Source organism: Elephas maximus, chromosome 14, assembly GCF_024166365.1.
Source record: "Elephas maximus indicus isolate mEleMax1 chromosome 14, mEleMax1 primary haplotype, whole genome shotgun sequence".
NCBI classification, from domain to species: domain Eukaryota; kingdom Metazoa; phylum Chordata; class Mammalia; order Proboscidea; family Elephantidae; genus Elephas; species Elephas maximus.
The window spans coordinates 2,433,206-2,505,294 of NC_064832.1; the positions used below are offsets into that span (position 1 = coordinate 2,433,206).

At 36.6% G+C, this 72,089-nt stretch overlaps 2 protein-coding genes and 2 pseudogenes across 2 annotated transcripts; 2 read left to right on the forward strand and 2 right to left on the reverse strand.

Moving 5' to 3' along the window:
• Positions 1-7,963: 7,963 nt before the first annotated feature.
• LOC126058223 (olfactory receptor 4A5-like) lies at positions 7,964-8,946 on the forward strand (annotated as a pseudogene).
• Positions 8,947-21,594: 12,648 nt separating this feature from the next.
• On the forward strand, positions 21,595-22,494 carry LOC126058231 (olfactory receptor 4A47-like). Its single transcript, XM_049853211.1, has one exon. It carries the CDS (start codon positions 21,685-21,687, stop codon positions 22,492-22,494), a length of 810 nt encoding a protein of 269 aa, XP_049709168.1. The 5' UTR covers positions 21,595-21,684.
• Positions 22,495-44,411: 21,917 nt separating this feature from the next.
• On the reverse strand, positions 44,412-45,344 carry LOC126058393 (olfactory receptor 140-like; annotated as a pseudogene).
• An 18,658-nt stretch (positions 45,345-64,002) lies between these two features.
• Positions 64,003-64,917, reverse strand: LOC126058394 (olfactory receptor 4A16-like; the record flags this gene model as incomplete). Its single annotated transcript, XM_049853478.1, has 1 exon — positions 64,003-64,917. A coding segment is annotated over one exon (915 nt), but the record flags the coding sequence as incomplete, so codon positions are not given.
• Positions 64,918-72,089: the final 7,172 nt, after the last annotated feature.

The window sequence follows — 72,089 nt, forward strand, 5'->3', positions numbered from 1 at the left end:
TCCCCTGAGCCACATCCCTGGCCATGTATCTGTATGTACAATTTTGTTTTTATTAAGGAGTTTTGTTATGCTGCTCAATCTTTTAGTGAATGACTCTCTGATATCAAGCATGATGTAAAGGGCACTCATGATGTCATTTCCTTGTGTCCCTATGAATTCCAATGGCCTTACGCTAGCTGTCTTTCAAATAGCATGCATGTTACCAGTGTATCAGGAAACTATTGAATCCTGCCTCCTAGTGTTCATCACTGGGTGACAATATTAGACTTCTGCCAGTGTCTCCATGCACAAATGTTCGTATAACAGACATTTCCAAAGCTATCTGAGCACTAGGATTATGGCTTTCTAATGCAAAAGCTATACAAAGAAAAAAGAAGACAAAAGGAGAATTAGTACATCTGAATTGTGGTGTCAGCAAAGGATATTTAAAATACCATGGACTGTCAGAAGAATGTAATGAGTTAACTTACTTTGAGTATGATCTTGTCTAAATTTTAGTTCACAAAAGTGTGATAATATTCTAAGTCAATCCTTGGGGAAAAGTGTAAATACATATTTCCCTTTTTTCTACATATAACTATGCCTAACATTTCTCTAATTCTAAAAGCCCATTTGGAAGCAGAAAAGCATGGAAATTCCATTAAAATTTTGAAAGATTAATGAACTGTTGCCGATAAGAAGAGAGACTATAATGTAAAATTAAAGTCAAGTGATAAAAAAAAAAAGTGATACTGCCCCAAAAACACACTCATACACATAAACTAACCTAAATTCATATATGCATTTAAGATTAGGGTGTTTCAGTTAGGATGCTTTTGGTTGCAAATGACAGAAAACTCAACTAGAAACTTTTTGAACTGTAAATGTACTTATTAAATGGTCATTGTAACTATAAACTTCAAGGTTATGGCAAGCTTCAGGGTTAGTCGATAAAGTGTATTAGTTTTGTGTAAAGGAGCCATGCATGCAGGTAAAACTTAGCTCGCTCAAAGTTAAGGTGCCAGTTTGAAGTCCTAGTCAAGTTGAGTCTTGGTCCAAGAAAGAATAACATGATTAAGTTAAGACACATCTTCTTGGATTGGGAGTTAAATCTTCATGTTGTGACTATTCATGAAAGCAATTGCTGATGGTGTTTGCGAAATAGATCAGTATGGTTCTAGCTGATCTAGATTCAGGCTTAGATCAACAACATCTGCTCCAATGCAGAAGTGCAGAACTGTGATTATCTGCCTTTTCAAGAATCGGAAGGTAAATTTCAGTAACTTACCTAGTCCCAGTGTTCTCTGCCTCTGAGCCATAAGGTTTATTGGGTGTAATGCTCTAACAGTCAGAGTAAGGCCTTCCTCTGCTAGGAATATAGTAACGCATGAGAGTCTGGGACTTGTTCTCCCTTCATTTTGGAATAAATATTATCTACTTTATCTAAAGAATTAGTCAATGTTCAACCATTTCAAGAGGTGGCATATGATCAGGAACCAATGGTACTGAAGGAACCAAGCTGTTCTAAAGGCATTGGTGAAAAACAAGGCTCCAGGAATCGATGGAATATCAGTTGAGATGTTTCAACAAACAGATGCAGCACCTGAGGTGCTCACTCATCTATGCCAAGAATTATGGGAGAAGGCTTCTTGGCCAACTGACTGGAAGAGACCCATATTATGCCTATTCCCAAGAAAGGTGATCCAACCAAATGTGGAAATTATAGAACAATATCATTAATATCACACCCAAGCAAAATTTTGCTGAAGATCATTCAAAAATGGCAGCAGCAGTATATCAACGGGGAACTGCCAGAAATTCAGGCCGGTTTCAGAAGAGAACGTGGAACCAGGGATATCATTGCTGATGTCAGACGGATTCAGGCTGAAAGCAGAGAATACCAGAAGGATGTTTACCTGTGTTTTATTGACTATGCAAAGACATTCGACTGTGTGGAACATAACAAACTATGGATAACATTGCGAAGAATGGGAATTCCGAAACACTTAATTGTGCTCGTGAGGAACCTTTACATAGATCAAGAGGTGGTTGTTTGTACAAGACAAGGGGATACTGATTGGTTTAAAGTCAGGAAAGGTGTGAGTCAGGGTTGTATTCTTTCTCCATGCCTATTCAATCTGTATACTGAGCAAATAATACAAGAACCTGGACTGTATGAAGAAGAACGGGGCATCAGAATTGGAGGAAGACTCATTAACAACCTGCGTTATGCAGATAACACAACCTCGTTTGCTGAAATTGAAGAGGCTTGAAGGACTTACTAATGAAGATCAAAGACCACAGCCTTCAGTATGGATTGCACCTCAGCATAAAGAAAACAAAAATCCTCACAACTGGACCAATGAGCAACATCATGATAAATGGAGAAAAGATTGAAATTGTCAGGGATTCCGTTTTACTTGGATCCACAATGAACAGCCATGGAAGCAGCAGTCAAGAAATCAAAAGACGCGTTGCATTGGGCAAATCTGCTGCAAAAGAACTCTTCAAAGTGTTGAAGAGGGAAGATGTCACCTTGAAAACTAAGCTGGGCCTGGTCCAAGCCATGGCATTTTCAATCATATCATATGCATGTGAAAGCTGGACAATGAATAAGGAAGACCGACGAATTGACGCCTTTGAATTGTGGCGTTGGCGAAGAATATTGAATATACCATGGACTGCCAAAGAAAGAATAAACCTGATTTAGAAGTACAGCCAGAATGCTCCTTAGAGGCAAGGATGGCGAAACTGCGTCTTACATACTTTGGACATGTTTTCGGGAGGAATTAGTCCCTGGAGAAGGACATCAAGCTTGCAGAGTACAGGGTCAGCAGAAAAGAGGAGGGCCGTCAACGAGGTGGATTGACACAGTGGCTGCAACAATGAGCCCAGGCATAACAGCGATTGTAGAGATGGCTCAGAACCAGGCGGTGTTTCATTCTGTTGTGCATCGGGTTTCTACGAGTTGTAAACGACTCGATGGCACCTAAAAACAACACTTTGTCTAAAGATTTACTAATATAAAACTCATAATTTAGTATTCACTTTATTTTAGAATTTTCTCTTCACATTACAGACTTTTCTCATTGCTTGCTTGTCTGCTACTTTTTCTTGGCAAGACTCAAGCCTTTTTCCTCTAGGGATGTCTAGGGAAGAAAACTATGCAGGAGAGGAAATTTCATTTGAATTTGTTCCAAATATTCTAACAAACTAATTTATAATGAACTTGCGTTGTCCTTCATTTAAAACAGTGATGATGTAAAAAGCCACACACTACATCTGCACATATAAATGGAAGAATTATTTCCTGATAGAATGACCCAAGAGATTTCTGAAAACTCAAATTCCTGTCTAGGATGGGGACTGTCTGTAATTAGCATCTCGTCCTGTAGATGGTTTCATGTTATATTTTCTGTTGATACATATCTGTCATTGCTTGTTGGAATTTATGGAAAGTCATGATTTTCTGGAGTGCAGGTGGAGAGATGTAGGGGCATTCTTCTAGTGAGGAAAGAAATGGTCTTTGGATATGCTTTTTGAATGACTGAATTGCTGAAAAGATCTGTTCTATCTGTGAGAAGCTCTATCGTTGGCTTTTCTGGGAAGTTAAATCCCAGCCTTTGCTTTGTTAAGTACAGAATTAATGAGGAGGGAGACATGAGTATGACCTAAATCCTCAGTCAAAAACTTTTGTTTGCTTCATCATAATTGATTAAAAAAAGACAAATTCAAATAACTAATTTCAGTGATTTTTACTTTGTTTGTGTCACTAAATAACAGGCTTGGCCAGTTAATTTCCATTAATTTGCCCAGTTTTTACATAGTCATGCAAACATAGCATCTTCATTTTTCTTCCAGCACATTTTCCCAACAGGTGAGAAAGTTAAACTGTTTACTATTATTTTTTAAGTGTCTTTGTGTTCAGGCATCCACATATACACTTCTACAGTTTTCTGAAAAAAAAAATGATACGATGGGCAGCTTGTGTGGAAGTATGAGAAGTGTAACAACTTGTAACTATTTCTAGAACCACTGAGCAGTGCACATTGCCATGTGTTCTGTGATTTCAGATAAATACATGAGGTATCTACAGTTACTCTCAATGAAAGAAGCCCTGATTTTCAGGACCAAGGACAAGAACCAAGAGGTGAGTTTTTGAAACATCTGATGGAGGACACTCATTAAAAATGTCCATGATATATTGAAATAGAGTTAAGTTCTTAAATATATTTCACTAGATTAATTGTGAATTTGTAAAATTAAGCAAGAGAAACACAGAAATTAGCCAGAACATACACAGTCTATTTTGCTTAAGTATTTTATCCTGATAGATGTTTACTGTCCATTTGCCAGATAACAAATGAAGCAAGTTATGCATTACAATAAGTCAATAGATTTGTAAACTATATGTGATATGTTAATATATATTTATAGTTATTTTAGAAATGTTTGAGCTAGATCAAAAAACCAAACCCTTTGCTGTCAAGTGGATTCTATCTCATAGTGACCCTGAAAGGCAGAGTAGAACTGCCCCATAGAGTTTCAAGGGAGCAGCTGGTGGATTCAAACTACCGACCTTTTAGTTAACAGCCATGCTCTTAACTGCTGCACCACCGAGGCTCCATATTTGAACAAGAAAATTTAAAGCTATGTATTATATCAAGTGTCAGGGTGTAAAAAAAATGTTATGTCTGAAAATTTGATATGTGCTTTTAAGTGGGAATATTTTAAAATTATGCTAACAACCTTATATATATATATATATATACGTATGTATACCTTTTTGTATATATACAAAATTATGACAACAACAATATGTACAAATGCCTATATATATATATATATATATATATATATATATATAACTTTTTTTAATTATACAAAAAGAAACTGGTAATCAGGAAGTACCTTGCCTACTGCCACTTAGACTTATAAAACTGTAATTGTAATGTACTATAGAGGTTATTTTTGTTACTATGGCATTTTAATTTCTATTTGTAAAAAGCCATGTCCTTACAAAAATAAGTTAAATGATTTTTTTTCTAGAAAGGTGTAAGCTTAGTGGTTTACATCGAGAGCCTAGTAATTATTTTAGTTTTTATAGTATCAAATCTTTGAGGACTGAAACTATAGTGGATACTTCACATACTGATTGTTTTACATGGAAATAATTTAGCTGGCCAATAGAATATTTATTTCGGTGAAATCCAGCATTGACATTAATAAAATTAAGAGCACTAGACCTTGAAGAAAATAGGTAGTTAAAGAAAAATTAGATATAAACTATCTTTAACCATTATATTCTTCAACAGCTGTGCCTTTATTAATCTACAAATCTTCAAAAATGAAAGAACTCCTGAACCACCCAGACATATAGAAGACTCATTAGACCTGGTTCCTAAAAGATAGCTCAAAATTCCTCTGCACGTGTTCTTTCCCCTCAATCAAATCAATATCAACGAAATCAGCTTGTCTACATTTGAGATTTAGTAATTCAGCAATTTTCTGCAGGAAAGAATAATCCTAAAGATTGTGTTTGTATCTATATATTTACTGTCCACTTTTATTTGAGTTTGTCTTTAACCATAAGTGCTAGGGCCTCTGAGGGATCAATGTTCTTTCTTTTTTTTTCCTTTGAATTTTCTTTTCTTTTTACCCTTTTCCTTCACTTGCTTTCTCTTTCCTTCTCTCCTTTTCTCCACTCTTCTTCTTCTTCTTCTTTTTTTGTTTGACTCTCATCTCTGTTTTCCCCTTCCTTTCCCTTTTTATTCTTTATTTTGTAGGATGGGCTCTGTGTTTAATTGTAATGGCTTCCCAAGAAGCCTCCTGAGTAAGTTCAGGAAGCCTCAGCGGTTGGTCTTCCAGCACTCTTTCACGAGAAGAAATCTTTCTGAAGATTTCTTAAGAAAGCTATCCCCACTTAACACATTAATATCCCCCTTACCTGTGTATATTAATTTCTTAAATATAATTTCTCTGCTTCCTGATTTGATTCTTCTTTTCTTTCATTTTCTACTTTTTAGGTCTCCATCTGATGCGTGGGTACAAGTTTTTCCTTTTTTCCTGCTTAACTTTCATCAATATACTCACCATGAGAGGTAAATATTAAGACACATTTAACAAAATAGACAATTCTTATAATGTACAGTTTTATCCTATGTCCAAAAATGTGTGTCTGTGAATTATAAATACATAATATTCTTTTTATAAGTAATATACTTATAAAAGATCCAGATGATTTGTTCTGATCAAATGTCCATAGAGAAACATTCAAGGACAATAATAAAAAGCTATTGTTGATTGATTCTTTATCAGGATCCAGGCAGTTCTTTAGGTACTTTACATGTAAAAACACACACACACTAACTTCAGAGATACATACAATTGATTTCCCCATTTTACGAATTATGAAACTGAGGCACAAAGAGGTTTACGAAGTTACACAAGGTCACAGAGATAGTAAGCGGTGAAGGCGGAATTCAAACACAGACAGTGTTGCCCCAGAGTACGCATTAATCGTCACTGTGCTGTGCGCTCTTTCCAGGGGTGTCCTGGGCCTTAAACAGGCGCACACTGAGTGAGAAAGCTAACCATTATTTGGTCACTTGAATGATCCAATTCCAACACCGACTAGCATTTTTTAAAGTAACATTGATGAGTTTCGAGATTGTTGTTTAATTACAAATATATAAATAGAAATATCCAGCAGAATAAAATAAGATGGGGTTTCACTGATAGTGTCATAGACAGTTGGATTAGAAAGGATTCTAAGATCATCTAGTTTAATCCTTTATTTTCCAACGAGTAAATTGAGACAGATTTGTGGCTAAATACAGAAAACAACTAAAACTCATACCTTCTTACACTGAGTTTGGATTTTTCCTTTGAGTATGTTCCTTTTCAGAATCTGGATATTGAAGTTCTAATTCTGACCACTTTCAGTGCCTAAGAAGTATTATATATAAAAACCTCTTCCGTTGTCCTTTATCTCTCTTTACAGTGTCTATTTTCTCCCCCATGGCTACCCAGCACACCTGCGATGGGTTTGAAAAATGCTGGCTGCTAAGGTACTAGTTGTTAATTGTTATGTGTCAGTTAACTTCAGTTCAAAAACTTTTGCTGAAAATATAGATCATATTGTAAGGGTACTCACCACAAATACTACCAACTCAAAGTACTGACTGTATGTCAGTAGAGTATAAAAGTATGTTAGGAGTTGTGGGATAAGCAAACAGAAAATGGAAGGCATTATGAGTTCTTAAGAAGAGACAGAAAATCTATGTCCAAATAATTGCTAGAGGGAATAATATACTAAATAATTTTGTAGTTATCTGATGCATTTCAAAGTCCAGGCTCTTCAAATTTAGTGAGAGATTCATAAACATTGAAAGTCATTTGAGGCAGGAAGGACCAAACTTCTAATAGTGGAATATCATAATATTTCATGAGATATTCCTGAAGAGGGGTTATTTTTGCTGCTATATAGATCATATTGTAAAGGGACACACCACAAATATTATCAACTGTAAGTACTGGTTTTACGTCAATTTATTTGTTTAGAGTTTATCTTCGCCACCAGAGAATGTTTCTTGAAAGCAGAAATCCTTTCCCTCTTTGTCATTGCTGACCTCTGTGCCAAGCACTGTCATGTTTTAAAAAAGAAGTATTAAATGAATGAAAGACTGTTGAGCCCCTGACTGATCTTCTGTGTAGAAGATCCACTAAGATTTAGAGAGAGAACCTGTTATTCATGGGCACATGAATAGAAGTAGAATTGTTAAGGGAAGACATACTGGGATCTTTGGAAGAGAAACTCAGTACATATTTCTAAATATTTATTATGAATAAGCCACTGCACAAGATTAATAGTGAAGAAGAACTCCAAGACCTAATGGACATATTCACACTGATGTTCATGATTTCTTTACAGGTCTTGCTCTCCTGAGCTCTCATCTCTGAATTAGGTCTTATAGAAGAGTAAATGGAATACAGTAACAATGTAACAGAATTTGTCCTCCTGGGATTCACGCAGGATCCTGAGGGCCAGAGAGTGTTAACTGTCATATTTTTGCTCATCTACATTGTGACAATGGTGGGCAACCTGCTCATTGTCATGACTGTTGTTGTCAACCCCTCCCTGGGCTCCCCCATGTACTTCTTCCTTGCCTATCTGTCACTCATGGATGCTGTTTATTCCACTGCTGTTTCCCCAAAATGATTCTAGTGTTACTCTGTGATAAAAAGACTATTTCCTTCCCAGCTTGCATGGGCCAGCTCTTTATAATGCACTTGTTTTGTGGTGTCGAGGTTTTTCTTCTGGTGGCAATGGCCTATGACCACTATGTGACCATCTGTTAGGCACTGCATTACTTAACCATCATGAATTGACATGTTTGCATTCTGTTGCTGGTGGTGGCCTGGGTTGGAGGTTTTTTGCACTCTGTGGTTCAACTTCTCTTTGTGTACAGCCTCCCCTTCTGTGGCCCCAATGTCATTGATCACTTCATGTGTGACATGTACCCATTACTGGAACTTGCTTGCTCTGACTCCTATTTTATAGGGCCCACTGTTGTTGCCAATGGCAGAGACATCTGTATGGTAATTTTTATCCTTCTATTAATCTCCTATGGGGTCATCCTAAGATCCCTGAAGACTCACAGTCAGGAAGGGAGGTGCAAAGCCCTGTCTGCCTGCAGCTCCCACATTACAGTGGTTGCCCTCTTTTTTGTTCCCTGTATTTTCATGTATGTTAGACCTGTTTCCAAATTTCCAATTAACAAATTTATGACTGTGGTTTATACAGTTATCACTCCCATGTTGAATCCTCTGATATACACCCTGAGAAATTCTGAAATGAAAAATACTATGGAAAAAATCTGGAGTAGAAAGTTAACCACATGTAGAATAAGAATTTGCATCCACACTGAAAATATTGGTAATTCTAAAGCAAGTAATAGGCAATGAATTATTACATTGAATGATTAAGTCAATTCAATGGATTCCCTAGGAATACTTCTCTTTACTGACGTAAAGGCATCCAAAATGTAGAATAAATTATCCTTTGACATTAGAATGAAACTAATCGAGACATTCTGGAGGCTGGATAGAAGCCATAAGTATTTTTCCTGTTATAAATAAAAATAAGTTTACATTTAATTTTATTTTTCTCAGTATATACTGAAAGAGGAGTCAAAAACATTATTTTTTTTCCTTTTAAAAAGAGAAAAAAACAAGTTACTTACAAAAATTTTCTATCATCCAAATTAGTGAGAAAACAATTTGGCCAATACTTAGAACAAATTTTTGAGGCCAAGAGTGTGGTTTTAAAATTTTACTGTTCATTATTCTATTAACACAACGGTTTTTTTTTTTTTTTTTTTTTTTTTAGCTCCACTATCCGTTTTGTGTTTAAGATTACCTCTGTTCCTCTGGGCAATTTCTATGTATTTCCAATTCTGCATATTTTAGTGGGACATGATATTGTGTTTGGTTTGAGACACCATCAGTGAGCAATTTTGATAGATGGGATGTGGGTGATGAAGAAAACCCAATCTAGTTCTCGATTAGAGGAAAGATACTACTCTTTCACTTTGGATTTGAAAATGACATTAATCTAAGTTATAAACATATTTATATTTTCCTCATTAGTTATTATGTGCATTTTTTGTGGTTCTTAAAAGATTAAATACGGCTTCTGATTTTATCCCCATGAAATTGAAGACGTAGAAAGAAATGTGTTATTTTTCATAAGCAGCATGTTCCCTAAAAGTTGTATTAAACTTAAATGCTTTTTTATGTAGCACTTAGTAATGATTTGGTTTGATAAAAACAAAATTTTATTTTTTCAATTTTATGTAAAAAAATAAGTTTTTCTTAGTCTACAGCCCATCCAGGAACATCAGAAACCAGAAAGCAGAAAGATTTTTTTCAGTGTAATATGGAACATTGTGCTTAACAAGAGTTTACTTTTCTAACTAAAAGAAAGATTTTAAAACATTTCTTATTTTTTAAATCTTAGTGTGTAATTTTTCATGTATATCCAGCAATATATGCAATTATTTATAAATCTTGTAGCCTCTTACCTAGAATATTATCTATATAATTGAAACTACGTGATTGCACTTCTCTGATGCCATTTCTCCACCTCTTCTCAGAATTAATCCCAGTCCTAATTTTTAACCATAGTTAAAAATAGTTTATGTGTGTATGTAGCCTTAAAGAATATTGTTTAGATATTCTTATTCCAGTAGTTTCCTTATGGAATATTTGGTGTTGTGTTGTGTGTTGTCTATGTGCAGGATCATATCATCCGTGCATATGGATAGTTTTAACAATTCTTTTTAAATTTGGATGCCATTATTTATTTTTCTTGCCTAATTTCTCCAGCTAGGACTTCCAGCACTAGTTTAAATAGGAGTGGTGATAAAGGGCCTCCATGTCTTATTCCTGTTCTCAGGGGGAATGCTTTCAACCTCTATCCATTGAGAATGATGCTGGCTTTTGGTTTTGTATAAACGTTCCTTAAATTTCTCTACTATTCCTATTTTATTGGGTTTTTTTTTAATCAGGAATAAGTGTTGGGTTTTATCAAATATCAATTGTTTTATCATGTGATTATTTTCTCTCATTCTTTTTGTATGATGGATTATGTTGATTGATTTTCTAATGTTGAACCATCCTTATACACCTGGTATGAATCCCACTTGCTAGTGGCGTATTACTTTTTTAATATGATGCTGAATTCTACAGGCAAGAATTTTGCTGTGTATTTTTGCTTTTGTCCATGAGAGATAAAATTTAGTCTGTACTTTTATTTTTTATATTTGTGTGTTTTCCTGGCTTTGGTACCAGGGTTTTACTGGCTTTATAGAATGAATTTGAGAGATTTCCTTCATTTCTTTGCTCTGAAATAGTTTGAATAGTGCTGGTGTGAGCTCTTCTCGAATATTTGGTAGAATTCTCCAGTGAAGCCATTCAGGCCAGGGCTTTTATTTGTTGGCAGTTCTTTTTTTTTTTTTTTTACCCCATTCAGTCTCTTCTCTTGTTATGCATTTTTCAGATTTTCTCTCTCAGTTTTTGTTCATTTAGGTAGGTAGTGTGTTTCTAGAAATTTAACTCTTTCCTCTAGTTTCTTGAATTTGTTGGAGTACAATTATTCATAGTATTCTGTTATGATCTTCTTTATTTTAGATAGGTTTGTTGTAATGTCTCTCTTCTCATTTTATTTGAGTTATTTTTTTCCTCTCCTTTTTTTTTCTTTTGTCAGCTTGTCTGATGGTTTGCAGAATTGTTTGGTCTTTTCAAAGAACGAAGTTTTGGTCTTGTTGATTCTTTATGTTGTTTTTTTCTGATATTTCATTTATTTCTGCTCTAATCTTTATTACTTCCTTTCTTTTGTTGACTGTGGCCTCTTTTTGCTATTCTCTTTCTATTTGTTCTAGTTGTAGAGCTAACATTTTTCTTTTGATATATTCTTCTATTTTGATGTGTGCATTTAGTGCTATAAATTGACCTCTGAACACTGCCTTTGCTGTTTCTCAAGGGCTTTGATATGCTATGTTTACATTCTCATTTGATTCCAGGAATTTTTTGATTCCCTCTTTGATTTCTTCTATTAGCCAGTGGTTTTTAAGTAAGATGTTATTCAGGTTTCATGTATTTGATTTTTTTTCCCTTGCTCTATTGTTGTTGATTTCTACTTTTATGGTGTTCTGATTAGAGAGAACGTTTTGTATTATTTTAATGTTTTTGATTTTATTGAGAGTTGTTTTGTCCCTAAAATGTGGTCTGTTCTGGAGAATGTTTCATGTGCGTTGAAAAAAATTCACGTTTTGCTGTTGTGTGCTGAAGTGTTCTATATAATCCTATGAGGTAGAGTTGGGTGATCATGGTCTTTATTATCTCCTGCATTTTTGCTGTATTTCTTTGTAGATGTTCTGTCCTTTATACAGTGGTGTGTTGAAATCTTCTGCTATTACTGTGGAACTGAGTATTTCTCTTCTCCATGCTCTTAGAGTTTGCTTTATGTATTTTGGAACCCTGTCATTGAATGTATAGATATTCGATTGTCATTTTAATCATTATATACTGTCCTCCCTTGTCTTTATGTTCTATTTTACCTCAAAGTCTATTTTATCTGAGAGCAATATTTCCATTCCTACTCTTTTTTGGTTACTGTTTCCTTGATTTTTTTTTTTTGTCTTTTAATTTTTAGTATTTTTATGTCTTTTTGTCAATGATATGTCTCTTGTAGATAGAATATTGGTGAAATATTATTTTTTAATCATTCTGCCACTCTGTATCTCTTTATGGGTGCATTTAAGCCATTTATATTCAGTGTAATTATTGTTGGACGGATATGAGTTTTTTCCTGTCATACTGTGCTTTTCTTCTGTGGTGCTCACGTTTTCTTTTTTCTCTTACTTTCCCATGCTGAGTTCCTTTTGTTTGTGGATTTTCTTTTCCTCTCTTTCATTATTATAAATTTTGTGTTTACTGCGTCTTTATTTTTTTTATTTTTTGGATGGTTAGTTTTGTTAACTTTCTTTATGGTTTCCTTGAAATTTACCCTTATCTTCCTACGTTTGAATCAGTCGTTTATTACTTGATATTGTCTTGACTGCCTCTCCATCTGAAAGTTCTATACCTACCCATTTATTCTCCTTTTTATTGTTTTGATGTTGTCATCATTTATTGATTGATGTTTCTGTTTTCCTTTCTGAGTCTTTAGCTTTGTTTTATTATTGAGATTTCTTTGCCTAGGTTGGTATCTGACTGATGCTTACCTTTGTCCTAGATTGTGGTTGTTGTCTGATGTTGGTTCTATAACAGAAGGTCTCCCTTTACATTTCCTGTAAGTTTGGTTTGGTGTTTTAGAATTCCCTTAAATTCTGTTTATCTGGATACGTGCTAATTTTGCTATTTTATTGGAGAGTTTTGCAGGATATATTACTCTTGGTTGGCAATTTTATTAATTCAAGGTTTTTTATATGTCATCCCATCACCTTCTTGCCTGCATTGTTTTTGCTGAGTAATCAGAGTTTAATCTTATTTTTTCTCTTTGTAAGTGACTTTTTGTTTTTCTAGAGCTGCTCTCAGGATTCTTTTTCTTTGGTTTTGGAAAGTGTAATTATGATATATCATGGTAACTTCTTTTGGAGTCCATCCTATATGGGGTTTTTGAACTTACTGGATGGTCATTTTTTCTTCTTTCATGCTATTTTGGAAGTTTTCTGTCAGCACATCTTCAACAATCTTCTCTGTTTTTTCCACTTTCTTCTCCTGCTCTGGAACTCCAATCATGTGCAAATTTTGCTCTCAATTGTATTCCACATAATTCTTAATTTTTGTTCATTGTCTTCTCTAATTTTTCCTCAGAGTGGTGTCCATATATTTTTTTTCAATATCACTGATTCTGTCTTCCATTGTTTCAATTTTGCTTCTAAAGCCTTCTATTGAGTTGTCTATTTCTGAAATTTTGTTATCTTTCTGATTTTTAGTTGCCTTTTTTGCATGATTTCTAATTCTTTATTTATTGTGTAGTTTTGTTCTTGTATTATTTTCCTGAATTCTTCTATATTTTTGTCTGTTTTCCTTTTTTTGTCTTTGTTTTTGTTGTTTTCATCTATTTTTTTCATAATGTTGTGTATTTTTTTCCTTTTTTTTTCTGTGTCTATTTATCTCTTTCCTAATGTCTTGGAGAGCTCTAAATATTAGTATTTTGTATTATCAGGTAGTTCCACTGCCTTTTCTTCCACCAGAAGTTTATCTGATTATTTTGGTCACTTTCTGGAGCCAACTTGTTCTGCTGTCTCTAAGACATTAAGGTCTTATTTTCTTTGTTTATTGATTGTATATTTGTTTGTTTCATCCTGTTTTTCTCTTTCGTTTTGATATCAGGGTGGGTAGGCTGGGCTTGCTTGCTGCTTGCTTGTTGTGGGCACAATATTTCTCACCACCTTGTCCAGTGGGCAGAGCAGCGGCAGTCAGGGTAAGGCTTCTTCTTTCTACACTGATTTGGTGAGGTGGGTTAAGGTGGCTTGGGTGGGTGATATTTGCTTTCTGATGTTGGCCCAGAGGTGTGGGAGCATTCACAGCCCCTCACTATATGGAACAGGGTGTCAGATGGGTGGTGGTACAGGCTTACTTCCCACCATTCAGCTGTTGGTCGAGAGGTGGAAAGGCACATGCAATGGGAGTCTGGGGTGGAGGTATGCCTGAGTGTTGGGGATACTCTAGCCTTGGCAGCAGGGAGAGGTCCAGACAAAGGGGAGGAAGTGGCATATGTACTAAAGGAGGAGGTGTGAAAAAGCTTGTTTTTCTGGTTAAGAAGTGTTCTGTACCGTGTTGTGAGCTCTTTGAAGTTGATTTCCATCTTCCCTGTCTGGGGTCATTATTGGTTGTTTCATAATAGTTGACAGGGACCTCTACTTCATGTCTCTCCTAGCTCTCTGCTTTCTGTCAATATCCTCTTTCATTCAGTTTTTGACCTAGTTCCTCATCCCTTCATTTGATGCTTAAAGTTCCAGGATTGATGTTTGTATCTCTTTTACTTAGTTTTTTGGGTCTTTGCTGCAGAGAGATGGCATGGTGTATGTGTCTAGGATGTAATGTAAGCTGGATTCACATGGTTCATTTTTTAATATGTGTATCCAGTTCTTTGAATACCCATTCCTTAAAAGTCTTTCACTTCCCTATTGAATTTAATAAAACTTTGTTGAAAATTCACGAGTATATATGTGTGATTCTATTTCTAGACTCTGTGTTCAATTTTGTTCAACTGTTTGTGTAATTGTGCAACAGTGTAACAGAGTGTTAATTACATTTGTTCTGTAGTCCATGTAGACCTATGTAGAGAAGATTTCTCCAGCGAGCTTATTAGACTTCTAAAATGACTACTCATGCTTCTCAGAGGGAGCACGTAGAAGTTGCCAGGCTAGTTAAGGGCTATCCCCACAAATGGCTCAAGATTCTGTCATATTCTAGAGACCAAGACAACCATATACTTGTTCAGGTTGATAAGGGTGAAGAAACTAACACCATATCTTTGGGTAGTTTTAACATAACATGTAGAAAAGTATAAGATAGAAGAGTTGTGTCAACCTTTAGAAATACAATTTGTATCGGTTCACCTAAGGTCACAATCACAATCATACACAGGCAAGGTACACTCAACCTCTTCACCAACGTCTTATCTCATCATTGCCTCAGCTTGAAGTTCAGGACTTCAATTTCTAAATCCATATCAGGTATGGGTGAGACTCCTTGGGTACAGTTCATTTTGTACAGCTCCTAAATTATTGTTTTTCTGTATTTAAAGACATATGAACTGGAGTCATGTTCTCTCTTTCACACACACAACATACAATGGGACGGAATGCAAGATTATCAAAATAGACACTACTTTTCAAAAAAGTGGCAAGTGAAAAGCTGTGGTGCTTCCTGTAGTCATTTGAATTACATCAACTTATTTCAAATATTAAGGCCAGATTTTTTTCTTAAAACCTACTTTGTCATGTTAGAATTTTAGAATATATGGCTGTATTCGAATTGCTAAATAATACTTGAGAGATTTTGAGGCTATTTTGATGAATTTTTACAAAATTTTGTAACTCCTTTTTTATCTTTGCTTGAGTTATGCTGTGTGTAGAAAATGAGTTTGAAAGTATTTTAATTTTCTTTTGTCCCAGAAGGATTTTTTGCTGAAATGATGAGTTGAATTCATTGATAAAGCTATATGTGGATGGATCTTTTTTTTTTTGGGGGGGGGGAGAAATTAAAGCATCATTTAACAGGTATCATGTTATTATTTTGATTTTTAATTTTGTGTGTGTGTGTTCAGAAAGTTGTATTTTTCAAAGGCTTCCTTCACCTCTTCTCAGTTGAGAAAAATATGGGCCTGTATTTGTTTAGAATCGCCTTTTATTATCCTTTAGACTAGACAGAATCAGCAGTGATGGCACTTTCTTCTCTACCAGATCTCCGTTTGTTTTTCCTCTTTTTTTTTTAAATTCATTTTGCTAGACACTTACCCATTTTATTAGTCTTCTCAAAAACCAACTCTTAGTTTTATGTATTTTCTCTATTTTAAATTAATTTCTATGTTTATGATTTCTTTTTTAGATTTACTGTTTCAATTCTACAATATTCTCCGGGTTTATTTTGCTCTTTCCTTTCTAGCTTCTTGAGATAGAAGCTAGTTCATTTTTTAAATAATCTTTCCTATTTTCTAATATTTGCAATTTAAGGTATACTTTTCTCTTTATGCACTATCTAAGTAAGCTGCATCCAACAAATTTTAGTATTTTTTATAATATAATAATGTACACAATACATTCTAATTTTTACTGTGACTTTTTCTTTGATCCATAGCTTATTAAGAACTGTGTTTTTTAATTTGTAAATAGTTGGGGAGTGTATAGTTACTTGTTTAATCAAATTTCCTAGTTGAATGCTAATATTATCACACGTATTTCTGAATAAGTCCTCTGAAATGTATTGCAGCTTGTTTTGTGCTAGGATATTGTCTCTTTTGGTGAATGTTCCATGAGGACTTTGTGATAAATAGAATAGTCCCAGATTTCCTTTCTCTTCTCTATTGCCATACCGTCACTTTACTTTTGTCTTTATTGGTTTAATATAAAGCTTTAAGTCAGATGATCATTACCCAACATTTTATTGTACAAACTATAACTTCTCATTTTAGAATTATTATAGGAATTTTGGGTTGAGTTTTATAATCTGATTTAATGTTAAGAGATAATTGTATACAAATTCTTTTTGTAGTATAAATTGCAGTGATTTTATCATTTCCTTAAAGTGAATTTATATCTATAATTATATTCCAGTCTAGAAATATTTATTTCTAAAAATTTCTTCAGAATGAAATGTAGGTAATTGTCGATTTAAGCACTCTTTTATGGATATTGGCTAATGAAATTGTATGAAAAGTTTAAAAAATTAAGCTACGTGTTTTAACCTGTAAATAGACACACTCATGATTTTTGACAATAGGATTGATCACACAAGGAAATTAGATAGTGGGGAACCATTGATGTATGCAACAAATTTTCGTTTCTACTGAGCAGCCTGAGAAGAACTAGGACATGCCACAGAATCCTTCACCACACATTCTGAAGTGTAATTAAGATGATTTGGGGGCTGCTAGTAAGAAAGATCTAAAAGAACTGTGACCTTAACAAGGTAGAGTTTTGATTTTCTGTTTACAAAAGAAGTACAGAGTAGGTTGCTTATGGACATTGAATTCTTCTACTCAGCAATTATTAACTCTTGACTTCCATGTTATTTTATTTTTCTCAATTTCTTTATTTTGGCTAAAGTATACTGAGCCAAAGATACGTCATTTTAACAAATTCTACATGCACATTTCAGTGACATTGGTTACATTATTCAAATTGTGCTACCATACTTGCTAGTTACCATTTCTTCATTATTCTACTACCATTATCTTAAACTAACTGCTGCCTAAGTTTCCCATTCAATGTTTTGAGTAGCCATTTGTAAATTTGATCTCACATAGATCATTCTTTAAAAGCACACAATGCTCAAAGCAGAGGTAATTTACTAATGAAAATAATGTATTTTTTCGTTCAAAGAAGACTTCAGGGGTTAGCTTTGGTTTAAGATTTAAAACTTTAAGAGTATCTCTGGGAAAAATTTCCTTGTGCTCATGCATGTAAGTTGAGTTTTTCTGCATCAGCAATGAACATACTAAAGAGGAAAAAAAAATCCCTTTTACAATATCATCTAAAAGAATATAATCACTAGGATTAATTTTAGAAAGACTTGTACAGAGAAAAGTGTAAAAGAGTACTAAAATTAATTAAAGATGACTTAAATAAATGGAATGGCATTTCATGCTCGTGGATTGGAAAATTCAGTATTGTCAAGATGTCAATACTACCTAAAACAGCTTATAAATTCAAGAAAATCCCCCTCAAAGTTCCAACAGCCTTCTTTCCAGAAATGGAAAAATCAATCCTCAAATATGCATGGAACTGCCAAGGGGCTCTTAGTTGCCTAAGCAATCTTGAAAAAGAACAGAGTAGAAAGACTCTCACCTCCCATTCTCTTAACTTCCATTCTTTGGTATGATTGTGGTCACAGGATGGTTGTTGGAACTCTGAACAATTTGTCTGAGATCTAGAGAAGCATCAAGGAGAAAGGGTAAAAGGGAGTTTGGCTTCGAAATTGATCATTTCACTTCCTGCGTGTCTCATTTAATGACTTAACTTGTATCTTATGCCACCTTAGCTTTCAAAGAATGCTGGGAATTTAATTTTTTAAATCTGGGACTACTGATTTCCCTGGAAATATAAGGTCTAACACTAAGAATCATAGATTTGCAAGCTATTCCTTTAATTTTTTTTACTTCCTTTATTTCATGTTTAATACAGATTTTACCAATTTGCCTGTCTGAAACTCTTACAGTGACAAACTCAAGGCTGTTACTGCTAGTGTGATATATTAGTTTCCTAGGGCTACCATAACAAAATTCTGCAAAGTAGGTGGCTTTAAACAACAGAAAGTTAGTCTCAGCTCTGGAGGTGGAGGTTCAGCATCAGGGTGTCAACTGTGTTGATTCCTTCTGAGGCTTTGATGGAGGTCTGTTCTGCTCCTCTAACCTAGTTCCTAGTAGCTCCAAGAATTCCTGAGTTGCTACTGCAGCATCACATGGAGTCCTTCGTCTTTCTCTCTTTGTCTCTGTGTACCTTCTCTTTTATAAAATCACCAGTGTGACCCACCATACTCCACTAAAATCTCTTATTAATCTAACTAATACCATTTTCATAGATCCTATTAAAAGTGTCACATTCACAAGTATAGGGGTTTGGACTTCAACTTATGTTTGTGAGGGACACAACTCAATCCATAACAAGTGAGAACCCTGCTTTATATATATTTGAATTGAATTTTCAATGATTTGTTCTGAAATCAATAGTCTTCGTCCAGTGGGAGTGAGTTCAGATATCATCTGCAAGGATATAACTTAACAGTACACATTCAAAAGGCTTGCCTATTTTGGAGGTCATGATTTAAAAAGGAGAATTGTTACATATTTAAGTTCTTCCCAGTCTGGACTCTTCCCTTTGGATGATTTGACCTCAGGTTATATTTTTGTGATTTTTCTCCCCTGAGTACCTGGTCCTGTAAATCCTATTTTACATGGGTGATTATCCTTGCAACATCTCTAGAGATGCAGAACTTACTCTCAGAATTATGATTAAGGTCACAATGAATTTAATGATGGAAGCATCACTACTTAAGATGCATCTATTAAATGACTCAAAAATATTTTTTGTAGTTCAAGTGTAAATAAAATGCCAAAGATTCTTACGTTACCACAGAGAGTGCTTGCCTACGTGAGTGTTTACATGATTAATTTTTTCAGGAATTGAAATGTTGGACCCAAAGCGTAATGACATATGAATATGAAATTATTCTCCATCCTTCAGGCAAACCAAAGTTTGACTTTGTTGTAAAAAGTCAGACCAATATAACAGATTGAGAATCAAAAGGCTGTAACGGCTATTTCACTTCTAAACCACAAAATGCAAAATATTTTTCTATTCACATTTCTCTCTCCCACGAAATTTACTTCTTATTTACTTTTTTAACCTCATACAACTTATTTAACATTTGATTTTTTAGAACAAATTATCCCAGTGTTGAGGTCTCTGGCTCTCTCTGCTTATAATGAAGATTCAGACTTCTTTTGGCTAGAAGACATTTTTGATATTTGTGTTAGAAGTCCCAACAATTTAAAAGGTAACAATTTTATGAAAGATTGAGACGGACTTCCTGAAGCATGGAAAGTTTAGCCACAAAGAAACAGTTCTAATTCAGGTGATGGTGCATGTACTATCTTACTCTCTGTGTTCACAGAGACGGCATCAGTGTATGAGGCTCTTATTTTTTAGGACAAGGGAGAAGGAACCACAATTCAGAACTTAGAATGAATGACTGTTTCATTATGTAGGTAACCCGGGAAGTGTTTGTACACATAAGAGTCTTCATTAGGGTTTATATTATGCAAGGGTACATTGGTAGTGTGATTTGGAAAGTCATAGTCTTTTAAAAGTTCTCCTGAGTGATTCTGATAATGAGCCATGTTAGAGAACCTTTGTGGTCGATAAAAATATGGGGATTGACTTAATTCTGAAATACCCTTTTGGATACTTTCATAGTGTAAAGATCTAGAATACATTTACCTCCTCTTACATCAGTGTTCTTAGAAACTAATGTAAGGGTATTTGGGGGTTATTCTAATAGGCAGAGATTTGTAAAGCTCATATAGGATCAACGGAAGTGCTCTGTAATCTGTTAATAATTAGATTATAATGTAAATCTTTAAACCTTGCATGAGTGGCTTTCAAGGACCTAAGATGATACTTATGTAAGCAGTTATTACTTCAATTCGTAGGAGTGAGAGATTGAGTAAGAAGAGGACTGAAATTGATCGGTAAACTTAGCAAATAGTGTTTAAACAATGAAGAACATAGAATTGGGTTGCTTGCTTGAAATAGATGTAGAGTAGATGGATTAATTATTTAAACAATGGAGATACTACACTGTATAAATATAGAGAGGAAAATTGTTACCGTAGAAAATGGAAGAGACAATTACAGGAGGACTATTTTAAAAGTGATAAAGAGATGGGATCTAGTGAACACAGAGGGTTTGGTCATAGAAACAGAAAATTCATATATTGTGAAGAGGTCCAGCAGAATTACAATGTCAGATATTGAAGCAAATGTCAATAGGGGCTTCAAGAGTAACTAGATATCATTACTAGGATTATTTTAAGAGAAACCAGGGTTGGTTAATATTGAAGATATTTATGATATACTTTGTGTTTGTGTGTGCCATATTCTTTTTCATTTTTTCCTTGAAATCTCTTCCCTAGTCTTTTTCACTCCTGCACACACATCACCAGCAAAAAGTAAATGGTTTTCAACAAAAATTTAACCTTTCCATGTTTTATTCATGCTCACATAATTATTTTTATTTTGTCTTATAATAGTATTATACATAATTTCATGCTTATTTCTTTGTTGCTCAACAGTACTTGTAATAAGTATTTTTAAAATTGTGAAGTATGTCCATTGTGGATTTCAGTTATTAGTTAAAAAGATTCTGCCATTCCTACAATGCAGAAAAAAAATCTCATTTGCTAACATGAAAGTGAATATTAAATAAATCTTCCTTTATTTTTGTACTAAAACTTTATTTACATTTTATTTTTATAAACAGTATTGAGTATATATACCCAATTTTATTTTCTAGCAGATGTGGCAAATTAGAGTGTTAAACCTATTTATTTCATAATCTGCTCTTTTCCCGTATGTTTCTAATTACTTGTTTATCTTTGTTATTTGATAAGATCTCTGAGGTTATGGACCATATTTTAATCAGCCTTATATTCCTAAAATTTTGTACAGTGCTGAAATATAATAAATCCTAATGCCTATTTGTTGAAAGAATAAACAACTTATAGGGAGATTTCATAAAGTCACTAGTTGCCATTACATTTACAGGTAAATTTGTCCTGACGTCTAAAATAAGGATACACAGAAGAACGTATGGAACAATGTGACTGAGTTTGTCCTTTTGGGGCTCACTCAGAGTCTCCAGGGTCAGAAGGTTTTATTTGTTGTGTTCTTGCTCATCTACATTGTGACAATGGTGGGCAACCTCCTCATTATCGTGACTGTAGGGGTCAGCCCAACACTGGATGCTTCTATGTACTTCTTTCTTGGCTACTTATCATTTATGGATGCTGTTTATTCTACTACAGTTACCCCAAATATGATTATAGACTTACTCTATGAGAAGAAAACCATCTCTTTCCAAGATTGCCTGACCCAGCTTTTTGCAGAACACTTATTTGGTGGTTCTGAGATTTTACTTCTGGTGGTCATGGCCTATGATCACCACGTGACTATCTGCAAACCCCTGCATTATATGATGATCATGAACCAAAGGGTGCGTGTTTTGCTGCTGCTGGTGACCTGGGTCGGAGGTTTTGTGCATGGTATAGCTCACCTTCTCTTTGTTTACAATCTTCCCTTCTGTGGTCGCAATGTTATTGACTACTTTTGCTGTGACATGTATCCATTATTAAAGCTTGCCTGCACTGACACCTATGTCATTGGTCTCACTGTGATTGTCAATGATGGGGTAATATGTGTGGTCATCTTTATGCTGTTACTCATCTCCTACGGAGTCATTATGCACTCCCTGAAGAATCTTAGTCAGAAAGGGAGGCACAAAGCTTTACCCACCTGTGGCTCCCACATCACTGTGGTGGTCCTCTTCTTTGTCCCTTGTATTTTTCTGTATGTGAAACTTCCTTCCACCTTACCCATTGATAAATTCTTGACGGTGTTTTGCACTGTTTTCACACCTATGTTTAATCCCTTAATCTATACTTTGAGAAATTCAGAGATGAAAAATGCCATGAAGAAGCTTTGGACAAGAAAAAGAAAATGAGGCAATAGGCAAATGCATCACCTACTTTGAATAAAGGTTTTCCCTTGCAGGAAAACAAAAGATAAAACTGAAATCCACTGCCATCCAGTCAATTCCAGGGAAGCTGTGTGTAATTATTTAATTGTAGTAAATATTTCCTCAAGTCATCATGATTGTGCATGATGGAAAACATTTATTAGGATACCTCCAATGATTAATTTTGTTGAAAATAAATTTTTGAGATTTTTATTTCCTGAGAAAATATACATACTTTTTTATGTAGAATAGTTCTGTTGAGTCTATGGATTTACATTCTGTGTGATGACTTATGCTACATCTAATGCCAGAAAGCTATTTTAGTTGATGGAAGGTTCTCTCATGTCTTTTAAATAAATCTAATCCTTTTTTCACAATTAGTAGTGCTCATTGTCAATTTCAGAATAATACATTTTGAAATATAACATAAAAATTGTTCCTTCCATCCCAAACAGAGATAGAATATATTACTTAGAAATTTATGTATTTATTTTTAAATATGTTTTAAATATAGTGCTCCCCTGTCACTCAGGTCAACTCTTTAGATCTGTGTTTGATGGTCAGAGTTCGTAGATTGTCATGAATGTGATCGATTCACTTGTTTTTCCGAATCTTTGTTGCAAGAGGGATCCGAGGTATCTTCTACCTACTCATCCATCTTGGCCCCGCCTCCCACCTCATAGTATTTTTGAGGAATGCTTGGTGGATTCAAACTGCCAATCTTTTGGTTAGCAGCCATAGCTCTTAACTGTTATGCCACAGCAGCACTAGGTAATTAAGACACACAACAAGTATTAAATGTTTTTGGAACAGATTGTTTTATGTAATGAATGCCTTTCTGATTGTCAGTAAAATAGACTACACATTCTTGTTGACTTAGGTGATAAATCACAGGTGTCTTTTCTGTTTACAATTGTTCTATAGTAGTTTGGTGCAATGGTTAAGTGCTTGTGTTCATTTCTTTCTTTTATATCTCAAAAGAGATTGGCTTAAAACAACTTAATCTTGTAGATTGAGTCTTGCCTCATTAACATAACTGCCACTAATCCCGCTTCATTAACATCATAGAGATAGGATTTACAACACATAGGTAAATCACATCAGATGACAAAATTGTGGTAGGTCACACAGTACTGGACGTCCTGGTTTAGCCAAGTTGGCAAAATTTTGGGGGGAAAAAATTCAATTCATTACAGTAATTGGGACAATTATATAGATCAATTAGGCAAATAAAACAATAACTTTTGTTTGAATTACATGTAAAAAGTGAGACTATTGGCTATTCCATGTAGGGAAAAGATAAACAGGTTGAGACTCAGGAAACCTGAATTCTTGTCCTTAATCTACCACCATATGAATGTGCAATTTTGTAAATGTCTGTTTCTTTTCTTAATCTCAGTTATCCTCATTTGCAAAATGAAAAGAATCTACCTACTGATCCAGCCACCCACCCACTCACCCGCCCGCACGCCCGTCCATCCGTCCGTCCGTCCGTCCATCCATCCATCCATCATCTATCATCTATCTACTTATTTATTTATAGATCACATACTGCCCTCCATGTGCTTAGATTCTCAGAAAATTCTCATTATAATATATGAGTAGGTTATTACTTTGCTCAGTAGGAAACATGGTCCAACTCGTTTCAGAGACTTCTGATTTAGGAGAAATCTTACATTAGAGAATGTAATGGAACTGAAACAGAATAAGCTGGCTTTTAGTTCTAGTGCTTAGTAGTTATACAACACTGGGTGAGTGAAACAAAACATTCTGAACCTCAGCTCTCCCACCTATGAATTAGGAATAACACATTTATGGGGTTATTTGAGTTTAAATGTGAAAGTGCCTTGCAAAGACTAAATGCTCAATATATGATACAAAAAATAAAAATCAAACCTATTGCCATCAAATTGTTTTGCCTTATGGTGACCCCATATATTACAGAGTAGAACTTCTGAATAGGGTTTTCTTGGCTGTAGTCTTTACAGAAGCAGGTCACTGGGCCTATCTTCCATGGAGCTGTTGAGTGGGTTCAAACCACCAACCTTTAGGTTAGTAGTCAAATGAGAACTGTTTATGCCACCCAGGGAGCGACTTAGTTTTAATAACAAATTTAAGGTGGCTTAAATTTATTTTTTTTTTAGAAAAACTATTTTGACAAGGGTAGTAATGTGTTATTAGCTGACCTGAAATAAGTAAGTAAGTATATACCCATTTTCTTCGAGTTGATTTTGGCTCATAAAGAACCTACAGGACAGAAGAGAACTGCTCCATAGGGTTTCTAAGGAGTGGCTGGTGGATTTGAACTGCGGACCTTTTTGTTAACATCTGTAGCTCTTAACCACTGTGCCAACAGGACCCCAAATAAGTATAAAAGCAGTTCTAAATTCTCATTCTAAATTCTCCTAAAAGGGAAGATGGGAAATTCAGAGGAAATAGAGAGATAGGCATAGTTCAAACCCCTAAGTGTTTTTTTGAATCTAATCTTATGCCTCCATGCGTTAGGATGAGAGTCTTGTTAAAGCCTGTGTTGATACATAAATATTAAAAAAGGATCATGCTAACTACCCAGGTAAAGTAAGTTTTTACACGAGAAATCACAAGTGATCAAGGTCAAAAGAAAGACTTGAGGCTAGAGAGGCTTGAATTAGGTCTTCAGACCTGCTCCTCATTAACCACATGTCCTGGGGTAAAAGGCCAAATCTTTTGTTGTCTCAAGTTTTCAACATGTAAAATAGAAAGAATAAGTTTCCTACTATATATAGTGTTATAAAAAAAAATAAAAGAGATAATCTATGTGAAGTGATTTGCACAGTGCCTAGCATATAAGAATATAAGAAGCAATCAATTAATATTAGTTTTTAATCATTGCATGTAATAACAATGTTTAACCTTTACATAGAGCTTTGTAATTTATGAAACATTTTAATATCTCCTATGGGGAAAGCCGGCTTAATTTCTTCAGTCCTTTGTTTTCTCAGGACTCAGTCTGAGATTGCAAAAAAGGAAGTAGAGAAAAGAACGAAGCATGAGATGGTGATGGAGACCAGTGGAGAGCAGAGATCTTTCTGGGAGCGGGGAATGCTGAGCAACAAGATATAAAAAAGTGGGATTGACCCTACAGGGAAAAAAGTATCTATTATAATGCAAAGGTATTTCTGATAGGGATCTGACTGCATTTGTTTTAGCGGGATTTACTGGAAAGACAATTTTCCTGGGTCTGATATCTCTGCATATTCAACAGAGAACTCACTGACCCACAACAGGGAACTGAGGGCTGAAGCTCCCCCCAGACCACCTAGCCTCCTGCCTTAGGGGTCTAAGGAGGGTGACACCTACCAGTCTGTAGAGGTACTTGCATTGGGGGCCTAAGGTACAGCTGCAGAGCCCACCCACCAAGGTGCTTTAGGAATAGAGACACACATACCTCACTGACACTTGGGGGAAGCCTGTCAATATCCTGCCCCCTGCCCCGGAGTGTGAACCCCAGCTGCTATTAGAATCTGGTGCACACAACTATCACCACTACTTCTCAAGGTGGATAGGTGATAGGGTGCATCACACACTTGATGACCCCAAATCAGATTCTACTCAAGAATAGTGAATGGACTCAGGCATATCTACCTGGTAACAGCCCAAACCAGCTGGTAATAGGTCATAAGTGAGTCGAGGGCCACAACAATCAAGACAGCGCAATCTAGTAGCCTATCTACGTATATTGAAAGAAAATAAAACAAGATAAGACTCAGTGAGCAAATATAGAATAAATCACTACAATACCTCAGTGATGGCTCAGAGACAGCAGTCGATATCAAACCACATAAAGAAGCAGATCATGACTGCTTCTACAACCCCCCAAACTAAAGAATCAAAATATTTCCCAAATGAAGATACAATCCTGGAATTATCGATACAGAATATAAAAAACTAATTTACAGAATGCTTCAAGACATCAGGAATGACCTCAGAAATGAAATAAGGAAGCTACAGAAAAAGCCAAGGAACACACTGATAAAGCAGTTGAAGAATTAATAAACATTATTCAAGAACATAATGGAAAAATTAATAAGCTGCAAGAATCCCTAGAGAGACAGCATTCAGAAATCCAAAAGATTAACAATAAAATTACAGAATTAGACAAAGCAATAGGAAGTCAGAGGAGCAGACTCGAGCAATTAGAATGCAGAGTGGGAAATCTGGAGGACCAGGGAATTAACACCAATATAGCTGGAAAAAAATCAGATAAACGAATTAAAAAAAAAAATGAAGAAACCCAAAGAATCCTGTGGGACTCTATCAAGAAGGATAACTTGCTTGTGATTGGAGTCCCAGAACAGGGAGTGATAACAGAAAACACAAAGAGAATAGTTGAAGATCTGCTGGCAGAAAACTTCCCTGACATCATGAAAGACGAAAGGATATCTATTCAAGATGCTCATCGAACCCCATTTAAGATTGATCCAAAAAGAAAAACACCAAGAAACATTATCATCAAACTTGCCAAAACCAAAGATAAAGAGAAAATTTTAAAAGCAGACAGGAATGAAAGAAAGGTCTCCCACACAGGAGAATCAAAAAGAATAATTTCAGACTACTCAGCAGAAACCATGCGGTCAAGAAGGCAATGGGATGACATATATACAGCACTGAAGGAGAAAAACTGCCAGCCAAGGATCATATATCCAGCAAAACTCTCTCTCAAATATGAAGGTGAAAATAAGATATTTACAGATAAACACATGCTTAGAGAATTTGCAAAAACCAAACCAAAGTTACAAGAAATACTAAAGGAAATTGTTTGGTCAGAAAACCAATAATATCAGATACCAGCACAACACAATGTCACAGAACAGAACATCCTGATATCAACTCAATAGGAAAATCACAAAAACAAATTAAGATTAATTAAAAAAAAAAACGCTCAAAACAGGGAATCACTGAAGTCAATATGTAAAAGATCACAAAAATCAAAAAGAAGGATTAAATACAGGTGGCATAGAACTGCCATATGGAAAGGGATACAAGGCGATACAGGACGATACAAGTTAGGTTTTTACTTAGAAAAATAGGGGTAAATATTAAGGTAACCACAGAGGTATAACAACTCCATAACTCAAAATAAAAACCAAGAAAAACGTAACGACTCAGCAAACATAAAGTCAAATACTATGAAAATGAGGATCTCACAATTTACAAAGAAAAATGTCTCAGCACAAAAAAGTAAGTGGAAAAATGAAATCGTCAACAACACACATAAAAAGGCATCAAAATGACAACACGAAACACATACTTATCTATAATTATGCTGAATGTAAATGGACTAAACGCACCAATAAAGAGACAGAGAGTCTCAGACTGGATAAAGAAACATGATCCGTCTATATGCTGCCTACAAGAGACACACCTTAGACTTAGAGACACAAACAAAATAAAACTCAAAGGATGGAAAAAAATATATGAAGCAAACAATAAGCAAAAAAGAAGAGGAGTAGCAATATTAATTTCTGACAAAATAGGCTTTAAACTTAAATCCACCAAAAAGGATAAAGAAGGTCATTACATAATGATAAAGGGAACAATTGACCAGGAAGATACAACCATATTAAATATTTATGCACCCAATGACAGGGCTGCAAGATACATAAAACAAACTTTAACAGAACTGAAAAGTGAGATAGACACCTCCACAATTATAGTAGGAGACTTCAACACACTACTTTCGGAGAAGGACAGGACAGCCAGTAAGAAGCTCAATAGAGACATGGAAGACCTAATTACAACAATCAACCAACTTGACCTCACTGATCTATACAGAACTCTCCACCCAACTGCTGCAAAGTATACTTTTTTTTCTAGCGCACATGGAACATTCTCTAGAATAGACCACATATTAGGTCATAAAACAAACCTTTCCAGAATCCAAAACATCGAAATATTACAAAGCATCTTCTCAGACCACAAGGCCATAGAAGTGGAAATCAGTAACAGAAAAATTAGGGAAAAGAAATCAAATACTTGGAAAATGAACAATACCGTGCTCAAAAAACACTGGGTTATACAAGACATTAAGGAGGGAATAAAGAAATTCATAGAATGCAACGAGAATGAAAATACTTCCTATCAAAACCTCTGGGACACAGCAAAAGCAGTGCTCAGAGGCCAATTTATATCAATAAATGCACACATACAAAAAGAAGAAAGAGCCAAAATCAGAGAACTGTCCCTACAACTTGAACAAATAGAAACTGAGCAACAAAAGAGTGCATCAGGCACCAGAAGAAAACAAATAATAAAAATTAGAGCTGAACTAAATGAATTAGACAACAGAAAAACAATTGAAAGAATTAACAAAGCCAAAAGCTGGTTCTTTGAAAAAAATAACAACATTGATAAACCATTGGCCAGACTGACTAAAGAAATACAGGAAAGGAAACAAATAATCCTAACGAGAAACGAGATGGGCCACATCACAACAGACCCAACTGAAATTAAAAGAATCATATCAGATTATTACAAAAAATTGTACTCTAACAAATTTGCAAACCTAGAAGAAATGGATGAATTCTTGGAAAAACACTACCTACCTAAACTAACACAATCAGAAGTAGAACAACTAAATAGATCCATAACAACAACAAAAAAAAAAAGATTGAAATTGTAATCAAAAAACTCCCAACAAAAAAAGCCCTAGCCCGGACGGCTTTACTTTAGAGTTCTATGAAACTTTCAGAGAAGAGTTAACACCACTACTACTAAAGGTATTTCAAAGCATAGAAAATGATGGAATACTACCTAACTCATTCTATGAAGCCACCATTTCCCTGATACCAAAACCAGGTAAAGACATCACAAAAAAAGAAAATTACAGACGTATATGCCTCATGAACATAGATGCAAAAATCCTCAACAAAATTCTAGCCAATAGAATTCCACAACATATCAAAAAATTAATCCACCATGACAAAGTGGGATTTAGACGAGGTATGCAAGCCTGGTTTAATGTTATAAAAACCATTAATGTAATCCACCATATAAATAAAACAAAAGACAAAAACAACATGATCTTATCCATTGATGCAGAAAAGGCATTTGACAAAGTTCAACACCCATTTATGATAAAAAAAACTCTCACCAAAATAGGAATTGAAGGAAAATTCCTCAACATAATAAAGGGCATCTATACAAAGCCAACAGCCAACATCACTCTAAATGGAGAGAGCCTGAAAGCATTTCCCTTGAGAATGGGAAGCAGACAAGGATGCCCCTCATCACCGCTCTTATTCACCATTGTGGTAGAGGTCCTAGCCAGAGCAATTAGGCTAGACAAAGAAATAAAGCGCATCCGGATTGGCAAGGAGGAAGTCAAATTATCTCTATTTTCAGATAACATGATCTTATACACAGAAAACCCTAAGGAATCCTCCAGAAAACTACTGAAACTAATAGAAGAGTTTGACACTCTCAGGTTATAAGATAAACATAAAAAAATCACTTGGATTCCTCTACATCAACAAAAAGAACTTCGAAGAGAAAATAACCAAATCAATACCATTTACAGTAGTCCCCAAGAAGATAAAATACTTAGGAATAAATCTTACCAAAAATGTAAAAGACCTATACAAAGAAAACTACAAAGTACTACTACAGGAAACTAAAAAGGACCTACTTAAGTGGAAAAACATACCTTGCTCATGGATAGGAAGACTTAACATAGTAAAAATGTCTATTCTACCAAAAGCCATCTATACATACAATGCACTTCCGATACAAATTCCAACTGCATTTTTTAATGTGATGGAGAAACAAATCACCAACTTCATATGGAAGGGAAAGAAGCCTCGGATAAGTAAAGCATTACTGAAAAAGAAGAAGAAAGTGGGAGGCCTCACTCTACCTGATTTCAGAACCTATTATACAGCCACAGTAGTCAAAACAGCCTGGTATTGGTACAACAACAGGTACATAGACCAATGGAAAAGAATTGAGAACCCAGATATAAATCCATCCACATATGAGCAGCTGATATTTGACAAAGGCCCAATGTCAATTAATTGGGGAAAAGACAGTCTTTTTAACAAATGGTGCTGGCATAACTGGATATCCATTTGCAAAAAAAAAGAAACAGGACCCATACCTCACACCATGCACAAAAACTAACTCCAAGTGGATCAAAGACCTAAACATAAAGACTAAAATAATAAAGATCATGGAAGAAAAAATATGGACAACCTTAGGAGCCCTAATACAAGGCATAAACAGAATACAAAACATTACCAATAATGACGAAGAGAAACCAGATAACTGGAAGCTCCTAAAAATCAAACAGCTATGCTCATCTAAAGACTTCACCAAAAGGGTAAAAAGACCACCTACAGACTGGGAAAGAATTTTCAGGTATGACATCTCCGACCAGTGCCTGATCTCTAAAATCTATATGATTCTGTCAAAACTCAACTACAAAAAGACAAAGAACCCAATCAAGAAGTGGGCAAAGGATATGAACACGCACTTCACTAAGGAAGATATTCAGGCAGCTAACAGATACATGAGAAAATGCTCTCGATCATTAGCCATTAGAGAAATGCAAATTAAAACTATGATGAGATGGAATCATTAACTCCAACAAGGCTGGCATTAATCCAAAAAACACAAAATAATAAATGTTGGAAAGGCTGCGGAGAGACTGGAACTCTTATACACTGCTGGTGGGAATGTAAAATGGTACAACCACTTTGGAAATCTATCTGACGTTATCTTAAACAGTTAGAAATAGAACTACCATACAACCCAGAAATCCCACTCCTCGGAATAGACCCTAGAGAAATAAGAGCCTTCACACAAACAGATATATGCACACCCATGTTTATTGCAGCTCTGTTTACAATAGCAAAAACCTGGAAGCAACCAAGGTGTCCATCAACGGATGAATGGGTAAATAAAGTGTGGTATATTCACACAATGGAATACTACGCATCGATAAAGAACAGTGAAGAATCTGTGAAACATTTCATAACATGGAGGAACCTGGAAGGCATTATGCTGAGTGAAATCAGTCAGAGGCAAAAGGACAAATATTGTATAAGACCACTATTATAAAATCTTGAGAAATAGTATAAACTGAGAAGAACACATACTTTTGTGGTTACGAGGGGGGAGGGAGGGAGGGTGGGAGAGGGTTTTTTACTGATTAGTTAGTAGAAAAGAACTACTTTAGGTGAAGGGAAGGACAATACTCAACACAGGGAAGGTCAGCTCAACTGGACTGGAGCAAAAGCAAAGAAGTTTCCGGGATAAAATGAATGCTTCAAAGGTCAGCGGAGCAAGGGCGGGGGTTTGGGGACCATGGTTTAAGGGGACTTCTAAGTCAATTGGCATAATAAACTCTATTATGAAAACATTCTGCACCCCGCTTTGAAATGTGGCTTCTGGGGTCTTAAATGCTAACAAGCGGCCATTTAAGATGCATCAATTGGTCTCAAACTACCTGGATCAAAGGAGAATGAAGAACACCAAGGTCACACGATAACTATGAGCCCAAGAGACAGAAAGAGCAACAGGAACAAGAGAGTTACATCATCCTGAGACCAGAAGAACTAGTTGGTGCCCAGCCAAAACCGATGACTGCCCTGACAGGGAGCACAATAGAGAACCCCTGAGGGAGCAGGAGATCAGTGGGATGTAGACCCCAAATTCTCACAAAAAGACCATACTTAATAGTCTGACTGAGACTAGAGGAATCCCAGCGGTCATGGTCCCCAAACCTTCTGTTGGCCCAGGACAGGAACCATTCCCGAAGACAACTCATCAGACATGGAAGGGACTGGACGGTATGTAGGAGAGAGATGCTGATGAAGAGTGAGCTATTTGTATCAGGGGGACACTTAAGACTGTGTTGGCATCTCCTGTCTGAAGGGGGGATGGGAGGGTAGAGAGGGTTGGAAGCTGACAAAACTGTCACGAAAGGAGAGATTGGAAAGGCTGACTCATTGGGGGAGAGCAAGTGGGAGTATGGAGTAAGGTGTATATAAACTTATATGTGACAGTCTGACTTGATTTGTAAACGTTCACTTGAAGCTCAATAAAAATAATAAAAAAAAATGCAGTGTAAGCAATACTGCAGAGGCTTGACCAGAAAAGGTAATACAGCCTTCACCTGACTCTCTCTCTTGGGAGGCTCACCCTTGGAACTCAGCCACCATGTTGTGAGGAAGCCCAAGGTACATATAGAGGCCACGTGAAGGTGTTCTGGCCAACAGCTCGGGTAGGCCAGTCAACACCAATCATCAACTGTGAGTGAGTGCCTCCAGATGATTCTAGCCCCCAGCTTTCAAGCCACCCCAACAAAGGCCAACTGGAATACAGATGAGCTGTTCTCACCAAGCCCTACTCTGATTACAGTCATACACAAAATAAATGTTGTCATTATTTAAAAAAAAAAAAAAGTGGGATTGAAGGGGAGGGCATCAGTGAGTGAGAATGCTTGTAAGTAAATCTACATGTTAATGTCAGAAAATTAGATGTGACATTCACATTAAAACAGTAATCATGTGACAAATTTTGCCTTTATCTACTGCCAAAATTAACCATTAATTCTGGTGATAGTGGTGGTGGTGTTGGTGGTTATGTGCATGTGCTTGTGTGTATGTGTCTGTGTGAAATAGCTTGTAATTACTCTGATAGAGAAGAAAAAAAGATTCATGTTGGGTGTTTAAAAACCTTTCATAAAGAAGAAGTAAATGTAGATTGCAGATAAATGAGAGAAAAATGTGTCCGCATTCTTTATGATAACTAGGTGTTTTGGGGTGGCACAGTTATAACCTCACAGAAAGAACACTATAATTTTAATAGTCACAGTCATGTTATCCACTTTCATAGGCAGTAAACATAGATACCCTAGTGGTGTAGTGGTTAAGAGCTATAGCTGCTAACCAAAAGGTCAGCAGTTTGAATCCACCAGACACTCCTTGGAAACCATATGGGGCAGTTCTACTCTGTCCTATAGGGTTGCTATGAGTCGAAATCGACTCACCTGCAGTGGGTTTTGGTTTTACTCTTAAAAATTTCAATAGCCGATAAAAGTAGTTGACATTGATTGTACACCTACTTTGGGCCAATTGCAGAGCTAGTAGCCTTGTCACTCTCACAGCCATACTTCAAGCTAGTTGTCCTCATTTGACAGAAAATAGTAGGGGGGTTCAGAGATTAAAAACATTTTCAGAATTACCTTTGTTAGCTCTTTATTTCAGTGTAAGACTAGGGGTATGACCTAGTGACTAAAGTCAAAAAACTTCCTTACCCTCTTGCTATCTTAGTTATTTCATCTACTATAACAGTATATGACTCAATATTGACACAAGGATTAAATGTGCTTGGCATTTGAAAAGCAGTCACGTAAAAGTTAGCCATGTTAATCATGGCATCTGTACATGAAGTTGTCTCAATAAAGAGCAATACTATCTTTCAGAGGGTGAAGTCCAAAACTTTGGAATAATTTTTACCCTTCTTTCTGACACCCCACATCAAGTCCATCAGCAGGTATTATTGAAGCTACCATCATAATATATCTACTTCCGCTACTCCCACCCTGGTGCAAACCACTATCACATTCCTGCTCAATTGTTACAATATCTTCTGTGTTTTAAATCATAATCTCTACCCGTGGTAAAAGAGGATTAGTGTGTGATGTAACACCCTTCTTCAGGTCACATCTGTGATTCGGTGTAAAGGGAGTTTCCCTGGGGTGTGACCTGACAACCTTTTATCTTACAAGAGACGAAATGAAAGGGAAGGAAGCAGAGAGTGAGGGAACTCATACCAGCAAGAAAGCAGTGCCGGGAGCAGAGCATGACTTTTGGACCCAGGGTTCCTGTGCAGAGAAGCTCCTAGTCCAGGAGAAGATTGATGACAAGGACCTTCCTCCAGTGTCGACAGAGAAAACCTTCCCCTGGAGCTGATGCCCTGAATTTTGGGCTTCCAGCCTACCAGACTGTGAGAGAATAAATTTCTCTTTATTGGAGCTATCCACTTGGGGTACTTCTTTTACAGCAGCACTAGATTACTAAGACACTTTCCAAAGTACCTAAGTGAACTGCCTATAGAAATTGTGAGACCTGTTTAAGACCATGCAATGAGATGGCGGCACAGTGAGAAAGAAAACCCATGTCTACTAACCCTGAAGCTGATGTTCTTAACCACCATTGAGTTTCAGAATCATAATAGCCTTGCCAAATATTGTTACATCATAGAGTCCTCTGACTTCTTCAGTAAAACATATGATACCCATGAGATGGTAGAAACAGGTAGCTATAAAAACACTATGACATACATTTGTCTTATGGTAGCAGACTTCATTTTTTAAAAGAATCAGAAGTTATTTGCAACAAACTCTTATGAGTTAGGTAAGTTGTTTAGCTGAGAAATCTTCCTTTGAGCAACTGAGGAGTAATGATTTCTCTTTTCTGGTAAGCCTTATGCTTAAGCCATCTCTTAAGCAGTTTGCCAGAGGAGTCTCAGATATATACTTAACAATGTTAGATTCCAGTAACTAATTATATAGCCAAATTTTAACAGTGAAATTGTTATGTTACCATGTGCTTTTGAAAAAAATCTGCACTTAATTACCACTAAGGAGTCCTGGTGGCCCAGTGGTTAAGAGATACAGCTGCTAACCAAAAGGTCGGCAGTTTGAGTCCACAAGCCACTCCTTGGAAATGCTGTGGGGCAGCTCTAATCTGTCCTATAGCGTTTCTATGAGTCCAAATCGGCTAGACGGCAATCTGTTTGTTTGTTTTTAATGATTTTATATCTAATAAAATGTCACTTCCTACCAAATATGGAGCCCTGGTGGAGTAGTAGTTAAGAAGAGTTTGGCTGCTAACCAAAAGTTCAGCAGTTAAAATGCATCAGTCGCTCTTTAGTCTATAGGGTACTGCAGGGTCACCAAGAGTACAGCATCAACTCAACGGCAATAGGTATGACATACAATTGAAAAAAAAAAGTTTTTAAAAAAACAGACCATAACTAAGTACCAGCACCAGAGAAGTATACATATAATGAAAAGTTCACAGGATGTGAAGTGAGAATATTTGAGCTCAAGGCTGACTTATTTGTTCTATGATCTAATTATTTAAATTTTACAACCCTACCCATTTTTTTATCTGTAACATAATAACACTAACTCAATTTCAGTTTTATAGGGTCACTGTGACCACCAAAGGACACTTAAAATTTTCACATAGGTTTAAATGCAATTAATTTTTATTACTGACAACTTTTACTCAACTAAACAAGAAGCCCATATAATTTTAAGCACTGGTATATTGACAGTGTACTGAGAGAGTGTTAGCGAGTATTTTCTTTCTAAACTGTATTCTGCACTGTCCTAGATACCAGTAGGCAATACAGGTTCTGAGTGCCAACAGCTTACACGTGCAGGTCTGTTACACAACTCTGCAATTAGAGAAGAGAACTTTCAATTCGTAACAAAACAAGAAAGGCTTTGATATAAATGCTGCCTTTGATTCTGATACCTTCTGAAATGGTTGAAAGAGCATGGGATTTGGAATTAAAACAATCCAAATAGGAGGCGGAGCCAAGATGGCGGACTAGGCAGACGCTACCTCGGATCCCTCTTACAACAAAGACACAGAAAAACCAGTGAATCAATCACATACATAACAATCTACGAACCCTGAACAACAAACACAGATTTAGAGACAGAGAATGAACTAATACGGGAAAGCAGCGATTGTTTCCAGAGCCTGAAGCCAGCGTACCAGTCAGGTACGGCACAAGCACAGAGAGCTCCTCCACCCCCCTGAACTAACCCCAGGAGGGGGACCAGCCGGTTCCATGGGCGGCGTGGGACGCAGCCGGTAGGAGAAGTCCCCGGGAGGCAGTGACTGGTCTTGGAGTGGGGAGAGCAGCGTCCCAGCCGGGGAACCGTCCCCCGGGATTTGGACTGGACGCAGGTACGGCATAAACACGGACAGTTGCTCCACCCCCCTGAACTAACCCCGGGAGGGGGCCCAGCTTGTTCGGGTGGGCGGCGTGGGACACAGCCGGTAAGAGAAGTCCCCGGGAGGCAGCGACTGGTATTGGAGCGGGGAGAGCAGCGTCCCAGCTGGAACACTCAGTCACGGCACAAGCACGGGGAGCTGCTCCACCCACCTGAACTAACCCCGGGACGGGGCCCAACCGGTTCAGGAGGGCGGCACGGCAACGCGGCGGGAGGGACGAGAAGTCCCCGGGAGGCAGCGACTGATTTTGGAGTCGAGAGTGCACCGTCCCAGCAGGGGAGCCTTGACGCTGGGCGTGGGGCTGGAAGCGGAGGATCTGACCATGACTCCAGCGGGCCAGACCCCCCGGGGGCAATCTCCACACAGCCAGCACACATAGGCGACGCGCCCCACGGGAATCTCAGATATAATAGTCATTCCAAGCAAGACAAGCAACTCTGGCTATATTCTGAGGTGCTACTCTCCTATCTCTCTGTTCCCTCCCCCACCCTCCCCAGGTGGCTTCATTAACATCTGAATAGCCTGAGCCAGAGGGAGAACTCTGATAGGGATCTGACTGCATTTTTTTTAGCGGATTTTCTGGAAAAACTAGTTTCCCAGTGATGGCTCGGAGACAACAATCCATATCAAACCACTTAAAGAAGCAGACCATGAAAGATTCTCCAACCCCCCAAACAAAAGTATCAAAATCTTTCCCAAATGAAGATACAATCCTGGAATTATCAGATACAGAATATAAAAAACTAATCTACAGAATGCTTCAAGACATCACAAATGAAATAAGGCAAACTGCAGAAAAAGCCAAGGAACACACTGATAAAACTGTTGAAGAACTCAAAAAGATTATTCAAGAACATAGTGGAAAAATTAATAAGTTGCAAGAATAGAGAGACAACATGTAGAAATCCAAAAGATTAACAATAAAATTACAGAATTAGACAACGCAATAGGAAGTCAGAGGAGCAGACTCGAGCAATTAGAATGCAGACTGGGACATCTGGAGGACCAGGGAATCAACACCAACATAGCTGAAAAAAAATCAGATAAAAGAATTAAAAAAAATGAAGAAACCTTAAAAATCCTGTGGGACTCCATCAAGAAGGATAACCTGCGGGTGATTGGAGTCCCAGAACAGGGAGGGGGGACAGAAAACACAGAGAAAATAGTTGAAGAACTCCTGACACAAAACCTCCCTGACATCATGAAAGACGAAAGGATATCTATCCAAGATGCTCATCGAACCCCATTTAAGATTGATCCAAAAAGAAAAACTCCAAAACATATTATCATCAAACTCGCCAAAACCGAAGATAAACAGAAAATTTTAAAAGCAGCCAGGGAGAAAAGAAAGGTTTCCTTCAAGGGAGAATCAATAAGAATAAGTTCAGACTACTCAGCAGAAACCATGCAGGCAAGAAGGGAATGGGACGACATATACAGAACACTGAAGGAGAAAAACTGCCAGCCAAGGATCATATATCCAGCAAAACTCTCTCTGAAATATGAAGGTGAAATTAAGATATTTTCAGATAAACACAAGTTTAGAGAATTTCCAAAAACCAAACCAAAGCTACAAGAAATACTAAAGGATATTGTTTGGTCAGAGAACCAATAATATCAGATATCAGCACAACACAAGGTCACAAAACAGAACGTCCTGAAATCAACTCAAATAGGGAAATCACAAAAACAAACAAATTAAGATTAATTAAAAAAAATACACATAACGGAATCATGGAAGTCAATAGGTAAAAGATCACAATAATCAAAAAGAAGGATTAAATACAGGAGGCATTGAACTGCCATATGGAGAGTGATACAAGGCGATATAGAACAATACAAGTTAGGTTTTTACTTAGAAAAATAGGGGTAAATAATAAGGTAACCACAAAAAGGTATAACAACTCTATAACTCAAGATAAAAGCCAAGAAAAACGTAACGACTCAACTAACATAAAGTCAAACACTATGAAAATGAGGATCTCACAATTTACTAAGAAAAACGCCTCAGCACAAAAAAGTATGTGGAAAAATGAAATTGTCAACAACACACATAAAAAGGCATCAAAATGACAGCACTAAAAACTTATTTATCTATAATTACCCTGAATGTAAATGGACTAAATGCACCAATAAAGAGACAGAGAGTCACAGACTGGATAAAGAAACACGATCCATCTATATGCTGCCTACAAGAGACACACCTTAGACTTAGAGACACAAACAAACTAAAACTCAAAGGATGGAAAAAAATACGTCAAGCAAACAATAAGCAAAAAAGAAGAGGAGTAGCAATACTAATTTCTGACAAAATACACTTTAGACTTAAATCCACCACAAAGGATAAAGAAGGACACTATATAATGATAAAAGGGACAATTGATCAGGAAGACATAACCATATTAAATATTTATGCACCCAATGACAGGGCTGCAAGATACATAAATCAAATTTTAACAGAATTGAAAAGTGAGATAGACACCTCCACAATTATAGTAGGAGACTTCAACGCACCACTTTCCGAGAAGGACGGGACATCCAGTAAGAAGCTCAATAGAGACACGGAAGACCTACTTACAACAATCAACCAACTTGACCTCATTGACTTATACAGAACTCTCCACCCAACTGCTGCAAAATATACTTTTTTTTCTAGCGCACATGGAACATTCTCTAGAATAGACCACATATTAGGTCAAAAAACAAACCTTTGCAGAGTCCAAAACATTGAAATATCACAAAGCATCTTCTCAGACCACAAGGCAATAAAACTAGAAATCAATAACAGAAAAACTAGGGAAAAGAAATCAAATACTTGGAAAATGAACAATACCCTCCTGAAAAAAGACTGGGTTATAGAAGACATCAAGGAAGGAATAAGGAAATTCATAGAAAGCAACAAGAATGAAAATACTTCCTATCAAAACCTCTGGGACACAGCAAAAGCAGTGCTCAGAGGCCAATTTATATCAATAAATGCACACATACAAAAAGAAGAAAGAGCCAAAATCAGAGAACTGTCCCTACAACTGGAACAAATAGAAAGTGAGCAAGAAAAGAATCCATCTGGCACCAGAAGAAAACAAATAATAAAAATTAGAGCTGAACTAAATGAATTAGACAACAGAAAAACAATTGAAAGAATTAACAAAGCCAAAACCTGGTTCTTTGAAAAAATTAACAAAATTGATAAACCATTGGCTAGACTGACTAAAGAAATACAGGAAAGGAAACAAATAACCCGAATAAGAAATGAGAAGGACCACATCACAACAGAACCAAATGAAATTAAAATAATCATTTCAGATTATTATGAAAAATCGTACTCTAACAAATTTGAAAACCTAGAAGAAATGGATGAATTCCTGGAAAAACACTACCTACCTAAACTAACACATTCAGAAGTAGAACAACTAAATAGACCCATAACAAAAAAAGAGATTGAAACGGTAATCAAAAAACTCCCAAAAATAAAAAGCCCTGGCCTGGACGGCTTCACTGCAGAGTTCTACCAAACTTTCAGAGAAGAGTTAACACCACTACTTCTGAAGGTATTCCAAAGCATAGAAAATGACGGAATACTACCCAACTCATTCTATGAAGCCACCATCTCCCTGATACCAAAACCAGGTAAAGACATTACAAAAAAAGAAAATTATAGACCTATATCCCTCATGAACATAGATGCAAAAATCCTCAACAAAATTCTAGCCAATAGAATACAACAACATATCAAAAAAATAATTCACCATGATCAAGTGGGATTTATACCAGGTATGCAAGGCTGGTTTAATACCAGAAAAACCATTAATGTAATCCATCACATAAATAAAACAAAAGACAAAAACCACATGATCTTATCAATTGAGGCAGAAAAGGCATTTGACAAAGTCCAACACCCATTTATGATAAAAACTCTTACCAAAATAGGAATTGAAGGAAAATTCCTCAACATAATAAAGGGCATCTATGCAAAGCCAACAGCCAATATCACTCTAAATGGAGAGAACCTGAAAGCATTTCCCTTGAGAATGGGAACCAGACAAGGATGCCCTTTATCACAGCTCTTATTCAACATCGTGCTGGAAGTCCTAGCCAGGGCAATTAGGCTAGACAAAGAAATAAAAGGTATCCGGATTGGCAAGGAGGAAGTAAAGTTATCACTATTTGCAGATGACATGATTATATACACAGAAAACCCTAAGGAATCCTCCAGAAAACTACTGAAACTAATAGAAGAGTTTGGCAGAGTCTCAGGTTATAAAATAAACATACAAAAATCACTTGGATTCCTCTACATCAACAAAAAGAACACCGAAGAGGCAATAACCAAATCAATACCATTCACAGTAGCCCCCAAGAAGATAAGAGACTTAGGAATAAATCTTACCAAGGATGTAAAAGACCTATACAAAGAAAACTACAAAGCTCTACTACAAGAAATTCAAAAGGACATACTTAAGTGGAAAAACATACCTTGCTCATGGATAGGAAGATTTAACATAGTAAAAATGTCTATTCTACCAAAAGTGATCTATACATTTAACGCACTTCCGATCCAAATTCCAATGTCATATTTTAAGGTGATAGAGAAACAAATCATCAATGTCATATGGAAGGGAAAGAAGCCCCGGATAAGCAAAGCACTACTGAAAAAGAAGAAGAAAGTGGGAGGCCTCACTCTACCTGATTTCAGAACCTATTATACAGCCACAGTAGTCAAAACAGCCTGGTACTGGTACAACAACAGGCACATAGACCAATGGAACAGAATTGAGAACCCATACATAGATCCATCCACGTATGAGCAGCTGATATTTGACAAAGGACCGGTGTCAATTAATTGGGGAAAAGATAGCCTTTTTAACAAATGGTGCTGGCATAATTGGATATCCATTTGCAAAAAAATGAAACAGGACCCATACCTTGCACCATGCACAAAAACTAACTCCAAGTGGATCAAAGACCTAAACATAAAGACTAAAACGATAAAGATCATGGAAGAAAAAATTGGGACAACCCTAGGAGCCCTAATACAAGGCATAAACAGAATACAAAACATTACCAAAAATGATGAAGAGAAACCCGATAACTGGGAGCTCCTAAAAATCAAACACCTATGCTTATCTAAAGACTTCACCAAAAGGGTAAAAAGACCACCTACAGACTGGGAAAGAATTTTCAGCTATGACATCTCCGACCAGTGCCTGATCTCTAGAATCTATATGATTCTGTCAAAACTCAACCACAAAAAGAGAAACAACCCAATCAAAAAGTGGGCAAAGGATATGAACACGCACTTCACTAAAGAAGATATTCAGGCAGCCAACAGATACATGAGAAAATGCTCTTGATCATTAGCCATTAAGAGAAATGCAAATTAAAACTACGATGAGATTCCATCTCACACCAGCAAGGCTGGCATTAATCCAAAAAACACAAAATAATAAATGTTGGAGAGGCTGCGGAGAGATTGGAACTCTTATATACCGCTGGTGGGAATGTAAAATGGTACAACCACTTTGGAAATCTATCTGGCGTTATCTTAAACAGTTAGAAATAGAACTACCATACAACCCAAAATCCCAGTCCTCGGAATATACCCTAGAGATACAAGAGCCTTCACACAAACAGATCTATGCACACCCATGTTTATTGCAGCTCTGTTTACAATAGCAAAAACCTGGAAGCAACCAAGGTGTCCATCAATGGATGAATGGGTAAATAAATTGTGGTATATTCACACAATGGAATACTACGCATCGATAAAGAACAGTGACGAATCTCTGAAACATTTCATAACATGGAGGAACCTGGAAGACATTATGCTGGGTGAAATTAGTCAGAGGCAAAAGGACAAATATTGTATAAGACCACTATTATAAGACCTTGAGAAATAGTAAACCTGAGAAGAACACATACTTTTGTGGTTACGAGGGGGGGAGGGAGGGAGGGTGGGAGAGAGTTTTTAATTGATTAATCAGTAGATAAGAACTGCTTTAGGTGAACGGAAAGACAACACTCAATACTTGGAAGGTCAGCTCAATTGGCCTGGACCAAAAGCAAAGAAGTTTCCGGGATAAAATGAATGCTTCAAAGGTCAGCGGAGCAAGGGCGGGGGTCTGGGGAACGTGGTTTGCGGGGACTTCTAAGTCAATTGGCAAAATAATTCTATTATGAAATCATTCTGCATCCCACTTTGCAATGTGGCATCTGGGGTCTTAAATGCTAACAAGCGGCCATCTAAGATGCATCAATTGGTCTCAACCCACCTGGATCAAAGGAGAATGAAGAACACCAAGGTCACACGACAACTAAGAGCCCAGGAGACAGAAAGGGCCACATGAACCAGAGACCTACATCATCCTGAGACCAGAAGAACTAGTTGGTGCCCGGCCACAATCGATGACTGCCCTGACAGGGAGCACAGCAGAGGACCCCTGAGGGAGCAGGAGATCAGTGGGATACAGACCCCAAATTCTCATAAAAAGACCAAACTTAATGGTCTGACTGAGACTGGAGGAATCCCAGCGGCCATGCTCCCCAGACCTTCTGTTGACACAGGACAGGAACCATCCCCGAAGACAACTCATCAGACACGAAAGGGACTGGTCAGCGGGTGGGAGAGAGACGCTGATGAAGAGTGAGCTAATTATATCAGGTGGATACTTGAGATTGTGTTGGCAACTCTTCTCTGGAGGGAAGAAGAGAGGATAGAGAGAGTGGGAAGCCGGCAAAATTATCACGAAAGGAGAGACTGAAAGGGCTGACTCAAGAGGGGGAGAGCAAGTGGGAGTAGGGAGTGAGATGTATGTAAACTTATATGTGACAGACTGTTTGGATTTGTAAACGTTCACTTGAAGCTTAATAAAATTAAAAAAAAAATCGAAATAGCTCTGACTCGGACTTTGGGCTGATCATTTAACCTCTTTTAACTTTATTTCTCTTCATCTGTGAAATCAGAATAATTGTTGCAAAGTGTGGTGTGATGGGTGACTTTTGTGAGGACTTTATAGCCATGGTCTTGTAATCCCCACCCAAGTGATTGGTGTGATTGAGTGGTAGAGTAATTATGGCCCACCAAAGGGATTGGTCAGGTTTGCCATCCTGCTGGGCTTGAAATCAGCCACCCCAGAGGGGGAAAAAGAAGATTCCACACCTGCCAAGGAAGAACAGCCAGGAGCCAGCACGCCTTTTGGACCCGGGGTCCCTGTGCTGAGAAGCTCCTGGAAGCAGGAGACCAACAGAGAGAGTGAGCTGCAACCCTGAAGATGGTGAGAAGCAGTGGCAGAAAAGACCCAGCAGGAGACACCCAGCAGCAGGCAACTGCCCGGTGGGTTTCCAGGCTCATGGAGAAAGTTGAGTGCTTTTGGGCATATGTCTAGGAACAGGGAGAGGGATGCCTTTCAGCACAGCTGGAAAGAGGCTGTTCTTATGGAAGAACTGTATCTTGAATGTTCTTGGGACTGAATTGTAACTGTTACTTCCCTAATAAACACCATAATAGTGGGTATTTTCTGTGAGTTCTGTGTGGCCATTGCAATGAATTATTGAACCCAGCAGAGAAGTAGAGAGTGCCATAGGAGGGGCAGCTGGTGTCAGAATTAGTAAAGATGGTGGAGAGAGGAGGCATGCCTGACTTCAGCAAGGAATCAGGCTGGGTTTGCTAATTTTGATTCTTCTTCCTCTTTGTGAAGATAGAGAAGGTCAGACACCACCTCCATGCCATTCTTGCACAAAGGTTCTATAGAAGTTAAGTGATAAATGTGAGAAAGAGCTACATATATATATACACACACAAACATATACATTCTTACACATATATGTATGTAACATAAAACAAAAATGTAAAGATTATGATAGAAATAAAATCTTCATATTGGGTCATTTATTATCTGAAATTACATTTCTATTCAGTAACATTTTGATGGCATTTTTTACTTCTGCATTCCTTACTGTGTAGATAATGGGATTTAACATGGGAGTGACAAGAGTATACAAGACAGTTATGGCTTTATCCATGGAGAAGGTGGCTACTGGTCACATATATATATAAATACAGGGCACAAAGAACAAGACAACAACAGTGATGTGGGAACCACAGGTAGAGAGGGCCTTTTTCCTCCCTGCAGAGCTCTGAGTCCTCAAGGAATATAGGATAGCAACATAGGATATCGACAACATTACAAAGGTTATTACACAGATTACCCCAACATTGGCAGCAATCAAGAGACCCACAAGGAAAGTGTCTGTGCAGGCAAGTTGTATCAGGGGAAAGACGTCACAAGTGAAGTGATGCATAATGTTGGGGCCACAGAATGGGAGCCAGAAAGTGACAAGAATCTGTCCAATAGAGTGGAAAAAACCCACTGTCCAAGACACCCCCACCAAAAGGCAGCATACATGATGGTTCATGATGGTCACATAGTGCAGAGGTCTACAGATGGCCACATAACGGTCATAGGCCATGACCACAAGGAGGGCAACCTCAGAACCACCTAAGAAATGTTCAATAAAGATCTGTGTCATGCAGCCACTGAAGGAGATGGTTTTTGTCTCAGAGAGCAAGTCAGCTAGCATTTTAGGGATTATGGAAGAGCAGTAGCAGGCATCTATCAAAGATAAGAAGGCCAGGAAGAAATACACTGGGGTTTTAAATGTCTGACTGTAGATTATGGTGACCACAATGAGCAGGTTTCCTGTAACAGTGACAATGTAGGTGATAAACAGAACAACAACTAGAATTCTCTGCATCTGAGGATTCTGTGTAAGTCCTATTAGAATTAAATCAGTCACATTCATCCTGTTTTCTTTCATTTCAGTGGTGATGATGGACACAGAAATTGAGATTATCCTGTAAAGACAACATTATTAAAGCAGGGTGATGAGATTTTGGGTTTGCAAATAAGAACAAAGCATTTTAATAATACAAACTCTTTTCCTTATGGTACACAAGAAGAGAAAAAAACAAGCAATTTCTATTTTACAAAAAGATTAGAACCATTGAGGCTGTCTAATCCAGCTTTTTCTATTGGTGCTGGGATGCCATCTACAACATATTCTGACAAGTGGTCACTGGACATTTGCTGGAGGATATCCAGGAAGAGGGAGCTCATCATGTAATAAACCTAATTCCTTCTCAGCCAGCAAGAAATGTTAGGGAACTCATCTATGTGTGGGTGTGGAGCCCTGGTGCCACAACAGTTAAGCACTCAGCTGCTAACCAAAAGATTGGCAGTTCAAACCTATGAATCACTCTGTGGGAGAAAAGACCTGGCCATCTGCTCTCATAAAGATTTTAGCCTAGGAAACCCTATGGGGCAGTTCTACTGTGTCGTATAGGGTCACTATAGTAAAAATCAACCCCACAACACACAACAAAAACAACACATACACATAGAAACACACACACACATAAGTATATATGTGTATATATATATATACCTGTATATGAGGGGCCGTGGTGGGGCAGTGGTTAAGAGCTATGGCTTCTAACCAACTCTTAGTTCTTGTTTTACACACTGTTGATATACAGATTAAGACCAAATCACCTCACTCTTCCATTCAAAAACCCTTTAAATAAGCCACAGAGAAGGAAAACTGTATCTGCCTTCTTCACCTCTTATCCCCAGATCTACTTTAATGTTTGACCCAGAGTGGAGGTCAATAAACATTACGTGTACAAATAAATTGGAAGACAATTTACTTATTTCTCCTGTGTTCTCTCTTTTCCAAAATAGGAGTGCTCACCATCTTACCAAGAAAAACAATTTAATAAAGTGTTGAAAAGTGAGCAAGATATACTCCTTTCAGCCCTTCAGATACATTCTCACTCTTCTCCTCCATGGAGGGCTTCCACGGTGTTCCTCAACCAGGCCTCCTTCTTCTCTGGTCAACAGGAAGTACTAGATGAATGTTAGAGGACAGGGTGGGAAGAAAAGAATGTCAGGGTTTATTCTCCTGGGTCCCTCCCGTGGTTTATCAGTAACAGGGTACCTTAAACTAGGGTCACAGGACTTGTTGGGTAGGCGTCTCCTACTCTCCTATTTCCTTTTGTAATCATTTATTCCGCTCATTCCCTCAGCCATAATTGTGGCAATGGTTTCCTACTGGTAGCTAGGCGCGGAATGCTTTATCACCATCCCTAATTAATTCCCCTTAAACTTTTTCATACCTTGATAAATAATCTTCTTTAAATTTTTTTAATCTGCCATTTTGAGTATGCTGTTTCCTGTGAAGACCCCAATGGATATAGAAAGTTTGCACTTTTCCTTTGTAAATAATAGAAATAAATGGAATAATAGTTTTCCCTTTATATAATTTTACATTATTTAAAAATAATCTCTACTTCTTTTGATGTATAGCTGCTAAAGAAATTTAACTTCTGTGAGGAAAAAACTTTGAAAGACTTTGAAATATAAAGATTACTGGTGATCTTCAATGAAAGCTATGTGTTATGTATAGCACTCCTCTTGGGGCTACATGATTCTGTGAGGCTTATGCCTTTCACTGTCTTTGAACTATTTTATAACTCTTTGAGTTATAGAAAACTGATACACAAATAATTTCTGTCCATAAAACTGAAAATGTTGTCTGATGGAGGTTCAATTGATTTCCCTCAATCATTGTGGATAAAGTCAGTTTTGCATCTATTTGTAAATTCATTACACATCCCTGATTGAACAAATGTGCTACACTGGATTCTCCTTTAAATGGATTATGACATATTCCTGGTTCATTCATTAATTAATGTGTTAAATAAAAGCTTTGCCATGTGTTCATTTTAAATTTGTATGAGAGCCATGGTTTTATCTTTTTTGGGAAAGTATTTGTCTTTTTATATTAGAATTACTTAGAAAGTAAGCTGAAAAACTCACAAAAATCCAGATTCTCTTTCTGTGTGTGTTATTGCATCATGAGTTTTTCTGTTTTATTTTATTTGGGGGGGTAGTTTTAATCACTTATAAAATCTCTTTTTGAGATTTTGAAGTCAAACAGAAACAAGATATAATATTAAGGAACATTTTATCAGTCTGCCAAACTCCACATCCACACAAAATTAGACAAAATGAATATTCTTATTAATGAAAATAAAACCTGTAGAGTCTGGGGAGAAGGATTACCTAATGAAATATAGCTTTAAGCTCCATTTAATAAGTCATTTACCAAATATTTATGAATCATCTACTATCTGCCCAACACTCTAGAAAGTTGAAAGATAGCAGTGAACAAACAGGTAAAGTCTCTACACTCATGTAGTGTACATTCTAGGAGGGGAAGACAGAAAGTAAGCAAATAAAACAGATAGTGGATAGTATTTCAGGTCATAATATCTGCTATGGGGAAAATTAAGTAGGGTAATGCATATATGGAATCAGGGGGTGGGGTGTTATTTTCTATAAGGTAGTCACAGAAGGCTTCATTGAGAAGGGAACATGTGAACTAGACTAGAAAGAAGTGAAGAAGGATGCAAGAAGACATCTAAGGAAAGAACATTCCAGACAAAAAAATCAGTAAGTGAAAACACTCTGAGAAGGGAATGTGGTTGGCATCATTGTCTAAAGGAGATCAGTGTGGCTGGAGAGCAATGAACAAGGACTGATAAGTGGCAGTTTTTATAGGGCTTTGTAGATCATTTTAAGGGGTATGAATTTATTCTAAGTGAAAAACAAAGCCATTGAAAGGTTTTGCACAGCAAAATGGCATGGTCTGACTAAATCTTAGAAATGATTGTTCTGGCTACTGTGTGGGGAATAGACTATAGAGGGGCAATAGTAGAAGCAGGGAGATGGTTAGTTAGGAAAATATTGTAACCATTCAACAGAAACGCGATGGTGATTTGCACCAGGATGGGCGTAGTGGAGGTAGATGTATGATGAAGGTAGCTGCAGTAGTATCTGTTGATGGACTTCATGTGAGGTGTCAGAAAGAAAGAAGAGTAAAAATTATTCCAAAGTTTTGGACTTCACTCCATGAAGGACATTGTTGCCCTTTACTGAGACAACCTCACGTACAGATGCCTTGATTAACACGGCTAATATTTACTTGAGTGCCTTTGAAATGCAGGCACATTTAATCCTTGTATCAATATTGAGTCATACACTGTTATTATCCTTATTTAGTAGATGAAATAACTAAGATAAGAAGAGGGTAAGGAAGTTTTCTGATGTTAGTCAGTGGTTTGTAACCCTGGTCTCACAGTGAAATAAAGAGCTAACAAAGGTAATTCTATAAAATGTGTTTAAGGTCTGAACTTCTCAACTATTTTCTGTCAAATGTGGACAATTAGCTTGAAGTATGAGTGTGAGACAGGCAAGGCTACTAGCTCTGCAATTGGCCCAAAGTAGGTGCACAATGAATATCAACTATTTTATTGAAATTTTTTACGAGTGGGGTATGTTTACTGCCTGTGAAAGTCCATAACATATAACTGTGACTATTAAATTTATAGTGTACTTTCTATGAGGCTTTATCTGTGCCACCCCAAAACAAGTACTTATAAAAACAGATGAGGACACATTTTTCTCTCATTCATCTGCAAGGTTTTTAACCACCACCATGAATCTTTTTTATTATTATTATTCTTTATCCAAGTGATTATAAGATATTTCACCCACACATGCACATCACCACCCCACCACCAGAATTAGGGGTTAATTTTGGCATTGAGTAGGTAGAAGCAGAATTTGTCATATGATTAGTGTTTTAATGTGAATGTCAAATCTAATTTTCTGACACCTATATATAGATGTACTTACGAGGGTTCTCACTCACTGATGTCCTCCCCTTCAATCCCAGCATTGCTCAGCATTGCCCACCCCCAAAAGATCTCTACTGTCCACTGGTCTCTGTTCCCTTTTCATATCTCTTTCTTATCTCTACCTCCATTTTTGTGATCTCAGCATGAGTCCTAAGAAAATGAAGAACTAAAGAAATTAATCATACTTTCCCCATAGGAGATATGAAAACGTTTCATAAAATATAAAGTTCTATGTAAAGGTTAAACATTATTATTATATGCAATGATCAAAAACTAATATTAATTGATTACTTCTTATACTCTCATATGCTAGGCACTGTGCAAAGCACTTCACGTAAATTATCTCATTTAATATTTTTTTAAAAGGACTATATAGAGTAGGAAGGTTATTCCTTCTATTTTACATATAGGAAAATTGAGAAAAAGAGGGAGTTAGCCTTTTACCTCAGGACGTATAGTTAGTGAGGAGCGGGTCAGAAGATCTAATTCAAGTATCTGGCCTCAAGTCTTGCTCTCGACCTTGACCCCGTGTTATCTGCCATTTAAAACCTTACCTACATAGTTAGCATGACCCTTCTTTAATATTCATCTATCAACAAAGGCTTAAGAATACTCTCACTCTAACTCATGGAGGCATAAAATTGGATTCAAAAAACACTTACGGATTTGAACTATGCCAGTCTCTGTACTTCCCCTGAGAATTTCCCAACTTCCCTCTCAGGAGAATTTAGAACAAGAATTAAGAACTACTTATATACTTATTTGGGGCCGTAGTGGTACAGTGGTTAAGAGCTACAGCTGTTAACAAAAAGGTTGGCCATTCAAATACACCAGGCACTCCCTGGAAACCCTTTGGAGCAGATCTACTCTGTCCTGTAGGGTCTTTATGAGTCGACATCAGCTCGAAGGCAATGGATAAATACTTTTTTTGTTTTGTTTGGTTTTATGTCAGTTAATAACACATTGCTACCCCATCCAAATATTATTTCTAACCCACCTTAAATTTGTTATTAAAAGTAAGTAGGTCCCTGGGAATCGGAATCGACTCAAAGGGACTGGGTTTGGTTTTTTTGGCTTAGGTCCCTGGGTGGTACAAATAGTTTTCATTAGACTACTGACCTAAGGGTTGGTGCCTTGAACCCACCCAACAGCTCCATGGAATATAGGCCTAGTGACTTTCTTCTGTAAAGACTACAGACAAGAAACCCCAATGCAGCAGTTCTACTCTGTAACTCATGGGGCCACCATGAGGTGGAATCAAGACGATGGCAACAGTTTTGATTTTGATTTTTATGCACTTAGTATTTGCAAGTCATTTTCACATTTAAACTTAAATAACTCCTGAGTATAGTTTCCTAATTCATAGATGGGAAATCTAGGGCTCAGAATGTCTCATTTCACTTGCCCAGTATGGTATACCTGCTAAGCAGTAGAACTAAAAGCCAGCTTATTGTGTTTCGGTTCCATTATGTTCTCTAATTTAAGAGCTCTCCAAAATAAGAAGTCTCTGAAAAAAGTTGGACCATGTTTCCTATTGAGCAGAGTAATAACCTATTCATACTATGTTAGAATGAAAATTTTCTGAGAATTTAAGCACACTGAGGCCAGAATGTGACCTATAAATAAATAAGTAGATAGGTGATAGATAGATGGGTGAATGGATGGATGGACGGACGGATGGACAGACGGATGGATGGATGCACTGGTTGATCGGTTGGTCAGTTGGTAGGTAGGTAGACAGATTCTTTTTATTTTGAAAATGAGGAAACTGAGATTAAGAGAAGAAAAAGACACTAACAAAATTGCACATTTAGATGGTGGTAGATTAAGGATAACAACTCAGGTTTCCTGAGTCTCAGCCTGTTTATCTTTTCACTACGTGGAATAGCTGATAGTCTCACTTTTTACAGAGTAATTCAAACAAAAGTTACTGTTTTGTTTGCCTAATTGATCTATATAGTTGCTTCGACTACTGTAATGGATTGAATTGTGTCCTCCCAAAATATGTGTCAACTTGGCTAAGCCATGATTTCCAGTCTTGTGTGATTGTCCACCATTTTGTAATCTGATGTGAATTTCCTATGTCTTGTGATGTTAATGAGATGGGATTAGTGGCAGTTGTGTTAATGAGGCAGGGCTCAAATACAAGATTAAGCTTTTCTTACGCCAATCTCTTTTAAGATATAAAAGAAAGAAGGGGACAGAGAGACAGAGGGACCTCATACCACCAAGAAAGTAGTGCCAGGAGAAGAGCGAGTGTTTGGACCTGGGATCCCTGCACTGAGTCCAACAGAAGATTGATGATAAAGACCTTTTTACAGAACTGACAGAGAGAAAAAGCTGACACCTTGATTTGGACTTCTAGCCTAATAGACTGAGAAAATAAACTTCTGTTTGTTAAGGTCATTTGCCTGTGGTATTTCTGTTATAGCAGCACTAGATAACTAAGACAATTGCCCATGTTGTTTCCAAGAGAGATCTGCCTTTTGGGAAGTGAAGATGTTGAGATATCATAACCAAATATAGCCTTTGAATTTATTCTATAGGATTTATTGTATAAAGACAAATCACAAAATATAAAGATAAATGATTTGGAATTTTTAAGCTTTCATTTTCCACACATATTAAGTCTGTCTCTCCATCTTTTTCCAAGCCAAATAAGTAAGATAAAAGGGAATGTGATAATAATCTCCCCTGTATCTTTCAAGTATGTTTGGTAACCTACAAACACAAGCTATATATTATAGGCAAGAATGGATAATTCAGAAAGCAGAATCAAAATACCAAAGGTATTTTGGGGCAAGATGCATGGAAAAATCACTACCAGAAGTCCTGGACAGATAACCAAGAATCTGGAAATAACATGTGTCTAAATAGGTTGTCAAAATTTCCATGGGACATCACTGCTGTGCACCTGTCATGTTTCCCATTTTTGAACATAAATGTGTATAGAAGTTATCCCATACCTGTCAGAGCATTGTACACTGGGGTGGGGGTGGGGGAGCACAGATAATGCATCTATAGTTCATAGGTCTTCAGACCGAACAGTACTAAAAGAGTTGTGTAAAAGGAACCACACCTCACGAGCCTCATCCCCACTTGGCTGTAATTTAGATGATAAGATCCTGAACCTTAAGTCAAAAGCTGATACTGTAATTGGATGAGGGTTGAGAAAGGGACCTTGGGAAAGGGGACAGTGAGTGTGTTTTTCTTGTGGGGGGCATGCACATTGTTGTGGCCAAAGGGCAGATTTTGGCATATTTCCACCACATTATAGCCTGTTATATATGCTCTTTCAGAATGTTGACATTTCCTCCTTAAGTGGTAGAGTTCATGCCCTTTCTACTTGAAAATGGAAGGAAATTTATGACTCTCTGGACAAATAGAATATGACAGAAGTGATTCGATGTGACTTCCAAGGTTAGGTAAAGAAACACAATGCACTTCTTCCTTGATCACTCTCTTGACACACACACTTTTAGAGCTCTGATTCACCATGTAAAAGTCTCCATGCTTGAGAGACTATGTAGAGAGACCACATAGAAATAGAGGGAGATGCCCAAACAGTGCCAGTTATTTCAGCCATCACAGTTCAAGACTTTCAAGACCAGGTACCGGATGTATGATAAAGAAAATTGTTAGATGACCTCATCCCCAATCACCTCTGATTTTAGCCTCATGAGAAACCATGAACCGTATTCATGGCCTAGAGATACCATCTGGAAATAAAGTGATCTTGTTTTCAGCAACTAAATTTTGGAGCAATTTGTTACACAACTATAGTATCTATTTGAAACAATACCGTAATGAAACTCTATAGTATTGGCTCACGGATAGACAAATTGAAGAAAATAGAAATTCAAGGAACAGGACAATGGATCTGTAGATATTTTATATGTAAAAATGATGACATTTCAGCACATAGGAAATGAAATGGGTATTCAATAAATGGTGCTGGAAAAATCTAGTTATCCTTATCTATATTTCCACTTCAAACACTACCTTAAAATTCAAGCTCTATATGGATTAAAGAGGTAAATGTGAAAAAGTAAAGCCTTAAAACTTTTGAAGTAAATTATCTTTTTAAACTCTGAACAGGGAAGTACTTTGAGAAGTAGTTGCAGTGGACTTTCTTTCCAAATCCACAAATCTAAAAGCCAGCTCCTCCAACCCCTCCAATGATTATGTAAGTTTTTAATTTTGTGCACTGGATTCATTCATTATTAAAAGATCTAGAGAAGTTTTTATTTCCTTTGCTGAAGAGTAAATGTGACTACATGATTGGGATTTATTCACTATTTGTTCAATAAATGGAGGTATTAATATCTCTAAGTACCATAATAGAATCCAATTATAAATTCAGAAAATGATTAAGGGGGAAAAACACACACACACACACACTAATTTTAATGCCTTAGTATGTATGTTATGGGTAGACTTACCAAGAGGGAAACATCTAAGGTCAGAGCCTTAAACAAATGATCTTTGTAATACAGAATTGTTGTTGTTATTGGGTGTCATCAAGTTGATTTTCAAGTCATGATGACCCACATGATTGTACAACTGCTCCATTGAATTTTCTTGGCTACAATTTTTATGAAAGCAGATCCCCAGGTCTTCTCCTGAGAAGCCACTTGGTGGATTCACAATGTCAAATTTTGGTTAGCAGCCAAGCACTTATCCATTGTACCAAACTGCTACAGAACAATTATAAACAGAGAGACACCTGTGATTTATCACCTAAGTCGACAAGAATGTATAGTTCACTTTACTGAGAATCAGAAAGGCATTCATTACATAAAACAAAATAACCCGTTCCAAAAATATTTAATATTTATTGTGTGTCTTAATTACCTAGTGCTGCTGGTGACATAGTGGTTAAGAGCTATGACTGCTAACTAAAAGCTTGGTGGTTCCAATTCACCAGGCATTCCTTGGAAACCCTATGGGCAGTTCTACTCTGTCCTATAGGGTGACTACAAGTCAGAATCGACTCGAAGACAGTGGGTTTGGTATTATTTTTATTTGCTATGACACAAATTGGAAACCCTGGTGGCTTAGCGGCTAAGTGCTATGGCTGCTAACCAAATGGTCGGCAGTTCAAGTCCCCCAGGTGCTCCTCGGAAACCCTATGGGGCATTGCATAGGGTCGCTATGAGTCAAATACCAAAACTAAAAAAAAAAAAAAAACTAGGTAGCCTTAAATAAAAGAAATTTATTTTCTCATTTTTCTGGAAGCTAAAAGTCCATCTAAAGTACTGGCTGTGTCAATTCCTTGCTTGTGAATAGCCCTGGGCATTCCTTGGCTCCTTGACATTCTTTGGCTTTTAAAGAATCTTCACATAGTTTGTGTGTCTGTGTATATTCTGGTCTTTTAATAACTCAGACAAGATTAGGCTTAAGACCCACCCTACACTGGTATGGCCTCATTAACATAACAAAATAAAACTGCTATTTCTAAACAGGATCATATATGCAAGTACGGGGGTTAGAATTTCAATACATATTTTGGAGATGGCCCAATTCAATCCATAACATTGTGTTAAAAAGAAAAAAAAAAGTATACTCAAAGTGTTTAATGGAGGCAGATCCTGAAACTGCTCTGTGATATGTTGTTGTTGTTAGGTGCCATTGAGTAGGTTCCACCTCATAGTGACCCTTGTACAACAGAAGTAAACATTGCCCAGTCCTTAACCATCCCCACAATTGTTGCTATGTTTGAGCTTATAGTTGCAGCCACTGTATCAATCCATTTCATCCAGTGTCTTCCTCTCTTTCATTGACCTTCTATCTTACCAAGCACAGTGTTCTTCTCTAGGGACTGGTCCCTCCTGGAAAACATGTCCAAAGTACAGGAAGCAAAGTCTTCCCATCCTCCCTTCCAGAGAACTCTGCCTGTTCTTCTTCCAGGACAACTTGTTTATTCTTCTGGCAGTTCATAGTACATTCATAATTTTTCAGCGACACCATAATTCAAAGACATCAATTCTTCTTTAGTCTTCCTTATTAGTTGCCTAGCTTTTGCATGTATATGAGGTGATTGAAAATATCAAGGCTTGAGCCAGGCACTCATTAGTCGCAAAGTGACATCTTTACTTTAAACACTTTAAAGAGATTTTTGCAGCAGATGTTTCCAATGGAATACTTCATTTTATTTCTTGACTGCTGCTTCCAAGGGGGTTGATTGTGGATCCAAGTAAAATGAAATCCTTGACAACTTCAATCTTATCTCCGTTTATCATGATGTTTCTTATTGGTCCAGTTGTGAGAATTTTTTTTTATATGCAGAGATGCAATCAATACTGAAGGGTGTAGTCTTTGATTTTCATCAGTAAGTGCTTCAAGTCCTCTTTGCTGTCAGCAAAACCAAACCAAGAACCAAACCCATTGCCATCGAGTGGATTCCAACTCATACCAACCTTATACACAGAGCAGAACTGCCCCATAGAGTTTTCAAGGAGCACCTGGTAGATTCAAACTGCTGAGCTTTTGGTTAGCAGCTGTAGCACTTAACCACTACGCCACTAGGGTTTCAGCAAGCAAGGCTATATCATCTGCATATCTCAGATTATTAATGAATCTTCCATTTATCCAGATACCACATTCTTCTTCATATAGTCCAGTTTCTCGGATTATTTGCTCAGCATACAGATTGAATAAGTATGATGAAAAGATACAACCGTGATGCACACCTTACCTGATTTTAAAACCATACCGTATCCACTTGTTCTATTCAAACAGCTGCCTCTGGGTCTGTTTACAGGTTCCATAAGAGCACAATTAAGTGTTCTGCAATTCCCATTCTTTGCAATATTTTCCATAATTTGCTATGATCCACACAAATGCCTTTCTGCCTTTCTATACTCAATAAAATACTGGTTAACATCCTTCTGGTGTTCTTTGTTTTAGGCAAAATCCATCTGACATCAGTGATGATATCCCTCATTTCATGTCCTCTTCTGAATTCACCTTGAATTTCTGGCAGTTCCCTGTGGATGTACCACTGCAACTGTTTTTGAATTATCTGTGATATGAATGACTTTAAGCATGTATTTCAACTATTGGAGAATATCGAATAACTAGATATACTAAATGGGGTTGAAGTACTTTTCTGTTCAAAAATGAGTCACAATTCACAAAATCGACCGTACACTACTTGGTTATCCTTGCTTCATCACAGTACAAAGTTAACAAACTTCATTTCTTATGAATTTATCTTCATCTATGAACATATGCCATGTAAATTTAATTAATTTGACAAAGTCACTTATTTTTTTGTTAGGTTAACTTTTTTAAAAATCTTAATTTTTAATTTTAAAATCTCACTGTCTGGGACTAAAAGAAATGTTTGATTAGGTCACATTTTTATGTTTCAGGAAGGCACCATGCTTCACAAATAAGAATTTGAAATAAAACCAAACATTGCTGTCCACAAAGGAAAATTAACACAGTATGATTCAATATATAGGGGTTTAAACCTATGAAATTTTCTTTCTCTCTAAGGGCTATGACATATTCTACTTATATAAAGAATAATTTATATACAAGTCTAAAGATAAACAGTCTAAAGGATCCAACAAAAATGATTTAAAAAAAAAAGACTGGGATCACTGATAGTGAAAGCATTCCTTGGTTCTGTGAAATAATGAATATCATGTTCTGAGTGAGGGCTACAGCCCTCTTCCAACTAAGGTTACTTTTTTACTCCAAAGTTTCCCCACAGCATTTTTCATTTCTGAGTTTCTCAGGGTACAGATAGATTAAATGGTTCAACATAGGGTTATGAAAGCTAAAACCACAGTCACGAATATATCAGTAGGAAGGGAGATGTGGGCCTTGCATACAGGAAGATACAGAAAATAAAGAATAAAAAGACCACAGTCATATGAGATGCACAGGTTTTTCCCTTCCAAACAATTAGTTTTCAAGGAGTGTAAGATGGCCCCATAGAAGACTAGTAGGATGAAGATCATCACAGTGAAAATTGCCTCTCCATTGGCTATCACAGAAACACCTGTTCATGCAAGCAAGTTTCAATAAGGAATACACATTACACACAAAGCTGTCAGTGACTTTGGGGCCACAGAAAGGGGGCTGGTAAATAAAGAGAATTGAACCAAAGAGTGTAGGAACCCTCCAATCCAGGCTATTATCAGCATGAGAACAAATATCCACCAAATAATGAAGAGGTTTACAGATGGCCCACATATTAGTCATACACCATACCAGCAGAAGAGTAACTTCAGCACCAGCAAATAAATGATCTATAAAGACTTGTGCTGTGTAAGCATGGAAGGAAATGAACTTTTTTTCTAGTAGAGCATGTCTATGATCATTTTGGGAGCAATAGAAGTAGAATACACAGTCTATATAAATGATAAATAGGCAAGAAAAAAAAAAAAAAACAACACATGGGGAAACCCAGGGATTGGCTGGCTATGATTGTCACCATGATGAGCAGATTGACCACTACCTTCACAATGTAGCTGGGTAAGAATGCGACAAATGAAACTTTTTCCCCCTTCAGGATATTGAGTGAGTACAGGGAGGACAAACTCAGTCACAATGTTCCCATTCTTCATGTTTTCTTTTGAAGATGTTGAACTCGGTGTCAGAGCCTGCAAACCAAAGGGTCAATAATAAATTTGAGAAGAACAGAAACTCTAGGCCAAAAATTTGATGCCCTACTCAACAGTGTTTCTCCATAGAGCCTTGCACACAACAGTTCTTTAGAAAATGGGTTCTTGGAATCTTCTCCCACAATAATTTTCCCATATTTTTTGCTTCACTCTCCATGATGAGACTTTGGTATTAAAGCTGAGTTCTATATGTGAGCGGCTACATCTGTGACATGATCTGCTGAAAATAAGAAGGCTTGCTCCAGAACATACTTCAAAATGCTGAATTTAACATTATATATTCTTTATTTCATTTTATGAGCTCTATATTTTTTTTTTTATATTTTAATCAGGAACCAACCTACATTATGCAGATTACACAACCTTGCTTGCTGAAAGCGAAGAGGACTTGAAGAACTTACTGACGAAGATCAAAGGTCACAGCCTTCAGTATGGATTACCCACACAAACAAATCCACTACCTTAAAGTCAATTCTGACTCATAGCGACCCTATAGGACAGGGTAGGACTGCCCAATAGAGTTTCCAAGGAGCATCTGACAGATTCGAACTGCCGACCTCTTGGTTAGCAGCCATAACACTTAACCACTACGGCACTGGGGTTTCCGTTTGGATTACACCTCAACATAAAGAAAACAAAAATCCTCACATGTGGAGCAATAAGCAACATCATGATAATGGAGAAAAGATTGAAGTTGTGAAGAATTTCCAGGGTTGCATCCATTTGTTGATACATCTCCACTGGTATTCCATCAATTCCTGGAGGCTTGTTTTTCACCAATGCCTTCAGCACAGCTTAGATTTCTTCCTTCAGTACCATCAGTTCTTGATTATATGCTATCTGCTGAAGTGGTTGAACTTCAATTCTTTTAGTACAATGACTGTTTTCCTTCCATCTTCTTTTTTTGGTAGTTTATTTTATTTTGTTGTTGTTGATAATATACACAGCAGAATATACACTGATTCAACAATTTCCACATGTACAATTCAGTTACATTTGTTATATTCTTTGAGTTGTGCAACCATTCTCCTCCTCTTTTTGCGAGTTTTTCCTCCACAACTGTCACAAACTCATTGTTCCTAAGCTGGCTGTAATCTTTACAGAAGTGGATTGAGACAGGTCTTTCCCCTACAGAGCCAGCAGCTAGGTTCCAACCACCAACCTATCGATTAGCAGCCTAGTGCTTAAATGTTGCTGCACCAGGACTCCTTCTTTAGTAGGGAGTAATAAAAAAAAAAAAAAAAGAAAAACTCATTGTCATGGAGTCAATTCCAAATCATAGTGGCCCTATAGGAGAGAGTAGAACTGCCCTACAGGGTTTCCAAGGCTATAATCTTTACGGAAGCAGACTGCCACATCTTTCTCCTGTCCATCCATCTCCTTTAGATGCTGCCAGCACTGTTTAATATTTTTCCCATAGATTTCTTCAATATTGCAAATCAAGGCTTAATTTTTTTTTTTCAGCTTGAGAAATGCTAAGCATGTTCTTCCTTTTTGGTTTTCTATTTGCAGGTTTTTACACATTTCATCATAATACTTTAACTTCTCAATCCATCCTTTGAACTCTTCTGTTCAGCTCTTTTTCTTCATAATTTGTCCCATATACATTAGCTATTCTGCCTTCAAGAGGAAATTTCAGGGCCTCTTCTGACATACATTTTGGTGTTTTCTTCCTTTACCATCTTTTTAGTGACCTTTTGCTTTCTTCATGTATGATGTCCTTGATGTCATTCCACAACTCATCTAGCCTTTGGTCGTTAGTATTCAGTGCATCAAATCTGGTCTTGAGAAATAGTCTCTAAATTCAGGTGGGATATACTCAAGGTTGTACTTTGGCTCTCATGGGCTTGTTTCAATTTTCTTCTGCTTCAATTTGAATTTACACATGACTGATTGATGGTCTGTTCCTCAGTCAGCCACTGTCTTTGTTCTGACTGATGATATTGAGCTTCTTCATTGTCTCACTCCACAGATGTAGTCAATTTGATTCCTGTGTATTCCATCTGGTAAAGTCCACCTGTATAGTCACCGCTTATGTTGTTAAAAAAAGGTGTTTCCAATGAATAAGCCATTGGTCTTACAGAATTCTATCTTGCAATCTCCAACATCATTTCTATGACCAAGACCATATTTTCCAATTACTGTTTGTTCTTTCTTGTTTCCAACTTCTGCATCCCAATCACCAAAAGTTATCAATGCATCTTGATTGCATGTTTGATCAATTTCAGACTGCAGAAGTCTGAATCTTCAATTTCTTGATCTTTGGCATTAGTGGTTTGTGTGTAAATGTGAATAATAGTTGTATTAGCTGGTCTTCCTTTTAGGTGTATCACTATTACCCTATCACTGACAACATTGTTCTTCAGGATAGATAGATCTTGAAATGTTCTTTTTGACAGTGAATGTGATGCCATTTCTCTTCAACTTGTCATTCCGAGCATAGTAGACCATATGATTGTCTGATTCAAAATGGCCAATACCAGTCCATTTCAGCTCACCAATGCCTAGGATATCAACCTTCAAACGTTCCATTTCATTTTTGAGAATTTCCAGTTTTCCTCGATTCATTCTTTATACATTCCATGTTCTCATTACTAAGGGATGCTTGCAGCTGTTTCTTCTCATTTTGAGTTGTGCCACATCAGCAGATGAAGGTCCTGAAAACTTGACTCCATCTACGTCATTAAAGTTGGCTGTACTTTGAAGAGACAGCTCTTCTCCAGTTATATGTTAAGAGCCTTCCAACCTGAGGATCTCATCATCCAGCACTACATCAGACAATGTTCTGTTGCTATTCATAAGGTTTTCACTGGTCTTTTTTTTTTTTTTTTTTTTGGAAGTAGATTGCCAGGTTCTTCCTCCTAGTCTGTCTTAGTCTGGAAGCTCTGCTGAAACTTGTCAGCCATGGGTGACCTTGCTGGTATTTGAAATACTGATGGCATATTTTTCACCATCACAGCAACACATGAGCCATGACAGTACAACAAGCTGACAGACAAGTGGTTGTTATTATTGTTATATTAGACCCAGTCAATCATGAAAGAGGCAGTAATTTGTCTTCAAGGAACAGATAATGTTCTCTTTTTAGCTCTGCTGTATGTAGATTTCCAAGAAACTTTTTATTCATTGCCATGAAGTCTCACCAAAGATTATCTATGACCAAGAAATACATTTCACAGCAAAGCAATCTACTAATATGCGTGAAGTTTACTGGTCTTACTAATGTTCCCATTACCCATCAGACATGACAAAATTATGGATTTGGTTCTGAATACTCTATGATAGTGCTGCCTGGAAAACAAAAGACAACAAAAATAGCACTGGTATGCTATCCTACAGAATGTGGTATATACTTCAACCAAAACCATCTCTCCTGTAGCCAGAATAAAAAGCTTGTGAACAAAACATAGAGGTCAGAGTGGCCCTTGTCACTATTATGTCTAATATTCATAATAAACCACTTAAAGTATTTCTGCTTTGTGTATTCAAAATTTTGAGCTAGCTATGTTTGGAAGCCCTAGTTGATAAGAAAGAAATGTGTCTGCCAATGAACACAGCTCTTCTTCCATTACATTTAAATGGAATTAGTCCCATCTTTATTTGGGGATTCTATGCTGATGAAAAAGGCAGAAAGAATAGATTACTGTGCTGCTGTCATGTTTAACTATAAAAATAAAATATTCAGTAGTTTAAATCAGATATTAAAAATTCAAAATTCTGAAATCTTTAGAAGACAATATAGAATGTTTTCCTGTCCTTGTAATAGAGGATGGAGCCCTCGTGGTACAATAGTTAAGAGTTTGGCAACTAACCAAAAGGTTAGCAGTTCAAATCTACCAGTTACTCCTTGGAAACCATATGGGGGCAGTTCTACTTTGTCCTATAGGGTTGCTATGAGTCCGAATCTACTCAACCCCAACAAGTTTTGGTTTTATATTAGAGGACATCTTAAGTAAGACATAAAAGTGTTAACCCAATACATAAAGACTGAGAAATTTAACTACGTTAAGAAGTATTTTCAAATGAAATTATAAAAGTGTAAAAAGAAAAAACACAAACAGGGAAAAGACTTTTGTACTACTTTTAAATGAAATTTAAGAATTAGTACACAGGATACATAAACAATTTAATAACAGAAAGACAATCCAATTGAAAAACTGGCAAAAGGCAAGAATAAGTATATGTCATAGAAGAGGGGAACACAGTGACATCTAATAAACATGAAAACATGCTCAACTTCAATAGAAATAAGAAATGAAAATTAAAACCACAGTGAAATCACAGCTTTATACCCATTGAATGACCAAAATATCAAGCATCTACAATATCTGGTGTTGGTAAGTATACAGAGTAATGGAACTGTTCAACTCTGGTGGCAGGAGTATAACTGATGATACCATTTCAGGAAAAAATTGCAACCATCTGTAAAAGTGAACATGTAAATGCCCTTTTTAACACAAAATAATTTCTTTTAGAATATCCACAATGACACTGCTTATGATAACAATAACTGGAAACAATCTGTACGAGCACTGACCAGGGATGGATACGTAACCTATGGTATATTCAAACAATTAAATAATATATAGCAGAAAAAATAATTGGACAAGAGCGACATGCAGATATATAATCAAATGTTAAATAGTAAACATTGAGTGATATAAGTTAAGATTAAGAAAACTATGAGCTACATGATGTAATTTTAATAAAAGTAAGGAATAAGAAATCTAAATATACATTAAGGATATATACATTCATAGTTAAACTATTTTTAGCTATGACTAAAAAACTAGGAATTGAATTACTTCTGAGAAGGGGTGGAGAAATGGCATCAGAGAAGTGAAATCAGGCAGTTTCAATGATATTGGTAATATTCTAGGTAAGAGGCTACAAGATTTACAAACAATTGCATATGTTGTTGGATACACATGAAAAATTACACAGTAAAATTTAAAAATAAGAAAAATTCTAAAATCTTTCTTTTAGTTAGAAAAGTAAACTCTTGTTAAGCATAGATAAAGATTCATGTTACACTGAGAAAATTCTGCCTGCTTTCTGGCTTTGGGATGTCCCTGGATGGGCTGTAGACTGAGAAAAACTTATTTTTTTACGTAAAGTTGAAAAAACAAAATTTTGTTTTTGCCAAAACAAATCATTACTAAGTCTTTAAGTAAAAAGCATTTAAGTTTAATACAACTTTTAGGGAACATGCTGTTTATGCGACATAACACATTTCTTTCCATATCTTCAATTTTATGGAGACAAAATCAGAAGCTCTACCTACTCTTTTAAGAACTGCAAAAAAAAAAAATGCACATAATAACTAATGAGGAATGTGCAAAATATGTTTATAACTTAGATTGTGATTTTTATACCCAAATTGAAACAGTATCTGTCCTCTAATCAAGAACTAAAATGAGTTTTCTTCATCAACCACATCCCATATATCAAAATTACTCACTCATGGTGTCTCAGACAAAACACAATATCATGTCCCACTTAAATATGCAGAATTAAAAATACATGGACATTGGCCAGAACTACAGAAGTAATTTTAAACACAAAATGCAAAGTACAGCTAAAAAAAGCTGTTGTGCTAAGAGGATAATGAACAGTAAAATTTTACATCACTCTCTTGGCCTCAGAAATTTGTTCTAAGTGTTAGCCAAAATGTTTTCTCATTAAATTCAGTGATAGAAAAATTTCTAAAGTAACTTGTTTTACTCTTTTTAAAAGAGAAGGAAAAAAAAATTCTTTTAAGTCCTGTTTCAGTATATACTCAGAAAAATAAATTTACAATGTGAGCTTAGTTTTATATTTGTTTATAAGAAGAAAAATACCTATGCCGTTCATCCAGCCTCCAGAATGACTCTATTAGGTTAATTCTAAACTAGAAGAATAATTTATTCTACATTGTGGATGCCTTTTTTTTTTTTTGTATCAATAAAGAGAAGTATACCTAGAGAATCCATAGAACTGACTGAAGCAGTCATTGTGATAATTTATTTCCTATTTCTTGCTTTAGCATTAGCAATAATATTTTCAGTGTGGAAGCATATTCTTAGTCTACCTGTGGTTAATTTTCTATTCCAGATTTTTTTTTCATAGCATTTTTCATCTCAGAATTTCTCAAGCTGTATATAAGAGGATTCAACATTGGAGTGATAAGCGTGAAGACTGCAGTCATAGATTTGTCAACAGGAAAGTTGGAAACAGCTCTAACATACAAGAAAATAGAGGGAACAAAAAAGAGGACAACTACTGTGATGTGAGAGTTGCAGGTAGACAGGGCTTTGCACCTCCCTTCCTGACTGTGAGTCTTCAGGGAGCTTAGGAGGACCCCATAGGAGATTAGTAGAAGGATAAAAATTAGCATACAGATGGCTCCACCACTGGCAACAACAGTGAGCCCTATAAAACAGGTGTCAGAGCAAGCAAGTTCCAACAACGGGTACATGTCACACATGAAGTGATCAATGACGTTGGGCCCACAGAACGGGAGGCTGTACACAAAGAGAAGTTGAACCACAGAGTGCAAAAAACCTCCAACCCAGGCCACCACCAGCAACAGAATGCAAACCTGTTGATACATGATGATCAAGTAATGCAGTGGCTTACAGATGGCAACATAGCAGTCATAGGCCATTGCCACCAGAAGAAAGACCTCAGCACCACCAAATAAATGTTCTATAAAGTGCTGGCCCATGCAAGCTGGGAAGGAAATAGTCTTTTTATCACAGAGTAAGTCTACAATCATTTTAGGGGAAACAGCAGTGGAAAAAACAGCATCCATGAGTGACAGATAGGCAATGAAGAAGTACATGGGGGAATCCAGGGAGGGGCTGACAATAGCAGTCATGACAATGAGCAAGTTGCCCACCATCATTACAATGTAGATGAGCAAAAACATGACAAATAACGCTTTTTGGCCCTCAGGATCCTGAGTGAGTCCCAGGAGGACAAGATCTGTTACATTGTTACTGTGTCCCAATTACTCTTCTCCAAGACCTGTTTCAGAGATGGGAGCTCAGTAGAAAAAGACCTGTAATGAAATCATGAACACAATTATTAGTATACCCATTAGGTAATGGAGCACTTCTTCACTATTAATCTTCTACAGTGGCTTGTACTTAATAAACATTTAGAAATGTCTACTGGGTGCCATAGTGGTTAAGTACTATAGCTGCTAACCAAAGGGTCGGCAGTTCGAATCTGCCAGGCACTCTTTGGAAACTCTGTGGGGCAGTTTTACTCTGTCTTATAGGGTCGCTATGAGTAGGAATTGACTCGACAGCAGTAGGTTTGTTTTTACTGGGTTTCTCTTCCAAATATCCCAATTCCCTCAACAATTCTACTTCTCAGATGACTGGATTGGACCTACAAATAAGAGGTTCTATCTCTAAATGTGGAAACCCTGGTGGCATAGTGGTTAAGTGCTACGGCTGCTAACCAGATGGTCAGCAGTTCGAATCCACCAGGCGACCCTTGGAAACTCTATGGGGCAGTTCTATTCTGTCCTATGGGGTCGCTGTGAGTCAGAATCGACTCAACGGCACTGTTTTTTTTTAAATCTCTAAATGTTAGTGGATCTTCTATAGAGAAGAACAGTCAGAGACCCAACAGTTAATCCTTTTTTAGAATATGACAGTGCTTGGCACTGAAGTCAGCAATGACAATGAAGGAAATTATTTCTGCTCTCAAGAAACTTATTCTCTGGTGGTGAAGATAAACTCTAAATAAATAAATTTACATAGAATCAGTACTTAGAGTTGGTACTATTTGTGGTGAGTACCTTTACAATATGATCTGTATAGCACCAAAATTAACCCCTCTTCAGGAATATCTCACTAAATATTATGATGTTCCACTATTAGAAGCTCAGTCCCTCCTGCCTCAGAGGTTGTCCAATCTTCATGAATACTTAAATTTGAAGAGGCTGGAATTTGAAATGTATCAATTATTTAGCACAATATTCCCTGTAGCAATTATTTGGACATAGATTGTTGGTCTCTTCTTAAGGGTCCATAATGCTTTCCATTTCCTCTTTGCCTATCCTACAACTATTAACACACTTCTATGCTCTATTGGCATAGAGTTATTACTTTAAGTTGGTAGTATTTGTGATGAGTACCCTTGCAATATGATCTATATTTTCAGCAAATATTTTTGAACTGAAGTTACCAACTAGTACTTTAGCAGCCAGTATTTTCAAACCAGTTGGGGGTGAGCTGGGTAGTGACTGGGGGAGAAAACAGACACTGTAAAGATAGGTAGAAGACAATGGAACAGCGTTTTATATATATGCTTCTTAGGCACTGAGAGTGGTCAAAATTAGAACTTCAATGCCCAGATTTCAAAAAGGAGCATATTCAAAGGAAAATTCCAAACTCAGCATAAGAAAGTATGAGTTGTAGACATTTTCTAAATTTAGTCACAAGTCTGTCTCAATTTCCTCACTGGAAAGTAAAAGGATTAAATTAGATAATCTTGGAATCCTTTCTAGTTCAACTGTCTATGATACTTTCAGTGAAAACCCACCTAATTTTATTCTGCTGTATACTTCCATTTACATATTTATAATTAAACAACAATCTCCAAGCTCACCACTATGACTTTAAAAATGCTAGCCAGTGTTGAGATTTGACCTTTACAGTGACCAAATAATGGTTAAAGTATCTCACTCAGTGTACCTATTTAAGGCCCAGGATATCCTTAGAGAGAACATAGCAGTGAAGAATAATGTGAACTCTGGAAAAACAGTTTTTGAATTCCACCTTCACCACTTACTATCTATGTGACCTTGGGCAACTTAATAAACCTCTTTGTGGCTCAGTTTCAGAATTTGTAAAATGGGGATACTAATAATACCTATCTCTTAATGTTGTGTGTTTCTTTTTTTGCATGTACAGCACCTAGATCACTGCCTGGAACCTGATAAAGAATCAACAAACCATAACTTTTATTATTGTTCTTGAATGTTTCACTATAGACATCGGATCAAGACAAATGATCTGGATCTTTGTCCATTTAGTAATATGTACATTACTTATAAAAAGAATATTATAGACCTATAATTCATGAACACCCAGTTTTGGACATAGGATAAAACTGTACATTGTAAGAATTATCCATTTTGCTGCATATCTGTAGTAATATCTACCTGTCATGTTATGATGTTATGTATATTGATGGAAGTTAAGCAGAAAAAAGGAAAAGATTGTACCCATGCATCAGATGGAGACCTGAAGAGTAGAAAATGAAAGAAAAGGAGAATCAAATCAGGAAGCAGAGATATTATATTTGAGAAATATTATACATGAGTAATATTAATGTGTTAAGTGTGGATAGTGTTCTTAACAAATCTTCTTCAGGAAGATTTCTTCTAGTGAAAGAGTGCTGGAAGACCAACCTCTGAGGCTTCCTGAACTTACTCAGGAGGCTTCTTGGGAAGCCATTGTAAATAAACAGAGACCCTCCTAGAAAATAAAGAATAAAAAAGAAAAGAAAATGAAAGCAAAGGAAGAGAAGACGAAAAGATAAAAGAAACATGGGAGGAGAAGAGAAGGAAAGGGAAGAAAAAAGAAAGGAAGGGAAGCAAAAGAGGAAAAAGAAAAGAAAATTCAAAAGGAAAAACAAAGAAAACAACAAAAAGAACAAGAACATTGACTCCTCAAAGTCCATAGCTCTTATGGTTAAGGACAAATTCAAATAAGAGTGAATAGTACATATATAGATATAAACACAAACTTTAGGATTATTCATCGTTGGAGAAAGTTGCTGAATGACTAAACCTCAGATGTAGACAAGCTGATTTCATTTACATTGATTTGGTTTGGCGGGGGCGGGAACATGTGCAGAAGAATTCTGAGCTTTCTTTTAGAAACCAGCTGTAATGAGAGTTCTATATGTCTGGGTGGTTCAGGATTTCTGTCATTTTAGAAGCTGTAGATTAATAAAGGCACATCTGTTGAAGAATATAATGGTAAAGATAGTTTATGTCTAATTACTTTTTAACTACTGACCTGCAAAGTCTAATGTTCTTAATCTTATTAATAATTAATGCTGGATTTCACTGAAATATTCTACTGGCTAGCTAAATTACATGTAAAGAAAATGAGTATGTAAAGAATCCACTATAGTTTCAGTCCTCAAAGATTTGATACTATAAAAACTAAAAGTATGGGTAGGCTTTCAACTTAAACACCTAAGTTAACATCTTTCTAGAAAAAAAATCCTTTGCTTTTTACAAATAGAAGTTAAAATGCCATAGTAACAAAAATAACCTCTGTAGTACATTACAATTACAGTTTTATAAGTCCCTCTAAGTTACAGTAGAGGAGGCATTTCCTGATCCCCTGTTTCTTTTTGTATATATCCTAATAAGGTTGTTGTCATTATTGTAAAATATTTACACATAAAAGCACATATCAAGCTTCCAAACACAACAGGCATTTGTTCTTTATACCCTGACAGACTTGATATAATACATAGTTTTAAATTCTCTAGCTACGGCTGCTAACCAAAGGGTAGGCAGTTCGAATCCACCAGGCACTCCTTGGAAACTCTATGGGGCAGTTCTACTCTGACCTATAGGGTTGCTATGAGTCGGAATCGACTCGAAGGCACTGGGTTTTACTGGGTTAGTTCAAATACAAAGCCTTGGTGGCTCAGTGGTTAAGAGCTTGGCTGTTAACCAAAAGGTCAGCAGTTCGAATCCACCAGCCACTCCCTGGAAACCCTGTAGTTTTACCCCATGCTACAGGGTTGCTATGAGTTAGAATCAACTCAATTGGATGGCAACAGGCTTAGTTATTTGATTTAGTTCAAATACATCTAAATTAATTATAAATATTTATTAATATATCATGTTACCTATGAACCAAAATTACAAATCTATCAACTTATTTTTAATGCACATGTTTCTTTTGTTATTTGGCAAATGGACAGTAAATGTCTATCAGGCTAAAATACTAAAGCCAAATAGACTATGTATATTCTGATTAATTTTTGTGTTTCTCTTGCTTAACTTTACAAATTCAGAATTAACCTAATGAAATATATTTAAGACATTAGCTATATTTCAATATATCATGTAAATTTATAATGAGTGTTTTCCATTAAAGATTTCAAAAACTCACCTCTTGGGTCTTGTCCTTGCTTCTGAAAATCAGGGCTTCTTTCACTGAGAATAATTGCCGATATCTCCTGTACTTATCTGCAAACATAGAACACATGGCAATGTGTGTTCAGTGGATCTAGAAATAGTTCCAAGTGGTTACACTTTTCATACTTCCATACAAGCTGTTCATCATATATATATATATATATATATATTTGATAAATGTGGAGGTGTATATGTATCTAAAGTGGATGCCTGGAATATGAAGACATTTAAAAATATTGTCGGTTTTTGGACGGAAACCCTGGTGGTTAGTAGTTAAGTGCTACGGCTGCTAACCAAAAGGTCAGTAGTTCAAATCCACCAGGCACTTTTTGGAAACTCTATGGGAGCAGTTCTACTCTGTCCTATAGGGTCGCTATGAATCAAGATTGACTTGACTACAAAGGGTTTGGCTTGATTTTGGTTTCGGTCAGTTTTTACAGTACAAAGATAGTATACAGATGAATGTTCTTACCTGTTGGGAAAATGTGTTCAGAGAACAACGAAGATGCTATGTTTGCATGAGTCTGCAAAAACTGGGCAAATTAATGGAAATTAACCTGGCCAAGCCTGTTATTTAGTGACACAAACAAAGAAAAAAGGAAAAGTTACTGATATTAGTTATTTGAATTTTTCTCCTTTTAATCAATTAAGATGAAGCAACCAAAAAGTATTTTACTTTGACTGAGGATTTAGGGTAACACTCATGTCCCTAGTCATTAATTCTGTACCTAACAGGGCAAATGCTGGGATTTATCTTCCGGGAAAAGTCAAAGACAGAGTTTTCTCACAGATAGGAGCAGAACTTTTCAGCAATTCAGTCATTCAAAAAGCATATCCAAAGACCATTTCTTTCCTCATTAAAGAATGCCCGTACATCCCTCCAACTTCACTTCAGAAAATCATGCACTTCCAGAAATTCCTACCAGCAATGAGAGATATGTATTAACAGAAAATATAACAAGAAAACATCTACAGATCTAGATGCCAATTAAAGAGAGCCTCCAGCCTGGATAGGAATTGGAGTTTTCAGAAATCTCTTGGGTCATTCTGTCAGGAAATAGTTCTTCCATTTATAAATGCAGACGTAGTGTGTGGCTTTTTACATCATCACTGTTTTAAATGAAAGACAATGCAAATTCATTATAAATTACTTTGTTAGAATATTTGGAACAAATTCATATGAAATTTCCTCTCCTGGACAGTTTTCCTCCCCAGACAATCCCTAAAGGAAAAAAGACTTGGGTCTTGCCAAGAAAAAGTAGCAGACAAGCAAGTAATGAGAAAAGTCTGTAATGTGAAGAGAAAATTCTAAAATAAGTTGAATAATAAATTATGAGGTTTATATTAGTAAATCTTTAGGTAATGCAGATAATGTTTATTTCAAAATGAAGGGAGAACAAGCCCCAGATTCTCTTGCCTAACCATATTCCTAGCAGAGAAAGGCCTTACTCTGACTGTTAAAGCGTGTATACACAATAAACTCTACGGCTCAGAGGCAGAGAGCATTGGAACTAGCTAAGTGACTGATATTTACCTTCCAATTCTTAAAAGGCAGATAGGCACAATTCTGCAGCTCTGGATAGGAACAAATGTTGATCTAGGTCAGCTGGAACCATACTGATCTATTTCTGAAACACAATCAATAATTGCTTTCATCAATAGTTGCAACATAAAGATTTAACTCCCAATCCAAGAGGATGTGTCTTAATTTAATCACTTTATTCTCAGTTGGACCAAGACTCAACTTGACTAGGACTTCAAACTGGTACTTTAACTTTGAGCCAGCTAAAATTTTACTTGCATGCATGGCTCCTTTACACAAAATTGATACATTTTATCAAATAACCCTGAAGCTTGCCATAACCTTGAAGTTTATAGTTGTGATGTCCAATTAATAAATACTTCATATTCAAAAGTTTTTAGTTGAGTTTTCTGTCATTTGCAACCAAAAGCAACCTAACTGAAACACCCTGATCTTAAATGTATATATGAATTTAGATTAATTTATGTGTATGAGTGTGTTTTTTGAGCCAGTGTCAATTGATTTAATTTTTACATTATAATCTGTCATTACTGTTTCAAAATTTAAATACAATTTCCATATCGTTCTTCTTTGAAATGAACTTTTAGAATCAGAGAAATGTTAGGCATAGTTATATGTGGAAAAAAAGAGAAAGAAGTGAAATATATGTTTACTTTTTTCCCAAGGATATACTTAGTATACTCACTATTTGGTGAGATAAAATTTAGACATGAGCACACTCTAAGCTAATTCACTACATTCTTCTGGCAGTCCATGGCATGTTAATTATCCTTTGCTAATACCACAATTAAGATGTATCAATTCTGTTTTTTGTCTTCTTTTTTTCTTAGTACAGCTTTTGCATTAGAAAGCCATAATCCTAGTGCTCAGATAACTTTGGAAATGTCTATTTTATGAACATATGCAGACAGACACCTTGGCAGAAGCCTAATACTGCCACCTCGTGATGAACAACACTAGGAGGTGGAATTCAAAAGTTTCCTGATAGAGCTTCGAGACGCATGCTATTTGAAAGACAACTAGTAGAAGATCACTGGGATCTCATAAAGACGTGAGTAAATGACATCATGAGTGCCCTTTATGTCATGGGTGATGTCAGAGGTTCGTATGCTAAGAGACTGATCAACGTAACAAAACTCCTTAAAAAAACGAGATAGTACATACAGATATATGGCAAGGAATGTGGCTCAGGGCAAGTCTATCATATTCCTAAGCATAATTTTCAAAACAAAATGGAAACTCTGGCAAGATTTCCACTTCTCTTGTTGAAAGATATGAATGCAATATTCTCTTCCTGCTAAAGAAAAACAAGATACTTTGTTTTCAAAAGAAAGTTCTCATATAGAAGGGTGTGATTCAATATGGAAATATACTGAAATTCTCCCTCTGAATGGTACAAACTTAGTCAAAAAAGGCAAAGTTCATTCTACCCAGTGCGCAGATGTATGAGCAGTAT

What these genes read in the sequence shown, in the direction of transcription:
- LOC126058231 (XM_049853211.1), top strand. Translation starts at nt 21,685, where the DNA reads ATGGTGGGCAACCTCCTCATTATCGTGACTGTAGGGGTCAGCCCAACA.